General features: G+C 45.5%; 2 protein-coding genes across 11 annotated transcripts in view; one reads left to right on the top strand and one right to left on the bottom strand.

Moving 5' to 3' along the window:
• Positions 1-18,823: 18,823 nt before the first annotated feature.
• On the bottom strand, positions 18,824-39,384 carry LOC114681543 (zinc finger protein 60). Of its 8 annotated transcripts, none has more exons than XM_028855082.2 (6): positions 39,242-39,384; positions 38,630-38,963; positions 32,862-32,913; positions 31,774-31,900; positions 29,395-29,493; positions 18,824-21,187 (listed from the first exon to the last, which is right to left on the bottom strand). In XM_028855082.2, the coding sequence occupies exons 3-6, from the start codon at positions 32,892-32,894 to the stop codon at positions 19,323-19,325; spliced, it is 2,124 nt and encodes a 707-aa protein (XP_028710915.1). In that variant the 5' UTR covers positions 32,895-32,913; positions 38,630-38,963; positions 39,242-39,384; the 3' UTR covers positions 18,824-19,322. The 8 variants fall into 8 exon arrangements, with proteins under 8 accessions (XP_028710915.1, XP_028710914.1, XP_028710913.1 ...); XM_028855081.2 differs by having other exon boundaries at positions 39,222-39,384; XM_028855080.2 differs by having other exon boundaries at positions 39,201-39,384.
• A 14,511-nt stretch (positions 39,385-53,895) lies between these two features.
• The window catches only part of Map3k10 (mitogen-activated protein kinase kinase kinase 10), a 17,700-nt gene continuing 876 nt past the window's right edge, over positions 53,896-70,719 (top strand). For 2 of the 3 annotated variants that reach the window (XR_005090363.1, XM_037201023.1), the window contains exons 1-10: positions 53,916-55,124; positions 58,499-58,679; positions 62,395-62,567; positions 62,883-63,058; positions 63,853-64,099; positions 66,044-66,160; positions 68,459-68,612; positions 68,696-68,808; positions 69,087-69,767; positions 70,618-70,719. The exon at positions 70,618-70,719 is cut by the window's right edge. Coding sequence is in view for 2 of the 3 variants with exons in the window: in XM_037201023.1 (XP_037056918.1) it covers positions 54,443-55,124; positions 58,499-58,679; positions 62,395-62,567; positions 62,883-63,058; positions 63,853-64,099; positions 66,044-66,160; positions 68,459-68,612; positions 68,696-68,808; positions 69,087-69,767; positions 70,618-70,719 (2,626 nt within the window). In the remaining variant the exon portion in view is untranslated. Of the gene's footprint in view, positions 55,125-58,498; positions 58,680-62,394; positions 62,568-62,882; positions 63,059-63,852; positions 64,100-66,043; positions 66,161-68,458; positions 68,613-68,695; positions 68,809-69,086; positions 69,768-70,617 lie in introns of all 3 variants that reach the window. The other variant, XM_028855077.1, reaches the window with a different exon arrangement.

The following is a 70,719-nucleotide window of genomic DNA, read 5'->3' on the forward strand; positions in this document are numbered from 1 at the left end:
AGTTCCATCCATTTGCCTGCAAATTTCATGCTTTCATTGTTTTTCTCTGCTGAGTAGTACTCCATTGTGTATATGTACCACATTTTTTTCATCCATTCTTCCGTTGATGGGCATCTAGGCTGTTTCCAGGTTCTGGCTATTACAAATAGTGCTGCTATGAACATAGATGAGCATGTATCTTTATGGTATAAATCAGCATTCTTTGGGTATATGCCCAAGAGTGGTATGGCTGGGTCTTGAGGTAGTTCGATTCCTAATTTTCTGAGAAACCGCCATACTGATTTCCACAGTGGTTGTACAAGTTTACATTCCCACCAACAGTGGAGGAGTGTTCCCTTTGCTCCACATCCTCTCCAACATTGGTTGTCATTGGTGTTTTTGATCGTAGCCATTCTAACAGGTGTAAGGTGGTATCTCAGAGTCGTTTTGATTTGCATTTCTCTGATGATTAAGGATGTTGAGCATTTCTTTAAATGTCTTTCAGCCATTTGTAGTTCTTGTTTTGTGAATTCTCTGTTTAGCTCTTTAGCCCATTTTTTAATCGGACTGTTCAGTGCTTTGATGTCTAGTTTCTTGAGTTCTTTATATATTGTGGAGATCAATCCTCTGTCAGATGTGGGATTGGTGAAGATCTTTTCCCAATCTGTTGGCTGTCTTTTTGTCTTATTGACTGTGTCTTTTGCCCTGCAAAAGCTTCTCAGTTTTGAGAGGTCCCATTTATTAATGGTTGTGCTCAGGGTCTGTGCTGTCGGTGTTTTATTTAGGAAATGGTCTCCAGTGCCAATGCGTTCAAGAGTGCTTCCTATTTTCTTTTCTATTAAGTTTAGTGTAACTGGATTTATGTTTAGGTCTTTGATCCACTTTGACTTGAGTTTTGTGCATGGTGACAGATATGGATCTATTTGTAATCTTTTACATATTGACATCCAGTTATGCCAGCACCATTTGTTGAAGATACTTTCTTTGTTCCATTGTATAGTTTTGGCTCCTTTGTCAAAAACCAGGTGTTCATATGTGCATGGATTAATGTCAGGGTCTTCAATTCGGTTCCATTGGTCCGTATGTCTGTTTTTATACCAGTACCAAGCTGTTTTTATTACTATAGCTCTATAGTAGGGTTTGAGGTCAGAGATGGTGATGCCTCCAAAGGTTGCTTTATCGTATAGGATTCTTTTAGCTATCCTGGGTCTTTTGTTTTTCCATATGAAGTTGAGTATTTTTCTTTCCAAGTCTGTGAAGAATTGTGTTGGGATTTTGATGGGGATTGCATTGAATCTGTAGATTGCTTTTGGTAAGATTGCCATTTTTACTATGTTAATCCTACCTATACATGAGCATGGGAGATCCTTCCATTTTCTGATATCTTCTTCAATTTCTTTCTTTAGAGATTTAAAGTTCTTGTCAAAAAGGTCTTTCACTTGTTTAGTTAGTGTTGTCCCAAGGTATTTTATATTATTTGTGGCTATTGTAAAGGATGATGTTTCTCTGACTTCTTTCTCAGCCCTTTTATCATTTGTGTATAGGAGGGCTACTGATTTTTTTGAGTTGATCTTGTATCCTGCCACTTTACTGAAGGGGTTTATCAGCTGTAGAAGTTCCCTGGTAGAGTTTTTGGAGTCACTTATGTATACTATCATATCATCTGCAAATAGTGAAAGTTTGACTTCTTCCTTGCTAATTTGTATCCCTTTGATCTCCTTTTGTTGTCTTATTGCTCTAGCTAGAACTTCTAGTACTATATTGAATAAATATGGGGAGAGTGGACAGCCTTGTCTTGTTCCTGAATTTAGTGGTATCGCTTTGAGTTGCTCTCCGTTTAATTTGATGTTTGCTGTTGGCTTGCTATAAATTGCTTTTATTATGCTTAGAAATGTTCCTTGTATTCCTGATCTTTCTAAGACCTTTATCATGAAGGGGTGTTGGATTTTGTCAAAGGCTTTTTCAGCATCTAAGGAGATGATCATGTGGTTTTTTTTCTTTCAGTTTGTTTATATGGTGTATTACATTGATTGATTTTCATATGTTGAACCATCCTTGCATCCCTGGGATGAATCCTACTTGGTTGTGATGGATAATTGTTTTGATGTATTCTTGGATTCGGTTTGCCAATATTTTGTTGAGTATTTTTGCATCAATATTCATGAAGGAGATTGGTCTGTAGTTCTCTTTTTTTGTTGCATCTTTGTGTGGTTTGGGTATCAGGGTAATTGTAGCCTCATAAAAAGAGTTTGGTAGTCTTCCTTCTGTTTCTATTGTATAGAACACTTTGAAGAGTATTGGTATTAGCTCTTCTTTGTAAGTCTGGTAAAATTCTGCACTGAAACCATCTGGTCCTGGGCTTTTTTTGGTTGGGAGACTTTTGATGACTGTTTCTATTTCTTTAGGGGTTATTGGTCTATTTAAATGGTTTATCTGGTCTTGATTTAATTTTGGTATGTGGTATTTATCCAGAAAATTGTCCATTTCTTCTTGGTTTTCCATTTTTGTGGAGTACAGGTTTTTGAAGTATGATCTGATGATTCTCTGGATTTCCTTGTTGTCTGTTGTTATGTCTCCCTTTTCATTTCTGATTTTGTTAATTTGGGTGCTCTCTCTTTGCCTTTTGGTTAATTTGGCTAGGGGTTTGTCTATCTTGTTGATTTTTTCAAAGAACCAACTCTTTGTTTCATTGATTTTTTGTATTGTTCTCTTGTTTTCAATTTTGTTGATTTCAACCCTCAATTTGATTATTTCCTGGCATCTATTTCTCCTGGGTGAGTTTGTTTCTTTTTGTTCTAGAGCTTTCAGTTGTGCTGTTAATTCATTAGTATGGGATTGCTCCATCTTCTTTATGTGTGCATTTAGAGCTATGAATTTTCCTCTTAGCACTGCTTTCATAGTGTCCCATAAGTTTGGGTATGTTGTACTTTCATTTTCATTGAATTCTAGGAAATCTTTAATTTCTTTCTTTATTTCTTCCTTGACCCATTGATGTTTCAGGTGGGCATTATTCAGTTTCCATGAGTTTGTGGGTTTTCTATAATTTTTGTTGTTGTTAAAGTCTAACTTTAAGGCATGGTGGTCTGATAAGATACAGGAGGTTATTCCAATTTTTTTGTATCTGTTGAGATTTGTTTTGTGTCCAAGCATGTGGTCAATTTTTGAGAAGGTTCCATGGGGTGCTAAGAAGAAGATATATTCTTTTGTGTTAGGATGGAATGTTCTATAGATATCTATTAAGTCCTTTTGAGTCATAACATCTGTTAGGTCCTTTATTTCTTTGTTAAGTTTCAGTCTGGTAGATCTATCTTTTGGTAAGAGTGGTGTGTTAAAATCTCCCACTACTAATGTGTGGGGTTTGATGTGCGTTTTAAACTTTAGTAGTGTTTCTTTTATGAATGTGGGTGCTTTTGTATTTGGAGCATAAATGTTTAGAATCGAGACTTCATCTTGGTGGATTTTTCCTGTGATAAATATGTAATGTCCATCCTGATCTCTTTTGATTGATTTTAGATTGAAGTCTATTTTATTGGATATTATGATAGCTACACCAGCTTGTTTCTTAGGTCCATTTGCTTGGAAAGCCTTTTCCCAACCCTTTACTTGGAGGTAGTGTCTGTCTTTGAAGTTAAGGTGTGTTTATTGTATGCAGCAGATGGATGGGTCTTGTTTTCTTATCCATTCTGTTAGCCTGTGTCTTTTTATAGGTGAGTTGAGACCATTGATATTGATGGATATTAATGACCAGTGATTGTTAATTCCTGTTATTTTTTGTGGTTGTGTTGTGTTGTCCTTCTTTGGTGTATGTTGGTGTGGGATTATCTATTGCTTGATTTTTCATGGATGTGTTTAGCTTCTTTGGGTTGGATTTTCCCTTCTAGTGCTTTCTGTAGGGCTGGGTTTGTGGACAGGTATTGATTAAATCTGGTTTTATCCTGGAATATTTTGTTTACTCCACCTATGGTGATTGAGAGTTTTGCTGGGTATAATAGTCTGGGTTGGCATCCGTGGTCTCTTAGTGTCGGAATGAGGTTTGTCCATGATCTTCTAGCTTTCATAGTCTCTATTGAGAAGTCTGGTGTTATTCTGATAGGTTTGCCTTTATATGTTACTTGGTCTTTTTCCTTTGCAGCTCTTAATATTTTTTCTTTGTTCTGTGTGTTTAGTGTTTTGATTATTATGTGGCAAGGGAACTTTTTTTTTGAATCCAGCCTATTTGGTGTTCTGTAAGCTTCTTGTATCTTCATAGGTATTTCTTTCTTTAGGTTAGGAAAGTTTTCTTCTATGATTTTGTTGAATATATTTTCTGTGCCTTTGAGTTGGTATTCTTCTCCTTCTTCTATCCCTATTTTTCTTAGGTTTGGTCTTTTCATGGTGTCCCAAATTTCCTGGATGTTTTGTGTTACGACTTTTTTGTCTTTAGTGTTTTCTTTGACTGATGAATCTATTTTCTCTATTGTGTCTTCAGTGTCAGAGATTCTCTGTTCCATCTCTTGTATTCAGTTGGTTATGCTTGTTTCTGTAGTTCCTGTTCGTTTAGTCAGGATTTCTATTTCCAGCATTCCCTCAGCATGTGTTTTCTTTATTGTCTCAAATTCATTTTTCAGATCTTGGAATGTTTCTTTCATCTGTTTAATTACTTTTTCTTGTCTTTCTTTGATTTCTTCCCACTTTTTGTTTATTTTTTCTTCCATTTCTTTAAGGGAGTTTTTTATTTCCTGTTTAATGGAGTTTTTCATTTCCTCTTTAAGGGGAGTTTTTATTTCCTCTTTAATGGAGTTTTCATTTCCTTTTAAAGGGAATTTTTTATTTCCTCTTTAAGGGAATTTTTTATTTCTTCTTTAAGGGCCTCTATCGTCTTCTTAAAGTCATTTTTAGGATTGATTTCTTCTGTTTCTTCTGTCTTGGCATGTTCAGGTCTTACAGGTGTAGAATCACTAGGTTCTGATGTTGCCATATCGGTCTTTATGTTGTTGCCTGAATTTTTGCACTGACGTCTACTCATCTCTTCTGCTCGGTGCAGGTAGTGTCTGTGTCTGAGAGTGCCTCTCTTGTTCTAATTTTTAGTCTTGGTTCACTAGGAGTTCTTGGTTAAATTGGTGCTATTGGGCTGTTTCTTCAGAAGCAGCTGATCTCAGTCAGTGAAGTATATACTTATGATTCTGGTAATCTGGTTTGGTGGCTGGGCAGCGCCTTCTTCTGTGTTCCCAGGTCACGTTTTGTTCATTCGTCTACTCCTCAGCTGATCTTGTTTCTTCAGACATCAAACTGTAGGGATCTGAATCCTCTCCTGGATGCATTTTAGCTGAGCGGGGTAGTCTCACCAACACCTCTAAGTTGTTGGGTTTTGCAGGATCAGCAGCTGGGCCCTGGGTTGTCCTGTGTTCAGATTTGTTCTGGTTCTGTCTCATGGAGATAGCTTCTTCCCCTCATGTTGGGGTTAAAGGCATCCCTGTTCCAAGCTCTTGATTAAGAGCTTGTTTTCAATAGCTCTTCAGTGGGTAATAGCTCAGTTTCTGGTCTATATTGCAACTGTGTTTCGGCCACTGCCTGCTCGGCCTACCTGCCTCTTCACCGGGCTTGTCTGCCTCTGCCCGGCCTTCCTGCTGCTGCCGGGCCTGTATGTTTCTGCTGGCCGCCACTGGGCCTGTCTACCTCTACGGGCCACTGCCGGGCCTGTCTACCTCTGAGGGCCGCCCCTGGGCCTACCTGCCCCTGCTGGCCACCACCGTGTCTACCTGCCTCTGCGGACTGCCGCCAGACCTACCTGCCTCTGTGGGCTGCCGCTGGGCCTGTCTGTCTCTGTCGACCACCACTGCCACACCTGTCTGTCTCAGCTGGCCGCTGCTGGGCCTGTATGTTTCTGCCGGCCCCTGCTGTGCCTGTCTACCTCTGCGGGCCGCTGCCGGGCCTACCTGCCTCTGCCTGTCGCCACTGCCGTGCCTGTCTACCTCTGCGGGCCACCGCTGGGCCTGTATGTCTCTGCCGGCTGCCACTGTTTTAGGATTTATTCTGTCTCTTATGTAGTTTCTTGACTTGAATGCTTAACTTTTTAAAACTATGTCAATTACTCATGTACTAGGGACAGTGCTTTTATATTTGGGGCTAAAGTGCCAACAAAAACAAGGTTCCATTCAAAACGGTCTTGACTTCCTGCTTTCACTGAAGGGTATTATAACTGAGTCTAGCATCAGTTACACCACACAACTTGAATTCTGTTGACATTATTATGCTTTTCACTCAGAATTTCAATTTTTGCTAATGTTTGACCCAGTATGTAGTAGGTAGCTGTTCCAGCTTTGACTTGGAAGTACTACCCCCATTGAGGCTTCCGGTAACTGTCATGCCTATGAGGCGGGGCCGAGATGGGAGCCCTTAAGACCCGAGATCTGGATGTGTGGCTCTCTTGGTTCCTGGATCCTGGATGCTGGATGTAGACCGAGCAGAGTTCTCGAGAGAACATCACTAGGCTGCACTTCACCTCTCCTAGACCCTGTAATCTATCCCTTTACTTGTAAGTTACCCCACAAAATAAGCCTCCCTTTTAAGTATGTGGAGTTGCCTTAATATTCCCACCAGTACCAGTATTTAAGTATCCATATCTATAAATATTTGGAAGTAATAGAATCTCCATGTAGATTACTTATGCACAACAAACTAGACCTTTCCTTTCAGTGGACCTCTGGCAGTCACCACTTTACCCAAATGACCAAGCTTAATTTCATCGATAATGTGATAGCTGCCACCTAAACATTTCTGGACATGGTGCAGCAAGATACACAATCTGCAATGACAAGATTGCTTTTGGTAAGATTGCCATTTTTACTGTTAATCCTACCTATGTGTGAACATGGGAGATCTTGCCATATTTCTGGTATCTTCTTCAATTTCTTTCTTCAAAGACTTAAAGTTCTTGTCATATAGATCTTTTATTTGTTTAATTAGAGTTACACCCAAGATATTTTATATTATTAGTGGCTATTGTAAAAGTGATGTTTCTGTAATTTCTTTCTCAGTTTATTTATTATTTATATATATAGGAGGGTAACTGGTTTTTTTTTTATTCTTTTGTTGTGTTTGGGTGGAATGTTCTATAGATGTCTGTTAAGTCCATTTGAGTCATAACATCTGTCAGTTCCCTTACTTCTCTGTTGTTTCTGTCTTGCAGACCTGTCCATTGGTGAGAGTGGGGTGGTGAAGTCTCTCACTATTAATGTATGGGGTTTGATATGTGATTTAAGCTTTAGTAATGTTTCTTTTACAAGTGTGGATGCCCTTGTATTTGGGACATAAATGTTCAGAATTGAGACTTCATCTTGATGAATTTTTTCTGTGAGGAATATGAAATGTCCTTCTCCATCTCTTGTGAGTAATTTTAAGTTTGAAGTCTATTTTGTTACATTTTAGGATAACTATACCAGCTTGCTTCTTAGGTCCATTTTATTGGAAAATCTTCCCAACCCTTTATTCTGAGGTAGTATCTGTCTTTGAAGTTGAGCTGTGTTTCTTGTATGCAGTAGAAGGATAGATCCTGTTTTTTTTTTTTTATCCATTCTGTTAGCCTGTGTCTTTTTGTAGGTGAATTGAGTCCATTGATACATTGATATTAATGACCAGTGATTGTTAATGCCTAATATTTTATTGGTTTTGTTGGTGGTGGTGATAATGTGTGTATTTTCCTTCTTTGGGTTTTGCTGGTATAAGATTATCTATTGCCTGTATTTTCATGGGTGGAGCTAACTTCCTTGGGTTGGAGTTTTCCTTCTGGTACTTTCTATCAGGATGGATTTGTGGATAGGTATTGTTTAAAATTGTTTTTGTCATGGAATATCTTGTTTTCTCTGTCTATGGTGATTGAAAATTTTGTTGGGTATAGTAGTCTGAACTAGCATCTGTGGTCTCTTAGTGTCTGCAAAATATCTGTCCTTCTGGCTTTCAGACTCTCCATTGAGAAATCAGGTATCTGATAGGCCTGCCCTTATGTTACTTCACCTTTTTCCTTTGCAACGCTTAATATTCATTCTTTATTCTGGATGCTTAATGTTTTGATTATTATGTGGTGAGGAGACTTTTTTTCTGATCCAGTCTGTAAGCTTCTTGTATCTTCATAGGCATGTCCTTCTTTATTTTGGAAAAGTTTTCTTCTATGATTTTGTTGAATATATTTTCTGTGCCTTTGAGCTGGTATTCTTCTCCTTCTTCTATCCCTATTATTCTTAGATTTGGTCTTTTCATGGTGTTCCAATTTTCCTAGATGTTTTGTATTAAGAATTTTTTGGATTTACCATTTTCTTTCACTGATGAATCTATTTCCTCTATTGTATCTTCAACACTTTAGATTCTCTCTTCCATCTCTTGTATTCTGCTGGAGATTCTTGCATCTGCAGTTCCTTTTCACTTACCCAGATTTTTTTTTTAAGATTTTATTTATTTATTATGTACACAGAAGAGGGCGCCAGATCTCATTACAGATGGTTGTGAGCCACCATGTGGGTGCTGGGAATTGAACTCAGAACCTCTGGAAGAGCAGCTGGTGCTCTTAACCTCTGAGCCATCTCTGCAGTCCCCCGGTACTCAGATTTTTAATTTTAAGAATTCCCTTGGTTTGTGTTTTCTTTATTACATCTATTTCAATTTTCAAGTCTTGAACTGTTTTCTTTACCTGTTTGATTGTTTTTTTCTTGGCTTTCTTGCCTTTCTCTAAGGGATTTATTGATTTATTTCTTCCAAATTTTGCTTGTCTTTTCCTCTTTAAGGGCCTCTATCATCTTCATAAGGTTATTTTTAAGATTGTTTTCTTCTGCCTCATCTGCACTGGGATGTTCAGGTCTTGCTGTTGTAGTTCCACTGGGTTCTGGTGGCACAATATTGCCCTTTACATTGTTGAATGTATTCTTACACGGGCATGTACCCATCTCTTCTTACAACTGGTGTAGGTGGTGCTTGTGCCTACAGGGGCTGCTGTACTTCCAATTGGCATGGGTAGTGCTTGTGCCTATAAGATCTGCTGATGCTGCCAGAGAGTGCTGCTCACAGGGAGGAACTGGGGTAAGTGTGGTTGGGCAAAGGAGTGGGTCTTGTGGGGAAGGAGTCCAGTGGGTGGCAGCAGTGGTGGTGCAGCTGCCTGCAGGTCTCTCATCTGCTGGCCTGCTGCTGTGGTCTGCACCAGAGCAGTGGGATTCCACCAGAGTGCTAGGGCTGAGATGGGAGGAGGAGGAACACTGCCTCTGCCCTTCGGCTTAGGGCCTGGAGGTCGGGGCAGTTCAGCTGGGAGACCAGTCACTCACCTGTTCTTCCAACTGTTGTGGGTGGCACTTGTGTATATAGGGTCTGCTGACTTTGTGGGAGAGGACTGTTCTGAGGGAGGATGCTGGGGTAGGTGGGGGTGGGAGTAGAGTGGGTCTTGTAGGAACTGAGTCCAGTGGGTGGCAGCGGTGGTGGTGCAGTAGGTCTCTCACCTGCTTGCTGGCTGCTCGGGTCTTCCCAGTTTCTTAAAGTTTTTATCTCCCTTGAAAAAAGGCTGATGTGCCTGTTGTTTAGATCTTAGATGGTCTTGTAATAAAAAAAACTCGGAGCCAGATATTGGGGTGAAAGCTGAAAGATCAAAAAAACAGATCAAGCTACAGCCAACCTCACTTGCCAACTCGTCAGCTGATCCTATTTCCATGAATCCTCAGACTAAAAGCCTCTGAGTCCTCACCCAAAAGGGTCTCATTTGAACTGCCTTTTTCCTATCTCCTCACGCCTTATATACCTTTCTCTGCTCAGCTGTGTCACTTCCTGGGGTTAAAGGCATGTGTGCTTCCCAGTACTGGGATTAAATATGTGTGCCATGACTGCCTGTCTCTGTTTCCAGTGTGGCCTTGAACTCACAGAGATCCAGATGGATCTCTGCCTCCCGAGTGATAGGATTAAGGATGTGTGCCACCACTACCTGACCTCTATGTGTAATCTAGTGGCTGGCTCTGTCCTCTGATCCTCAGGCAAGTTTATTGGGGTACACAATATATCACATGTGCCTATGGCTGTTAAGCCAGTTTGTGCCAGCTCCAACCAGGAGTAGAATGAGGACAGGCACATTTGTCATTTGTGGTCCAGGGTCCCTATTAAAATATCGTTTCCCAGGTTGGAGATTTAGTTCAGTGGTAGAGCACTTGCCTAGCAAGCACAAGGCCCTGGATTCAATCCTCAGCTCAAAAAAAAAAAAAATGTTTTTCCCCTTCTTCACCATTATTTACGTATGTACTAAGATCCATAAAAGGTGTTTCTCAGTTTGCAAAGCATCAGAAGAGGCACATTTAGTCAAACCCTTTTTATATGCCTCTGAGTAGTCTCATAGACTCAGTAACATTGCTCTTGTCCAGAAGTGTTAACCCATAAGGCAGAACAGCAGGCATTAGAATAAGGGATGTGCCTAGGTTAAAGGTTTTGGATATTAGACAGGTTCCAGGCCCTTGTAATTCATCTGCAGGGAACCATGGAGTTGGCCTACCAGCCTTGAGAAGCATGTGTCATACGTTTTTCAGGTTCGAGTCCATGACTCCTGGGGCACTGCATGCCTTTTAGTTCATGGGAGAATGATACACTCTCTTGGGCTGTGAAGCATTCAGGCCACTTTGTGTTTCTCTGTATGTTCCCTTGGAAGTCAAGGAAGTATTGAAGCTTGACAGGACAGTTTGTCTTAGACATTAATATCATGTGCCTTCCAAAGTTTCCAAACATCATTGTATCTTGGCAGCTACAACTGTATTGATCCTGGCAATCACCATTATATTCTGTTTCTGATAAAGGCATAAAATATGGTTGCTCTCAATAAAATTGTCACAGCCTTAGTCTTACTGTGCCTCCCACCAACTGGCCTGGTGTCATTCCTAACAGCTCTATCAGGTAACCTTGGCCCAGTAAGTAAGCATGGACACTTAGAGTCCTCTAATGTTAATTTGGGCTGTAAAGTCACAATGAGTTTTGTCAGTCAAGGGACTGACAGTCTGGTTAGTTCCTATCCCTATGTAGTATGGGGACTGGGGCCGTCTTAGTTAGGGTTTCTATTGCTGTAAAGAGACACCATGACCACAGCAACTCTTATAAAGGAAAATATTTAATTGTGGTGGGTTGCTTACAGTTTCAGAGGTTCACTCATTATCATCATGAAAGGGTACATGGTGGTGCACAGGCAGACATGGTGCTGAAGTAGTCACTAAGAGTCCTACATCTTTCAGGCAATAGGAAGTTGACTGAGACACTGGGTGGTATCCTAAGCAAAGGAAAACTCAAAGCCTGCCTCTACAGTGACATACTTCCTCCAACAAAGCCACACCTCCTAATAGTGCTGTTCCTTATGAGATTATGGGTACAACTACATTCAAACTACCACAGGGGGTCTAAGCATAACAAGCAATCCTGACTGATTTCTAGTTGGGAATGATTAACTAAGTGGTGGACCTTGCCAAAAGTAGAAAATAGGGATGGAGATCCTTCAACTTCCTAGAGAGTGGGAGTCAGGACTGTGACTTGGAATGTGTTAAGTGAGGTAGTTTCTTTAGAGGGAAGAGTTGATTGGAGCTTTTGTATGAGTAGGAGATCTTTGTTAGAACCCAAATGACTGGGGACCAAGAAGAGTGGGACATTTAGTCTAGATAGTAAATGTATCCCAAGTGTCTATTCCTATGGCATAGAGTATGAGTAACCAGGTTTTCCCCATTTCCCATATGCCAGAATTTTTTTTGATGTTGTTGGCAGTGGAGGATAGCAACTCATAGGGGACACTAAATAGCCTCTGGGAGGGCCAAGATTTTCTCTGTTTTTAATATCCTTTTCCCCATCAGTGAGAAGCCTTCTTTTGTTGGTTTTGTTTGTTTCTTTGGTTGGTTGGTTGGTTGGTTTTTGTTTTGTTTTGTTTTTGTTATTCTTTGTAGCTTTGGAGCCTTGAACTCACTCTGTAGCCCAGGCTGGCCTCAAACTCACATAATCCACTGCCTCCTGAGTGCTGGGATTAAAGGTATATGATACCACTGCCCAGTTCTTTTGTTGTTTTTAACAAAATCTCAGTCATCTGATTTTACCAATAAAGGCTCTAGAGTCAGATACTGGGGTGAAAACCTGCTAGCTCAGAGAGGCAGAGAAAGCACCTGACTGACCTTCCTCCTCTGCTGATGTCCCAGAAAGAGCTTTCTCCTACACCATCTCAAGCAAAGCTCTTCCAACTCAACGTTCTTCTTTTCTACTTCCTCTGCATCTCTCTATCCATCCTTTTGACTCCCTCCTACTTTCTATGGTTACTTCCTGTCAATTGGTTGCATGTTCCACTTCTTGACCTATGGAATGTTGTTTTTATTTAATCCTGTTTACAATAAACAGAAAGCTCTTGGACTAAAGGTGTGTGCTAGGGTTGAAGCACACCACAACTAGAAACATATTTTTCCAGTATATAACACAATATCAGGGTTTATAGTGTGATAAAATATCCTGAAACACTCTTTCTCTAGATAGTATTGTGGATATGCATGGTAGTAAGAATATAGAGAGTATCTGTTTGTATGGTGGTGGGTTTTCCTTTTGCCCATCTGAGAGTCTGGGTACCATCTATCTGTTCTGTTCTTTGGGCTGAGGTACCTGGGCCTTAATCATTTCAATTGAAATAACTATTGTAGCCAACACATACCTGCTTTCATCTTTAATGAAACTTCTTGCATCTGGGTAGAGCCCTGCATCAAAATCTTTCAGGGGAATTCATCTCAAGACAGTAATGGATGAGCACCTACAGGTCACCATCAGGCAAAAGGGTAGCAAGATTATGGCCATGGGTTTTTCAAACTAGGCATGAGGGTGGTCCAGGAGTAGGGCCTAGGAGTGGGTTATGCAGGCAATAGATATCCAGCGTTCTGGTCTTCCTCAGAGGAAGGCCTCAACTGCTCAGGGTGCTATAAGGATAAGATAACTCTTAGTCTTAGTGTTGGCATCTGAAGAATGGCAGCAATCCTACTCTGAGACAGGTTCCTTTTGCCTCCTCTTATCAGGTACCCACTGATGTAAAAAGTGGGGCTTTCTGAGGTGACATTGTAGCCCCGATCTATAACTCTTACAGTAGTCTTTACATGGTCCTTTTATAGTCTATTTTAGTTTTAGAGTCTAGGAGGAGCGAAGCATGAACCTAATTGGTCTTATCAATAAAACTGGGAGTCAGATATTTGGGTAAAAGCTGAAACATCAGAGAAGCAAAGGAGCACCCACATTCACCTCTTACCTTTCTGACTCCTGAGACTGAAAAGGGCCAAGCTCCTGTCTCTGCCCTGCCCTATCACTTCCTCTTTCTGCCCAGCCATATCACTTCCTGTCTCCTGTCTGGACAGAACTCCAGATCTCTATAGTCAACTAGTAGCTAGCTCCACCCTCTGATCTTCAGGCAAGCTTTATTTGTCAGAACACAAACAAAATATCACAACAGAGGAGGTCATCTATATATTATGAGAGTATGGCCCAGGAAACCTTTGATGGAAGGGCAAGAGGTCAGCACTTAGTGCCTCATCAAACAGGAAAAACCTAGTCCAGGTACGTTGTCCTCTGTAACCTCCCTTGAGTCAGTCACTTTAAAAACAAATATGGGTTGACTCAGCTCTGCCAATGGGAGGCTGAAGAATGCATCTTTCAGGTTCAAAACAGCGTACACCTGTTTCTCTGGAGGAATCAGACTCATGGGAGTGTATGGGTTTGCAGGCATGGGATAAGTAGATGGTCTCTCCCCTCTTATTCATTTTCCTCAGATGTTGGATGGGCTCCCAGGTTTCTTCACAGGCAGGAGAGGTGTGTGCCAAGTCCATCTCTCTAAGACAGGCAATATGGACTGCAATTTCCCTTTCTGTTTTGAGGTTCATTGGGTGCTGTGGGATGTCTTTCTGTATGCTGTGGATATTTGTTGCTCTGATTGGTTGATAAATAAAATGCTGATTGGCCAGTAGCCAGGCAAGAAGCATAGGCGGGGCAAGCAGAAAGAAGAATTCCAGGAAGAGGAGGGCTCAGTCAGGAGTCACCAGCCAGACACAGAGGAATCAAGATGACAAGGCAGAACTGAGAAAAGGTACCAAGACACATGGCTAAACATAAATAAGAAATATAGGTTAATTTAAGTATAAGAGCTAATCAGTAATAAGCTTGAGCTAAAACCGAGCAGTTATAAATAATATTAAGCCTTTGAATGATTATTCTATAAGCAGGCCACAGGACTGCAGGGGCTTGGCGGGATGGAGAAACCTTCCAACTATTATTGGGTATTGTTTAATCTGGTCAGGGGGAGCTGAACTGGTTAGTAGAACTTGGTGTTGGGCCAGTCCTGGGGAGTTGGTTTCTGCCTTCACCAATAAAATTCATTAGTGGATTCTGTCATGTTTCATGACATTTCCTCGCAGGGTAAGAGCGCCGCCAAATAACTAACAGTAATAACCAAGCCCTTATGCTTTTGGTCTCATCTTCATTCTCTGTTCCTTCGTCCTCCATCTATCCTTCCTGGCTCCTTACCCCGGCCCTGATAAACTCTACAAGAGATCTGTTTTACCCTCTACAGAATCTCTATCTTCCTCTCTTCGCTCTGGCATAAAGAAAGGGGATGGTCTGAGCTCCATTTGCACAAGAAGCAAAGCTATGCATCTACAGCCTGCTTGTCTCCTAGGCTCAGCAGGGGAATTATCTAGAGGTTCAGCAGATCTGAGAAGCTGAACTGTTTGCCAAATGGTCTAGTAATATATGGGCCCACAAGAGCCCACAAGAAATTCATAGCAAGACGCAGCTGAATATCAAGGCTGTATAACACCAAATATTCCATGATAAATGGCTTCCCATTTGACAGACCCTTGGTCAGTCATAGTCTAGCTTTAATACACAGCTGAATCTCCATAATATATTCTTGGGGCCCACAAGATTGTGAGACCTGGTGGAGCCAAAAGGGTTTGAGTCCCCAACAAGAAGGCACAGGTATTAAGCTGGGAGGCAGAAGGTCCAGAGCTTTTCTGTGAAACAGACATCATATCTGTCCTCATCTGCAAAACTCATTTGGCCCATGGTGGCTAATGCCCACCATAGCTGCCAGCATTGTCATAGCAACAGCAGCAGCCATTGCTGCACCCACAGTCACTGTGTGAAGGGGGCCCAGGACACAGGTCTGCATGCAACACTGAGGGAAGTCATCCCAGGGGTGGCAGATGCTGGCTACAATCCCATAGAGAATCACTCCCTCTTTCATTTTAGATCTCTCTCCTATCATCAGAGCTGACAGAGACACACATAGTAAAGACAACCAGGCATGGTCACCACACATTCATACACCTGAACGGACCCGCTGAGTTTGAATGTTTAACTCATGGACACTGGATCAGCAGCCACATCCAGCCTTTCCTGTTTCCTAAACTGAAGGTGCCTTAATCAGACTTACCTCCAGAGGTGACAGACCAGGAGACTTTCTAATTTGTTTCCTTTTAGGGTAGAGGTGTCAGACTCTTCCCAAGTGTTAGGCAGTGACTGATCAAGGGGAGTTCTGGGGACCTGGAAAGTCTTCACATTACACACTCCCTTGACCTAAACATGGCTCCCTGGTCTGAAGGTCTCTGAGGTCCCTAGGGTCTTGATGTTTGGTCTCTAGAGATGTCCAGAAATGTATGATTATCCACCAAAGAAGACTACTCTGAGGAGGGTTTAAACCAATAGAAAGTCTTCATTAGCTAGCCAGTAACTACACTGGTGTTCTGGATCCCAGTGTATCCATCCCCAAGCCTTTCTCAAGGTGAGCTTTTAAGCACCAGAACAATATCCTGGGTTGACATAGTTTAGTTAACATGAATAGTTCTCCAGAAGGAGAATTACAAAAGCCAAAAAGCAAGGTTACTACATTTAGAGACTTTCCCATAACTATGCTCTTCAATGGATTAGGTTTTTGTTTTGTTTTGGCAAATAGTACTGTCTATGTGCTGTGTCTATGGCATGAATGGTACTTTCATCATGGAGTGGATTGTACTCAGGTCTAGGGGCCTGTTACAACAATCATCTAGGGTTTTGTTTTTGTTTTTCTGTTTGTTTTCTATATCTTAGCTGAAACTTAGGGCATTGGGGTCCTTGAAGTGGCAATGCCCATGCTCATGTCAGCAACACACATTCATTCAAGACTGCATCCACTCCTTACACACTCACTTAAGGCTTTTTATACTCCTCATGTTCAACACTATTGGTAAAACTGGATTTCCTCCAGTGAGAGTGCTTGTCTCCCTAAGATTTCTTGACAAATTGTAACCAGCAAGACAAAGCTTGTGAATATATTGCTTCTTCAATAACTGATACCACAGAAACACACACATCTATCTCTTTCCACATTGCACATACATGACCACACAGCATCCTGTAACATACACATGTCCATTTAGAGTATTGTGCAAGGTGATATCTTCCCTTCAATTTATTTATGTTGGTGGTGTAATGGCTATTCTTGGTTGTCAACTTGACTATATCTGGAATGAACTACAATGGAACACATACCTGTGAGACATTTTCTGCGTGAAGTGGGTGAATCCACTTCTAGTCCAGATCTTTGAGGTAGGAAGACACTTTTTTTTTTTTTTTTTTGGTTTTTCAAGACAGGGTTTCTCTGTAAAACAGTCCTGCCTGTCCTGAAACTCACTTTGTAGACTGTTGTGGAATATTATTTTTAAATGCATTACATTCATCTATGTTGTAGAATATTTGTTTAATGATACAAAGATATGTTGCATTCTTTTATGTTGCATTTGTTTAACTCTGTGAAGCTGTGTTACTTTGCCTGTCTAGAACACCTGATTGTTCTAATAAAGAGCTGAGTGCCCAATAGCTAGGCAGGAGAAGGGATAGGCAGGGCTGGCAGGCAAAGAGAATAAATAGGAGAAATCGAGGAAGAGAAGACCAAGGAACAAAAACAGGAGGAGAGGAGGACATCAGGGGCCAGCCACCCATCTACACAGCAAGCCATGGAATAAGAAGGAAAGATATATAGAAACAAAGAAAGATAAAAGCCCAGAGGCAAAAGGTTGATTAGGATAATTTAAGTTAGAAAAAGCTTGCAATAAATAAGTCAAGCTAATACCGGGCATCTATAAGTAAGAATAAGCCTGCATGTGTTTATTTGCAAGCTGCATGGTGGGCCACCCAAAGACCAAAGAGTAAAAAAAAAAAAAAAAAAAAAAAAAAAAACTACAGTAGAGACCAGGCTGGGTTTAAATGCTAGGATTAACTTACACCACCACCTTCCAGCAAATTTTGGTTATTTTTGTTAATGTTTTATGGGGAGGTCACCAAAGAAGACCACTCAAATAGAGTTTATAGCCAACTGAAACTCTTTATTCCAGCCAGCTTGGACTACACTCTGGTAGTGGGGACCCAAGTGTAGCCCCAAGCATATAGAGCAAGAAGATATTAAAAGCAAAAACCACATCCTGTTATCTTGCTCAGCAGATGCAGGAGGAGGTTTTGCCCAAGCAGGCAGGTTAACAGAAGCCAAAATAAGTAGTTAGCTGCAGGGGGACATGCAAGCAGTTTAACAGAAGCCAGGATAAATAAGCTGGGGAATCACAATCTCTAGTTCCGAGAACACAGTTCTGTAGTTTTCCATGAGATTCTCCATCAGAAGTCAAATTCTATCCACCCCTAAAATGGATTCAGCAAGACTATGCAATGGAGGAGACTCTGTACTATCTTGCCCTGTCACAAATGTATAGTATCTTAATGATGAACCAAGAGCATAAATTACAAGGAAAAACTTTTGAAATTTTTATGTATTGAACACCTTTAAAAAGTACTTATTCATCAACAGCTGTGTTTTTAACTTCTTCACACAAATACTTAAGGAATTCTCAACAAAAATACTTTCACGTACATTTTCAGGCATGAGATTTTATCCAGAATGAAGTTATTTAAATTGAATAGTGAAGGAATGTATGAGGCTTTTCTAAACTATCTGCAATAAAATTTGTCTTTCTTATCAGTTACATTCCAGGCAATAAAAGCAAGAACACTGTAAAAGTCATTTTACAGAACATGGACATGAACCAAATACTCTTCAAGGATTTTATATCTATTGTACTGTTTCCAAAACTTTTGTTTGGTACTGTGCTTGCCATTAACAAATTAGGCAGAAAGTAAACATTGTGCCTATTATCACAGGAGCCATGGGATATTAATGGTGACAAGGAAGGTACCTCAGATAAACCTAGTCCCAATAACTACTCTCCCAAAGCTGACTGTCCTGGGTGAATAGTGTTTGACAAATTAAGTTTATACAATTAACAAGATGAGAGTAATCAAAAACACAATGGCCAACATTGTCTGACATTCTCAATAGAGTATCATCTCTGAACAACAGACTCCCCACACTCTGATTCTCTAAGGGTTTCTTGGCATCAAGAGTATGAATACTCGCCAGGCGGTGGTGGCGCACGCCTTTAATCCCAGCACTTGGGAGGCAGAGGCAGACGGATCTCTGTGAGTTCGAGGCCAGCCTGGGCTACCAAGTGAGTTCCAGGAAAGGCGCAAAACTACACAGAGAAATTCTGTCTTGAAAAAAAAAAAAAAAGAGTATGAATACTCCTGGGGGGTGGGAGGAGGGCAGAGGTGGGATCTGTGGGTGGTATGTAGAGTAGAAAATTTCTTAATAAAGAAAAATAAAAAACAAAAACAAAAAACAAAACAACAACAACAACAAAAGAGTATGAATACTCTGATGTTGACCAAATCTGAGGGCAGACTAAAGTTCTTCCCATATTCCTTTTAGTCACAGTCTTGCCAATGAGTCCTCCAATGTTCAGTAAAATTTCCATACAAAGGCTTGTCCACTTTCTTTACATGCATAGGACTCCTGATGATGATAGATTTTCTGATAGTTGTGTAGGCTCACCATTTACAATAAAGGTTTTCCCACATTCCTCATATTCACAGGGTTTCAGACCTATAAGGACTCTCTGATGAGCTTTAAGAGCTGAGCTAATTCTATAAATGTTCCCATATTCCTTGCATTTATATCGTTTCACACCAGCATGGATTCCTTTAAGTTGAAGAAGGCCTGAGCTCAAACTGAATGTCTTTCCACATTCTTTACACTGATAAGAGTTTCATACCAGTATAAATTCACCACTGTGCAGTAAAGGCTGAATTAAATCTAAACATTTTCCCACATTTCTTACATTCATAGGGTTGCTTACCATTATGAATTCTCTAATACATAGCTAGCTTAGAATTACTGAAGGCCTTTCCACATTCCTTACATCAGAAGGCTTATTAATATGAATATTGGCATGTTAAATCAAGTCTGATTTTCAACTAATGGACTTCACACATTCTTAACATTGGTAAGGTTTCTCACCAGTGTGAATTCTTTGATGTACTTTAAGATCTCCACCACGAGAAAAGTACTTCCCACATTCTTTACATTCATAAGGATTCTTGCCAGTATGAATTCTAAAATGTCCAAGAAATTGGTAATGATATTGAAAGGCTTCCCCACATTCCTTACATTGAAAGGGCTTCTCACCAGTATGGATTCTCTCATGAATTCTAAGGCCTGTACCGCGAATAAAGCCCTTTCCACATTCCTTGCACTGAAAAGGTTTCACATCAGTATGAATTCTCTGATGTTGAGTAAGTTGGTACTGAAGTCTGAAGGCTGACCCACACTGCTCACATTCAAATGATTTCTCTCCAGTATGAATGCTCTGGTGCCGAGTGAGCTGTGCCAGAACAGTGAAGGCCTTTCCACATTCTGTGCATTGAAAGGGTCTCTCACCAGAATGAATTTTCTGATGTTGCATAAGGTTTGAACGACGATTAAAGGCTTTCCCACACTCATTACATTCATATGGTTTCACACCGGCATGAATAATCCTATGTTCAACAAGGCTGGAGACACGCTTGAAGGACTTCCCACATTCCTCACATTCAAAAGGTGTTTGACCTGTATGAATGGTTTTATGGTAATTAAGTTGGCTGGAAAAATGAAAGGCCTTTCCACATTCTTTACATTCAAAAGGTCTCTCACCACTATGAAATCTCTGATGTCGAATGAGATGTATATTAAGTCTAAAGACTTTCCCACATTCCTTACATTCAAACGGTTTCTTTCCAGTGTGAATACTCTGATGCTCAGTAAAATTCGAACGGCGACGGAAGGATTTCCCACATTCATTGCACTGATAGGGTTTCACATCAGTATGGATTCTCTGATGCTCACTAAGTTGGTACTTTCGTCTGAAGGCTGACCCACACAACTTGCACTTGAAAGGTTTCTCATCAGTGTGAGTTTTCTTATGCTCAGAAAGATATAGGTGAAGCCTAAAAGCCTTCCCACATACATTACATTCAAAGGGCTTCTCACTAGTATGAATACTCTGGTGTCTTGCAAGGTATGAGCCACTACTGAATATCTTGCCACACTGCTCACATTCAAATGATTTCTCTCCAGTGTGAATGTTCTGGTGCCGAGTGAGCTGTGCCAGAACAGTGAAGGCCTTTCCACATTCCTTACACTGAAAGGGTCTCTCACCAGAATGAATTTTCTGATGTTGCATGAGGTTTGAACGACGATTAAAGGCTTTCCCACACACGTTACATTCATATGGTTTCACACCAGCATGAATAATCCTATGTTGAAAAAGAGTCGAGACACGATTAAAGGACTTCCCACATTCCTCACATTCAAATGGTTTTGTACCTGTATGAATGGTTTTATGGTACTTAAGCAGGTTGGGAAGATGAAAGGCCTTTCCACATTCATCACATTCAAAAGGTCTCTCATCACTGTGAGATTTCTGATGTCTTGTAAGTTGTTGGTGGAGTCTGAAGGTCTTCCCACATTCCTTACATTGATAGGGTTTCTCTCCAGTATGAATACTTAGATGCTGAATAAGATTTGAACGACAACCAAAGTATTTCCCACACTCATTACATTCATATGCTTTTTCTATATTGTGAGTAAGAGTCTGGCAGGTGTAAGTAGGCAGTTTTTCCTTGTTATTAATCTTTTGATCAGCATCTCCATCTTGATATCCCTGTAATCTCTTGAATGTACTGTACTTGAGGCCATTACTAAAACTGGAGCCCTGGAGGTCAAAATTTTTACTTAATTGCTTTATGCTCTGTGTGGGTAAATTTATATCATAAGTATGATTTTCTGGAGATATATTTTCAGTGTTATAACATGACTCCAAATCTAAAAGAAAAGGAGAAAGCAAGAATACATTATTTTTCTGAAACACACACACACACACACACACACACACACACACACACACACACACAAAATCCACGACATGAATGGCCAGACTCTACCGTATTTTCTGATAAGCTGAACAGGAACAAGGAGGGCAGCAATAATGAAAGCAGAACAGGTTGGAAATGAAAAGGCATGTTTGCTTAACAAGATTATAACTAACTATAGTGAAAATTTTTACATGCTTCTTTACGTATTACTAGAAACACATACCCTTCAGTGAAGGTTTTTGAACCTGTGGGGACATAAAAGCCAACCCTAAAATGAAAATTTATAATAATCTGTCAGGTTTTAAGAAAACTGGTCTGGGAGCTGGAGAGATGCTCAGAGGTTAAGGCTGTTCTTCCAGAGGTTATGAGTTCAATTCCCAGCAACCACATGGTGGCTCACAACCATCTGTAATGAGATCTGGTGCCCTCTTCTGGTGTGCAGGGACACATGCAGACAGAACACATATGTATACATAATAAATAAATACATCTTTGGGGGCTGGAGAGATGGCTCAGTGGTTAAGAGCACTGACTGCTCTTCCAGAGGTCCTGAGTTCAATTCCCAGCAACCACATGGTGGCTCACAACCATCTGTAATGAGATCTGGTGCCCTCTTCTGGCCTGCAGTCATACATGCTGTATACATAATAAATAAATAAATCTTAAAAAAAAAAAAAAAGAAAGAAAGAAAACTGGTCTGGACTTGGAATTCTTTTTGTTTTGTTTTGTTTTTGAGACAGGTTTTCTCTGTATAGCCAGAGCTGTCCTGAAACTCCCTCTGTAGACCATACTAGCCTCAAACTCAGAGATCCACCTTCCTCTGCCTCCTGAGTGCTCCTATTAAAGGTATGCGCCACCAACTCCTGCCCTGGACTTGGGATTCTTAAAAATTAAAGTGGGTAACAATCTGTGGTGGTACTGGTACACAATTGTAATTCCACCAACAAGGAGCCATAGGTAACAGAGTCATGAACTCCGGGCCAGCTTGGACTAGACAGACACTGTCTGAGAAAAACAAAAAGAAGCTAAAAAGAAAAAAGGGAGAGATAATTCATTAAAAATTTTAAGAACCCTAATGATCTCCAGCCAGGGAAACAGGTAAGCTAAGTACAGATATTTACCTAGCCCTCCTCTCCTCCAAATCCAATTTCCTAGTCTCACCCCTAGCTTTGCAGCAGACCACTTGCTGTGGACTCCCCTTCCTTCCTGCCCTGATCTCCATCCAGTCAATCACACAGTCTACACCTCTAAACTTCCTTCTCCCCACTCACTGCTTTATCCCAAACCCCAATCCAACAGGCATTCTCTGGAAACCAAAAGGTCACTCTGGCCAGTGAAACAGCTAGGTTAACTGCAGATCTTCACCTCTCCTTCCATTCCTCCGAGTCGAATCCCCAGTCTCATCCCCAGCTCAGTAGCAGACCATCTGCTACAGGCTCTCATCACTTTCTGACCCTACTCCCAAGACACTAAGCAGATCCTAGTGGAACACTGCTTTCCTCCCTCCTGTGGACCTCCTCAACACCACCCACCTAGGCCATCCCCATTCCTGTGTCAGCTCCCAATACCTAGACACATATTTTACCTGGAACCCCAGTGGCCACACCTATCAGGATCCCACAAGAATTTCCTACCTGGCAACACACAGTACCACACTCTCCTAAGAACTAGAGAAGGCAACTGATACCAAGGAACAAAATACTCACCCAACAAAGACAAGACCAGATATCAGCACCTAGAATTAGTCTTCCCAAACCCAGATGCCTAAATGGCAGCATAAAAACAATAATGGTATGTCAGCACTGGAGCCCAGCAACCCTACCACAGCAGGACCTGAGTATTGCAACATAGCTAAAGCACAAGAAAAAGACATTAAAATACCCTTTATAAAGATGGTAGCGGTCATTAAAGAGGAAATCAATGAATCCCTTAAAGAAATCTATGAAAACACAAACAGTGGAGATGAATCAAACAGTTCAAGACCTGAAAGTACAAATAGAATGAATAAGGAAAATCCAAACTGAGGGAAATCTGGAAAGGAAATGTTTAGGAACTCAAGCAGGAACCTCAGAGGAAGCCTCACCAACAGAAATCAAAAGATGGAAGAGAGAATCTTAGGCATTTAAGACATGATAGAAGTGATACCTCCATGAAAGAAAATGATAAAGCTAAAAAACGTTCCAGCACAGAACATTCAGGAAATTTGGGACACCATAAAAAGATCAAATCTAGAAATAAGAATAGAGGAAGGAGAAAACACTCAGGTCAAAGACACAGGAAATATTTTCAACAAAATCATAGAGGAAAGTTCCCCTAATCTAAAGAAGGAGATGCCTATCAAAGTACAAGAAGCATACAGAACACCATATAGACTGGATCAGAGAAGAAAGTCCCCTGGGTACAAAATAATCAAAACTAAATGTACAGGACAAAGAAAGAATATTAAAAGCTGCAAGGGAAACAGACCAAGTAACACACAAAGGCAGATATATTAGAATAACACCTGACTTCTCAATGGAAACTTTAAAAGGCAGAAGGAACTGGACAGGTATTCTACAGAATCTAAGAGACTACAGATGCCAGCCTAGACTATTATACCCACCAAAACTTTCAATCACCATAGATAGAGAAAACAAGACAATCCATGATAAAAACCAAATTTAAGCAATATCTACAAATCCATACCTATAGCAGGTACTAAAAGGAAAACTCCAACTTAAAGAGGTTAACCATATGCAACAAAACACAAGGAATAAATAATCCCAGGCCACTAAGTCAAAAGAGGGAAAACATACACCACCACCACCACCACAATAAAATAACAGGAATCAATAAACACTTCTCACTCATATCTCTCAATATCAATGTTCTCAATTTCCCAATAAAAATACACAGACTAACAGAATGGATGTAAAAACAAGATCCATCCTTCTGCTGCATCCAAGAACCACACCTTAGCACCAAGGACAGACATCACCTCAGGGTGAAAGAATGGGAAAAGATCTTCTAATTAAAAGCAAGCTGGTACAGCCATTTTAATATCTGACAAAACAGACTTCAAAGCTAAGCTAATCAGAAGAGATAGGGAATGATATTACATGCTCATCAAAAGAAAAATCCGCCAACATCTATGCACCAAACACAAGGTACCAAGTTCATAAAAGAAACTATAATACAGCTTAAATCACATATTGACCCTCACATACTGATAGTGGGAGACTGCAATAACCCACTCTTGTCAATATTTACAGAACATTTCACGGAAACACAAAAGGATATATCTTCTCAGCACATCATCAAACTTTCTCTAAAACTGACCATACACTTGGACACAAAGCAAGCCTCAACAGATACAAGAAAATTCAAATACCACCTTGTAATCTAACAACCATGGATTAAAGCAGGATATCAATAACCAGAAACAACAGAAAGCATACAAACTTACAAAACCAAACAACTCAATATTGAATTAAAAAAAAAATGAGTCAAGACATAAATGAATAAAAATGAAGACACAACACACCCAAACTTATAGGACACAATAAAAGCAGTTCTAAGAGGCAATTTCATGGTAATAGGTACCACTGTAAAGAAATAGGAGCCATCTCATAATATCAGCTTAACAGCATACCTGAAAGCTCTAGAACAAAAGGACAAAATTACACCCAAAAGGATAGACTGCAAGAAATAATTAACTCAGGACTGAAATTAGTAAAATAGAGATAACAACAATAACACAAAAAATACGAAAAATCAATAAAACAAAGAGTTGGTTCTTTGAGAAAACCAGAAAGATTTATAAATCCTTAACCAAACTAACAGGAAGAGAAAAAAGTTACAAATAAAGAAAATTAGAGATGAAAGAGAGAAATATCAACAGACACTGTAGTGGTTTGAATAGGAAAGATCTCTGTAGACATGCATTTGAATGCTTGGTCATAAGTAGTGGCACTATTAGGAGGTATGGCCCTGTTGGAGGAGGTGTGTCACTGGGGGTGGCCTTTGAGGTCTCTGAAGCTCAAGACTGCTGATCAAGATACAGAAATCACAGTTTATTCTATAGCACCATGTTTGCGTGCACACCACCATGCTTCCTACCATGAAGATAACAGACTAAACCTCTAAACTGTAGGGCAGTCCCAGTGAAATGTTTTCCTTTCTAAGAGTTGCCACGGTCATAGTGTCTCTTCACCAAAATAAAACCCTAAGACAGACACCAAGGAAATCCAGAGAAGCATAAGGACATAGTTTTTAAAAGCCTGTACTCCAATAAATTAGACAAAAATCAACACCACTTCATGATACAAGTTCTAGAGAAACTAGGGATATAAGGGACATACCTCAACATAATAAAGGTAGTGTACAGCAAGTCTATGGCCAGCATCAACTTAAATGGAAATAAACTCAAAGCAATGCCATTAAATCTGGAACAAGACAAGATCGTTCACTCTCTCCATACTTAGTCAATAGAGTATATAAAATCTATTGACTAGATAAAAACTAGATATCAAGAAAACAAATAACCCAATTAAAAAATGGAGTTGATATCTAAACAGAGCATTCTGAAAGAGAAACTCAAATGGCTGAGAAACACTTAAATGTTCAACATCTTTAGACATCAGAGAAATGCAAATAAAAACTACTTTGAGCTTTCATCTTATACCCGCTTCAATGGCTAAGATCAACAAAAAAAGTGACTGCTCATGCTGACGAGCTTGTGGAGTAAGGGGAGCACTCATTCATTACTGGTGGGAGTAGAAACTGTACAGCTACTATGGAAATCATGTGGTGGTTCTTCAGGAAGATGAGAATCAATTTATGTAGATGAATTTCTAAATGGTCTTATTAAATAAAAAACATGGAGCCAAATGCAGGGCTGAAAGCCTTAGATCAAGAAAATAGGGAAAGCCACCAGCCAACCTTACCTCACCAACTCTGCAGCTTCCAAATGCGCGTTACTTCCTGTCTACCCACGCCTTTATTGCCTTGCTGTTCTGCCCTCTCATTGGCTGTCTTAGTTACCTCACTTCCTCTTTCAACATAGCTCTGTCACTTTCTGTCTGTCTGAACAGACCTCCAGGCCTCTATGGTTGGTACTGGGATTAAAGGCATGTGTCACCACAATTGGCTATGTTCCCTAGTGTGACCTTGAACACACGGAGATCCTGCCTGCTAAGAGATTAAAGGCGTGTACTGCCTGACTTCTTTACTTAAAATGGCTGGCTTCGCCCCCCACCCCCATCTCCAGGCAAGCTTTATTTATTAACATACAAATAAAATAGCATATTTCAGCACAAATAAATTATCACCACATTTCAGCACAAATAAAGTATCACCACAGATCTACCTCAAGATCCAGCTATATCACTCTTGAACATATACACACTTGCTCAACCATATTCATTGCTGCTCTATTCATAACAGCCAGAAATTGCAAAACACCTAGATGTTCATCAACAGAATTAAAAAAGAAAAAAATTAAATCATGAAACTTACACGTAAAAGAATGGATCTGGAAAAATATCATCCTGAGTGAGGTGTCCCAGGCCCAGAAAGGCAAACTGGTATGTATTCACTTATAAGTGGATATTAGCTATGAAATCAATTAAATAACCAAGCTAAAAGCTGTAGACCCACAGGCCTTAGGTATAGAGTAAGACACTAAGGGGACACATAGATCTCATTAGAAAAAAGAAACAGGATAGTAATGGATGGATGGGAGTGGGCCTGGGAATGATCAAATGGAGAGAGAAAGGAGGGAGTGGAGTGATGGAGAAAATATGAGGAGAGTCAGCTAAAATTAAGGGCCATTTAAGGGGTAGTATGGAAACCTAATAAAACAGAGGCTTTCTAAAATATATACATATATGAAGGTGATCTAACTGAAATTCCAAATAATGGGGAGACAGAGACTCGCTTGACCATCTCATCACCAAATGAGCTTTCAGAGCTTCCAATACCAGAGTTTGGTTACATCTAATTGAGTTGTTGGCCAAAAGGGCACCATGGGAACAAAAAACAAAAAAACAAAACAAAACCAAAAACAACAACAACAACAAAAAACCCTCAGACTGTTGCTAAGACTACAGATTGTTGTCCACAAACTGAAAGCAAGGCCCATTGCTGAAGACAAAATCTATCAACTTATTGAACATAGAGAAGTAAAGCCGTTGCTAACATTGAGCCTTCACCCTATGTGTTGTAGAATATTATTTTAATATGTGTTACATTTGTTTATGCTGTGGGACATTTGTTTAATGATGCAAAGATGTGTTGCATTCTTTTATGTTGCATTTGTTTAACTCTGTGAAGCTGTGTTACTGTATCTGTCTAAAACACCTGATGGTCTAATAAAGAGCTAAATGGTCAATAGCAAGACAGGAGAAAGAATGGGCTGGCAAGGAGAGAATAAAAAGGAGAAATCTGGAAGAAGCACAAAAGGTAGAAAGAGCAAGAGAACAAGGAGAGGAGAACGCTAGGGGCCAGCCACCAAGCCACACAGCCAGCCATGGAGTAAGAGTGAAAGTAAGATTTACAGAAGAAAAGGGAAAAGCCTAGAGGCAAAATGTAGATGGGTTAATTTAAATTAAGCAAGTTCTCAAGAAACAAGCCAAGCTAAGGCCAGGCATTTAAGATTAAGAATAAGCCTCCACGTGTGATTTATTTGGGGGTGCCGGGTGGTGGGCCCCTAAAGAGCCCATAGAGTAAAAACAATCAACAATACCTATGTTCCAATGCCTTTGGTACAGGAAGATACTCTATACACTACCAAAAGAGAAACATAAACACCAAGCCACCCACAAACCCTTGGAGTGACAATAGAGTGCTGCCTACAAGAATTGCTAGGGCCACGGTGGCATAAAGCTTGTGGGAGTAACCAATCAATATATGATTTGACTTCAGGGTCATCCATGAGATGAAACCCATTTCCGACACAGGACGAGTGACCAAGAACCAGAGACTAGACAGCACAGGCACCAAGAGTAAAACCAAATACTACTGTTCTCAAACACAAAAAGAAAAATGAAGCAATAAAATGGGTCCTAACGGCATCCTGCTATACTTATAGATCAGTGTCTTGCTCAGCCATCATCAGAGGAGCTTCCTCATGCAGCAGCTGGGAACAAATACAGAGACCCACAGCCAGACACTATGCAGAGAATGAGACCTTAGGATGTCAGCCCTAAAAAGCATGTTTCCATCAAACCTCTCCTCTCAGGGAACTCTGTGGAAGAGGTGGAGGAAAGAAACAGTGTAAAATCTAGAGAGATAGAAGACATCAAGAAAACAAGACCCTCTAAATCAACATGATCAAAGTTCTCATGAGCTCACAGAGACTGAGGCAGCATGCACGGGGCCTGCACCATCCAACCTGCACCAGGTCCTTTGTGCATAAACTTATTATGGCCTCCAGTATAGTGTGTATGGGATTATGAATGTGCAAACAAGTTCATCTCTGTTCTTGTTCCTTCTCTTGGGTAATGTCTCTTCTGTTTGTTTTGTCCAACTCCAATGTGTTAGTTTTTGTTTAGTCTGTTTTATTATATTATATTTTATCATTATCCCTTAGAAGCATGGTTGTTTTCTAAGAAGAGAGAAATGGAGTGGATCCAGATAGAAGGTGAAGTGGGAAGGAACTGGGAGTAACATCACACCTTGATTAGTGTGACTAGGAAGATATACAATTAAAACATTTGCTATGCCTCACTGTGTTCCTGCATTCACTGGTGTTCAAAGTGTCTTATCATTGGATCAGTGGTTAAGGACACTGACTGCTCTTCCAGAGGACCTGGGTTCCAGTACCAGCAGCCACCTGTAACTCCAGCCCCAGGGGATCTGATATTCTCTTATGACCTCTTTGGGAACCTGCACACCTGTGTGCACACACACACAACCAATAAGGTATGTTTAAAATGGTAGAATGGGTAACTGCTCCAGTAAGAGGGAAGAAGGTGAGGACAACTTAGCGAGTCATGAACTAGAAGCCCTGTGACAGTCTTTGCTATGACCTTGACTTCCTTCCCAGGTCTCAGGCATGTTCTTCCACAGGCCTTGGCGAGTTGAAGAAAGTGTGTCAACCCAGTATCAGCCATGAGGCGACTCTCCGACCACATGCTGTGCCTGGCAATGCTGGAGACCTGCCTTCCTCTTACTCACCTGGGCTGGGCCTGTCTGTTTCTTCCTTCACAACCATCCAGGGTTCTCTCTCCTGCTCTAATAAGGCGATCAGATCGGGTTTGGAAACGGAACTTCCCACTTAAAAGAAAGAAGAAATGACACGTAGAGACGTTTTAAACTCGGTCCCTCTAGTTATCCCAGGATGGCCTGGAACTCAAAATGATGACCAGGCTGTCCTGGAGCTTCCTTGATCTGCCTGCCCCTGCCTCCCAAATGCTGGGATTAAAGGTGTGTGCCACCATGAGCTACCTGTGCAGACTTTGAAAACTACAGACTTATTTATTATGAAGGTCTATACAGTTTGGCATGGTGGACCATGCCTATTAGCTCAGCAGGTAGGGAATGAGCCTGGCCAATCTGTGCTGCACAGCAAGACCCTTGTCTTGGAAAACCAGATAAAATACGCTAAGAGACAAAATAATACTGAGGAAAGACTTCAGAGGAGAACCTGGGTGAGAAACCAGCTGTTGCAGAAAAGGGTTTAATCTCATTTAAAGGCAGATAAGGGCTTGTCACTGAAGGGGAAAGTACATATAGTGGGAGAACATGAACCCTTCAGCTACACTGTCTAGTGTAAACCCCTTCTCTGCAGTTCACCAATAATGCCATTTATTTATGCAAGTCCCATAAGATTCTATGCTTAATGTTCCGATCTTAAAAACTGGGTATGGAGTCAGGCATGGTGGCACACCCCTTTATTCCCAGCACTGGGGAGTCACAGGCAGGCAGATCTCTGTGAGTTCTGGGCTAGCATGGTCTACAAATCCAGTTCCAGGACAGCTAGGGTTGTTACACACAGAAACCCTGTCTCAAAAAAACAAACAAACAAAAAACCTGGGCATGGTGGCACACACATGTAATCACAACACTTGAGAAGTAGAAGCAGGAGATGAGAAGTTCAAGGACAGCTTTAGTTTCATACACGTCCAAAGTTCCTCTAGGCTACATGAGACATGGTCTCAAAAAAAAGAAATTAATAATAATGATAATGATAATAATAATAATAATTTAGATTGAGTTGCTAATATCTATTAGGTAGGGTTGATACTAAGATTAAACACTACATTCAAATACTTTGAACACTATCTTACCTACAGTAACATAAAATAATTATTTTTTTAAATTTCCATTTATTTACACAGTCATTCTGGGGATGGAACTAGGGTTTGAGCATGCTGGGCAAGTGCTCTACTACCGAGTTCAAGTCCCAGTGTTAGCACTATTGTTATTTATGCTGCCTTCTTTCACATGTACACCTCATTCTTACAAATTTACTCAATGAAAAAGACAAATTTACAGCCTGAAACTTCCACAACAAAGCAGGTAAAGGAAGTGTTTGTTGGAAACAGAATGCGTCCACTTCTGTTTTAAGTAGATTCTGCTGATTCATTATGAAGTAAATGATAAAACTTCTTTTGTGTAAGCATATAGTGTATGCATAGTTCAGGAAGGCGTGGGCACAGTGTATGTAGGTATGCATACATGCAGGTGAGTACAGGTCAAAGACTGATGTGAGGTGTCATCTTTGATTGCTCCCCACTTTGGTTCCTGAGACAGCATCTCTCTCTCTGAACCCAGAGCTCATTGAGAGTATCTCCAAGGTGTGGACAAAAAGCAGGTGCTTCATGAAGCTCCTGTTTTCAACCAAGGAAATCTCACAATCTTCCTTTGGGAAGGAGGAGGAACTCAGCTACCTCTTTAAAATTCTTTTTTTTTTTTTTTGGTTTTTCGAGACAGGGTTTCTCTGTGTAGCTTTGTGCCTTTCCTGGGACTCACTTGGTAGTCCAGGCTGGCCTCGAACTCACCTCTTTAAAATTCTATTGACTTAAATTTATTTTATTTTATATGTATGTAAGTGTCTGTCTGCATGTACATCTGAGCACCACATGCAGGCATGATGATCATGGAGACCAGAAGAGGGTATCAGATCCCCTGGACCTGGGAGTTATACCATCTTATGGTGGTAGGAACTGAACCCAAGCCCTCTAAAAGAACAATCAGTTCTCTTAACAGTCAAGATACCTCTCTAGCCCCTAATTACATTTATCTATCTATCTATCTATCTATCTATCTATCTATCTATCTATCTATCTATCGATTTATTTCGTTTCTTTGTTTTGTTTGAAACAAGGCCTTACTCTGTACACTAGGCGAGCCTGGAACTCACTATGTACCTGAGGGTGACCTTGAACTCACAGAAAGCATCCTGCCTCAGTTTTCTGAGTAAAGGAATGACAGACATGCCACCAAGCCCAGCTTCAGCTACCACAGAAAAATGGCCCTGTCTTTTCACTCAGAGTGAGGAAAGCCAACAGTGTAGAGAGCACATCCCCTTTTCACGGGGACAGATGGCCTTACCCACTGTGACGAGGTTGCTGTAGGTCTCCAACATCATGTCCCTGTATAAGACCCTCTGAGTAGCATCCAGGCAGGCCCACTCCTCCTGAGAGAAGTCAACAGCCACATCCCTAAATGTCACTGACCCCTGAAACCACAAACACAAGTAGAGTTAAATTGGGGAAGTGTTCAAGATGGAAAATCAGAGGAGAAAGGACTCAAGAACAGGAAGAAGACATGGAAATGTTCAAAGTACCTGATTGCATGAGCTCCCCCAGTAAAGGATGACAGTACACACCCTACCCATTCAATAAATGTGCATTTCCATTCCAATCACACTCTTCAAGTTATAGCCCACAAGAGAGAAATGTCACTGGATTCAGTGTAAAATGCTAAGAAATAGTGTGAGTCCTTGAGTTTATTATGGTATCAGATGATATCAGTAAGATTTTTTTTTTTTGTCACAAGAATTATTTTTGCAACTATGTAAGAGTCTGTAGACTATGTAAGGGTTCATATTACTGGCATATTAGGTTTAAGGGGTTTTCCTTAAAAACAAAAAAGAAAACCTTTCAAGGTGAACAGTGTGTCTCAGGTCTTCCTGGACTCTGGAGACGACAGTCCCCTCCCAATCACAGCCTGGATGACCTTCCCCTCTCATCATTGAACTCTCTTAAAGCCCCTCAAGCAGGTCATCTCATCACACACATGCACCAAGGCCTTTCACTCTCAAAGCCTGTGTCATCAGCCTGAAAACACCGAAGATGTCAATCAGGATTCCCAGTGCAGTCAAAGGAGACCATCACCTCAACGTTCTGAAACCCCCAAAACCCTGCTTCCCTGTGGACTGTCACCTCCTCTGCAATGACAGTCCTCCCTGACCACAGACCAAGCAGAAAGCAGATGTGCAGGGATGCATTCAAAGAAAACTCCAGAACCAGCAGGAAAGAGCCACAGACAGGAAGTGCTCTGGTCTTCCAACCCTCACTGTAATGGGGGCAGACTGGGCTGGAGGATTTCTGGTCCTTGGGAAGCTTCACAAGAGGAAGACAGCAAACACTCACCTAACCTGAAAGTCACCCTATGGAAAGAGACAAAGGTCAACTTACACAGACCATGTCTTGAGAACTAGAGCTGGCCATCCTTCTTCAGGATCCTCCCCTGGGGGGACAAAAAGAAAGCCTTTCAATGGATTGTGACTTGATGTTCCCAGACTGACTTATGTCAACATGATTTCATCGACTACTTTTATATCTCAAGCATCCCCACTCACACACTCCTCTCCCACTGCTCATAGCCTTACACACACAAATTAGAAGCAGACAGGAGTCTACACAAAGACGATTCTGTCCTAACCCCAGACAACCCATTGCATGAGGGCTCAGTGTAGATGTGCAGAGCATAAGCATGACTGTCTTTAGTTCCTCCAGAAGATGCCAGCAGAAGGGACCCCATCTTCCATGCTGAGATCCAGCTAGCCCTAGACTGGGCCCCTCCTTCTACTGTAAGCAGCTCTTCCTACTGGAATCCCATCTTTCAGGGCGGACAGGGGTAACAGCAAAGCTGGAGGGTCTGCAGCTGCAATCCTCAGGCAGTGTTCAGCATCCGGACCCACTTTGAGTGAATGGGATAGTACACCATGGAACACTTTCCTGAGTGCTTTCCCTCAGATATGATTATGGCTTCCATTGTATCAATTAAATTATATTCTTTATGAAGATTATTAGCTACAAAACATGGTGTCTAAGGTTGTGAATGTGATTTGTTTCCCACTTTCATTAATTAGGAGATATTTTACACAGAATAAATAATTCAAGGTGTTGTGTAAGTCTTTAAATTCGGTTTCTCAACCTCAGCATGTTGACATAATTATTCTGTGTTGGGGTGTGTGGGAGGACTATCTTGTGCTCTATATAACCTTCAGCAGCATCAACCACTACTCAAGATCTGAGAAGCACACACATCCTCAGAACTCCCTTCAATGTTGGCCTAGGGAGCAGGTCATCACCAAATGGGGAACCAGTGTTCTACCCAACAGGTCTAGCTAAGTCTTGGTTCAATACACTTTGGGATTGTTGTTTAACTGCTTTTTTTTTCCCCCCAGATTCTTGCCTATACTAGACTGGCCCTGAACACCTAAAGTTCATTTTTCCATCTGTCATGCAGAGATTACAAGCATGCACCACCATGCCCAACTCTCAAGTATATCTGATAATCTTAGAAAACTATACATTTTTGTCTCCCCACAAAATTCATATACAAATATCCTTTCTTTATCTTTCCTTCCCTTCTGCCTCTGCATACAGCAGGTTAGCTAGCCTTCCAGGAATTCTCTTGTCTCTCCCTCCCATCTTGCAGTAGGAGGGCTGGGATTAGAGACATGCACTGCTGCATCTGGCATTGCATAGTTTCACGCTGGCAAGCACTGTACCCACTGAGCCATCACCCCAGCCCACATTTATACATGTCTGTGATGGTTCAGGGTGTGACCTCATGACATTTATGACTGCCTTTGTTTCAGAAGCTTGTGATCCTGAAGGCCATAGATAAAAGTGTAATTAGTCCTGCTGCATCTAATATAGCATAGGTCTATATTGCCAGCATTGGAGAGGCAGAGGCATGAGGTTTCTTCAAAGTCCCAGGCCAGTTGGTCAACATGAGTTCCAGAATAGCCTCTCTAGTCAGTGCTGCTGGCAAAACTGAATATTAACATTCAGGAGAATGACATTAGACCTTCAGTCACACCACATGCAAAGTCAACTCAAAACAGATTAAAATTTAAGAACTGAAACTGACACTACTAGAAAAAAATATACAGGAAAGCCTCTATGACACTGGACGTTTTGGGTAGCACTGTAAAAACACAAGTAACAAAAGGAAAATGGACAAATCAAACTAAAAACTTTACACAGCAGAGGAAACAATCAGGAGAAGAGGGATAATGTAGAGCATGGGAGAGAATATTTGCAAACTGTACTTCTAATAAGGAGTTAACATCTAAACTCCTTCACAGCAAAGGACGCAGAAAATTCAGAAACAGAAGAACATGGAAATAGACATTTCCCCACACGGAACATCAATGTGGCCTATTAGAGGTTAATGAAAAATAAGCATCAGAGAGATACACATTAAAATCACAATGAAAAGCCTCTTCATGCTTGATCAGAGTGTCAATTACGGGATGGGGGTGGGGCAGCTAGAGAGATAGATGGCCCAGTGGTTTAGAGTACTTCATACTCTTGCAGAGGATGTAGGTTCAATTTCCAACACCCACATGGTAGCTCACAACCAACCTTAACTCCAATTTCAGGGAATTTGACACCCTCTTCTGGCCTCCTCAGGTACCAGGCACGGACAAGTTGCAAATATATTCATTTAGGCAAAACACTCACAAATATTAAAGAAAATGAACTAAATAAATTTTTTAAAGTGACCATTATCAGCAAGAAAGCATAATGAGTACAATGAGGAGGAAAAAAGCACATTACTGGAGGAAATTAATGTAAATTAATACAGTCATTGTTAGAAACAATACCGTGGATTCTCAAACAATTAAATAGAGCTGTCACATGATCCATCAATCCCGCTACTGAGTAAGGACATACAAGGGAAATAAATCAGTACCTCAAAGAGACATTTACACTCTAACATTTATTCCAGAATAATTTACACATCTGTGATATGCCATCCTACCAAAGGATGAATGGACAAAGCAAATCCAGAATGAGGTTCACGGACACAGTGCAACAATATCCAACCATTTACTACAATATGGGTGAACATGGAGGAACACAAGGGAAATAAGCTAAAGACACAAAGACAAATGGTGGGGCTGGAGAGATGGCTCAGAGGCTAAGAGCTGGGATGGCTTTTCCAGAGGTCAGGAGTTCAATTCCCCGACAGCTCACAATGCTTGTAACTCCAGCTCCAGTGGATTCTTTACATTTGGTCTCCGAGGGCACCTGTGCTCATGTACGTATAATCCCATACAGAACTTAGAATAAAAATAATTAATCTTTAACAAAAAGACAAACACCCACCATCTCACTCATGCTGAATCTGAAAATATTCTATCATAAGAACAAGTTAAATGGTGGGTAATGGGGGTGTGAGTGGCTGAGGTAATGGAGTGTGAGTGGTTGAGGTAATGGAGGTGTGAGTGGCTGAGGTAATGGGGGTGTGAGTGGCTGAGGTAATGGAGGTGTGAATGGCTGAGGTAATGGAGTGTGAGTGGCTGAGGTAATGGGGGTGTGAGTGGCTGAGGTAATGGAGGTGTGAGTGGCTGAGGTAATAGGGGTGTGAGTGGCTGAGGTAATGGGGGTTGAGTGGCTGAGGTAATGGAGGTGTGAGTGGCTGAGGTAATGGGGGTTGAGTGGCTGAGGTAATGGAGATGTGAGTGGCTGAGGTAATGGAGTGTGAGTGGCTGAGGTAATGGAGTGTGAGTGGCTGAGGTAATGGAGGTTGAGTGGCTGAGGTAATGGAGGTGTGAGTGTCTGAGGTAATGGAGGTTGAGTGGCTGAGGTAATGGGGGTGTGAGTGGCTGAGGTAATGGAGGTGTGAGTGGCTGAGGTAATGGAGGTTGAGTGGCTGAGGTAATGGGGGTGTGAGTGGCTGAGGTAATGGGGGTGTGAGTGGCTGAGGTAATGGAGGTTGAGTGACTGAGGTAATGGGGGTGTGAGTGTCTGAGGTAATGGAGGTGTGAGTGGCTGAGGTAATGGAGGTTGAGTGACTGAGGTAATGGGGGTGTGAGTGTCTGAGGTAATGGAGGTTGAGTGGCTGAGGTAATGGAGGTGTGAGTGTCTGAGGTAATGGAGGTTGAGTGGCTGAGGTAATGGGGGTGTGAGTGTCTGAGGTAATGGAGGTTGAGTGGCTGAGGTAATGGAGGTGTGAGTGGCTGAGGTAATGGAGGTGTGAGTGGCTGAGGTAATGGAGGTGTGAGTGGCTGAGGTAATGGAGTGTGAGTGGCTGAGGTAATGGGGGTGTGAGTGTCTGAGGTAATGGAGGTTGAGTGGCTGAGGTAATGGAGGTGTGAGTGGCTGGGGCGGGATGTGCAGCATCATGGTTGAGAGTGGGAGATGTAGATCCATAAGGGATTTGGGAAGATGCTGATCAAGAACCACACAAGTTCAGCTCCACAACACAAGCTCCAGATACATCATGCAACACAGTGACTATGATTAATGGTTCTGAAAGACTCGGAGAGTAGACATTAAGTGTGCTCACTAAAACATGTGACAGGTAGACTGAGACATCCCAAAGGACATAAAGAACTCCACATACTTTAAAAAATACAAGAAACGTCATCCAACTGGTGTGGTGATATATATTGTGCACCCTAATAAAACTTGCCTAAGGATCAGAGGACAGAGTCAGACACTAGATTAGACACAGAGACCAGACAGTGGTTGCACACACCCTTAATCCTATCCCTCAGGAGGCAGAGATCTGTCTGGGTTCAAGGCCACCCTGGAAACAGAGCCAGGCAGTGGTGGCACATGCCTTTAATCCCAGGAAGTGACAACAGGGTGGAGAAAGGTATATAAGGCATGAGGAAACAGGAACTAAAGCAATTCAGATGAGACCCTTTCAGGTGAGGACTCAAAGGCTTTCAGTCTGAGGAAACAGGATCCATTGGATGAGGAGTTGGCAAGGTGAGGTTGGCTGTGACTTGCTCTGCTTCTCTGATCTTTCAGATTTCACCCTGATATCTGTCTCTAGGTTTTTTCATTAAAAGGCTATTTAAGATTTGAACAACAAGCTGGGGGGTGGGGAGTTGCACTCCTTTAATCTGGCCCTCAGGAGACAGACATAGGCAGATCTCTGTGAGTTCCGGGACAGCATGGTCTACAAATAGAGTTCCAGGACAGCCAGGACTATTACAAAGAGAGACTCTATCTTGAAAAACAAAACAAAACAAAAAAATTCATCTCAATATTTAAACAAATTCTGCTCTACTACATTCACTTTCTTTTACTTCTTACTTTTGAGACAGGGTCTCACTGTGTTCCCCAGCTAGCCTGGAACTCGATATGTGGACTAAGGTGACCATGAATTCACATTCTCCTGCTTCTGCCTCTCCAGTGCTGAGATTTAAAGTAAAAACCATCAAGTCTAGCTTTTTTCTTTTGATTCATTTTCATAAAAATACAGAAAGTAATCACATTTTTTTAACACTCCTTCGTACTACAGAAAACTGAAGAGAATGAACTGAAAATGACAACACAAAGCAACAAAAACACATCAGGCCCTTACTGTATGGCTGGCACTGCACTAACAGGCTTTACTACGGTCATTCTGAGGTACATGACAAGCCTAGAGATCCGGAAAAAGACAGAACTTAGACTCCAACCCGGACACACAGATCCACATCTCCACATTCAACCACAGCATTGCACGTCTGGATCTGGCCAATATTACCCGTTTCCACACACAGACACCCTGAAAATCACTAGTTCTCAAAGATGCCAAATTTAGTGCTATCACTTTCCCACTCCTGAAATCCTCAGGAGTGAACAGAAACCACCTACCACCTCCATTCTTCCCCTGCTTTGGAAGGAAGGCCTTTAAAGTTCAAAGGCCACCTGATGTGCGATGTCATCGAAATGGTTATCGATTTACCAAATCGGGGTTTGAAAGCGCTAACGCTAACCTCTGGAGGTTCCTATCTATCTTGGGCAAATGGAGTGATTGTAGAGAGAAGACGTCAAGGATCTCTGAACCGATTATGTGAATATTAAGTGGAAAGGGAGGGGACAATGTAAGTTAAGGGCCACAGTGGCGGAGGTATCAATTTACATCTTCCTCCTTCACTTACTGACAATTCTATATTCTAAAACTACAACCTCGTTCCTCAAACAGGAAGAAGGAGCAAACTCACTCTCGAATCTTAGAAGTGTAGCAGTAACGTTCGCATTCTTCTCCAGGCCCTCATTTGAATAACGGCGGACTCGGGGAGCCCGGGCAAGCAGGAGATCCCAGGCTGTGCATCCGAGCGAGCGCTCTCCTTCACTCCCACAACACTCCCGACGGCTAGAGCTCCGAGAAAGTTATGGACTCCACAAGCAGCTGCCCTCCTGGGTGACCCTCGGAGGCGCTTCCGGCCTCAAACGCTCGCCCCAAGCTCCAGTCTGGACCTCAGGGGAAGCTTCCCTCAGACTCCGTCCCTGACCTCTCGTTACTGAAGCCTGGTCCTCTTCTTCAGCCCTGTGGCCCTGAGAGAAAGCAGGAGCAGAGAGCGACTGGCAGTGACCCAGACAATGCAGAGAGCTCGAGGTGTCCACACACGCACGGACACACACGTGTACACACACACACGGACACACACGCACACACTCACACGCACGGACACACACTCGCAGGCGCACCACCGTCCCTACACACTCACACACTTCACTATCACCCCACATCACCGTCCACACCCACACCCAGCCCGCTGGCTCCCGCCTTACTCAGTGGAGAATTACGCTAACCAGAGACTTCTTCCTCCTACCAGAAAGTTCTGACTGTCCACCATAGCTCAGCTAGGACACCGGAAGTTGATAGGTTATGTTCGGCGCGGTGGCTCCTGGGAAATATAGTCCCGGTGTCCAGAACTCCGGGAAGCCCAGCGCTCCGAGGGTCAGAGAACTCCCAGCATGCACTTGGGCAGCCCATCTGTGAGCTCCGCCCAGTGGCTTGTGGGAGTTCCCACCGAGGTGCTCGCTTAAAGGAGAGGCTCCCTGTGCGATCAAAAGTTACTTCCGGGGGCTGGAGAGATGGCTCAGTGGTGAAGAGCACTGGCTGTTCTTCCAGAGGTCCTGAGTTCAATTCCCAGCGACCACGTGGTGACTCACAGCCATCTGTAATGAGATCTGGCGCGCAGGCAGAACACTGTATACCTAATAAATAAATCTTAAAAAAAAGTACTTCCGGGTTCCATGTTCAGTTACTCTCTCTCTTATGGGGTGTACAGAGGAGCCTAAATTGAAAGTGCAGAATTGGAATAAAATCAGATTGAGACGTTACTGCTTGATTACGCTTTCCCTGAGACCCACTGCAGAAGGATTCCACCTCTCTGTGCGATGGTAGGGACGATGATACATTTCAAAGGACTGAACTAAAGTATTGATTGGTTTTAAACGTGGAGAGGACAGACAGGTTACATCAGAGATTTTGGAGAGTCAGAAGTTCTGGACCCGTCCAGGGTTGGTTCACTGTCCCTGTTACCTAGATAGGAAAGTGTTACTGAGAGCCACATCGGTATGTGACAACAGAACTGTGTCTGTGTTGAAGGATGAAATGATTAACATGTGAAGGTATCCTAAACAAATACAAAAGAACGCTTCGTGTTTGTAGGAAAAATGTACCTTTGTGGTAACTCGACACTGTTGAACTGTGAGACCAAAATGAGCCATCTTAGAAATAAGACCAAAATGCTTTCACCCAAAAACTAAGGCCTAAGATTTCTCCTTTTAGGAACAGGCCATTAGTTACTGAAACCACAGTTCAGATTCCAGAAACCAGGAGGTATAAAAGTACAGTCACAAGATAGTCACAAGGTAATGCCTGCCAGACTATGGAGTGTCCTCTCCCTGGTTTCCAGGGTAACTAACAGCAGAAATGCCCCCACCTGAGGGCAGCCAATGAGAAATGGTGGCGGGCAACCACTCCCTTAGAAGTAATTTCTAGAAGTCACTAGAAGCAAGCCAATCAGAATTGTACCCGTACTAGCACCCCTAAATGATGTAACCTTGAGATTTTTCCCTTTAAAAGCTGAGCTTGCAGACAGGTGGGCGCTTCCTCCAGCCTCCACTGCGTTGGATGTATTGGACGAAGTCCCTGCCTAGGCTTGTATATGCAGAATTAAACCTTGCTTTTGCATTCCAGCATGCTAGTCTTTGGTGGTCTCTCTGGGGGTCACGATCTGGGCACAACAGAACTTTCAAGGTCACTTTTGTTGTTTACATTTACACAAAATTTTTGGTCATTCCAGAACGTGATAGGAAACAAATTTCAAGACAACGAGGTCCCTAATAAGACCACTAGTTGTATCAAGTGAATTAGATTAGATTAGATTTGAAAACAAGTCCAACCCAGCCATGTGTTTACAGAAAATATGTTAAAGATTAAAGTGACCATCCTCACAATAGTCAAAAGAAGACTTAAGTCAATTTTAAAAATTGAGGAGGATGCGGGACAAAGAACATTGCCAGTGATAATAAAGAGGGCAATTCGGGCTGGAGAGATGGCTTAGTAGTTAAGAGCATTGATTGCTCTTCCAGAGGTCCTGAGTTCATTTCCCAGCAACCACATGGTGGCTCACAACCATCTGTAATGAGATCAGATTCCTTATTCTGGTGTATATATAAAATATATGAATAAATAAATCTTTAAAAATAAAAAGAGGGCAGTTCATCTAGTGAAAATAAACTTGGCCGCTATGGTAGCACATGCTTTTATTCCAGGCAATGGGGAGGCAGAGACAGGTGGGTGTCTGTGAGATGGAGGCCAGCGAGGAGGAGCTCAGTTGGGACTGTATAGTGAAACTGTATCTAAATACTGAAATAACCTTGTCCTGTACTCCTAATGGCATAGCTTCAAAGATGAAGGGGGAAAACTTGCTAGAGCATTAAGGAATGACAGCCAAATCCACCATCACATTGAAATTTTTTCAATCTCAGTTGATGGAACAAACCCAGAAAAGTAACAGAGCACAGCTGAACTGGACGGCATATCAACTGTGAATGCTGTGAGAATCAAAATGGAGACAGTTAAACTTTAATGGAGTATCTTGAAGGGAGGGCTTTCATGTATACATACCTATGGCAAGATTATTTCTATACTCCTTTAAAGGCCATAAAAGTGTACAAGGCCCACATGACCTTACACACAAAAGATACTTCTGTGAGTACATCTGTTGGCTAAGTTTCTTTTCAGGTATAGATTGATGTCATTTTATCATTGCTTCTTGTAGCCAAGGATGTTTCAAAACAACTTCTCTTTCCTACACTTCACCTTTACAAGCCCTAGCTTTCTAGACCTCCCTAAATTAGCAGGTGCTCTATTGAACAACTACTATATTGCAGTCTTCTGATTGTTCCTGAATTGTTGTAAGACATCTACTCATCTTTTTAACAAAGTTGACACAACCCACTTGGTCTCATATTTATGCAACACTCTTCCCAATGACAAGAGAATTCTTACATGCAGGGAATGTTTACTGACAGAGCTATATTCTGAGCTATAAAACAAGTCTCAATAAATTTAAAGAAATCGAAGTCATACACAACATGTTGTTTGACAAATGGAATTAAAGTAAAAATCGAGGACAGATAACTATATAATAATGCACTAATTCTCTTGTTCCTAGCACAAAATAACTGAAAAGAACTGAAGGAAGAAATTTTTTGTTTTTCTCTGGGTTCTAGGATTCACCCCATCACAGCAAAAGGAAGTCATTGTGATGGGAGCTTGGAGCTGCCCATCACACTGCATCTGCAGTAGCAAGCAGAGAGTGACATGTTCATTTTAGCTAGCTTTCTAATTTTTATGTAGTCTAGGATCCCACTTTCAGGTGTATCTCCTCATCTCAATTAACCTTCCATAGATAATCCCTTAGAGACACCTCCAGAGGCTAACTTATCTCAATGAGCCTCACAGTCATGGATAGAGGTTAACTTGTCTCAGTGATCCTCACAGTAGTCATGGCTAGAGGCTAATTCATCTCAATGATCCTCACAGTCATGGCTAGAGGCTAACTTTTCTCAATGATCCCTCACAGTCATGACTTGAGGCTAACTTACCACAATGATCCCTCATAGTCATGGCTAAGGCTACCTTATCTCAATGATCCCTCACAGACATGCCCATGTTATGCCTGAGTCACAAGCCCCCAACCAGACCACCAAGGAGCCGACTTCCATACAAAAATATAAGATTTTTTATTCAAGCAGCCCAGGTAGGGACTTTGTCTGACTCTCTGTTACAGGGAGTGAAGGGAGAAGCCCTGAGGACTTATTACAAGGGGCTTATATAGGAAAAGTTAACATGCAGTGGGTTACATACCATTGGACGAGGGGGTTGGGGTGAGGTAGTTCTTTGAATTACTGGCTGAACTATGAGGGTGAAGTTACTAATGGCTAACAGGATGTAGGGTATCTACAGAGACATAAACTTTTTACTCCCTATATCTTGTTTTCGTTGAACCCAGGATATATACATTCAGATTTATTGTTCCAGTCCTATTTTCACATGAGTTCAATCTCTGGTCAGTTGAGTCCATTATTCCCCATATCCTGTTTGCTGAGTCCAGATTATATAGATTTATTGTCACATGACTTCAATATCTGGTCAGCTCTGGGTTCATTTATGGATGAGCAGATACCTTTAGATGGGGGGGGAGTTCTTAAGAGGGCTACTGATTTTCCCCTTCATCCACAGCATTATTTCTTTGGTGATTCTAGATCTTGTTAAGTTGACAATCAGTATTAACTATTTACACCGTATCTTAGTTAGGGTTTCTATTGCTGTGAAGAGACACCATGACCACAGCAACTCTTATAAAGGAAAACATTTAATGAGGTGTCTTACATGTTCAGTGCTTTAGTCCATTATTGTCATGGTGGGAAGCATGGAGGCATGCAGGCAGAAATGGTGCTGGAGAAGGAGCTGAGAGTTCTATATCTGAATCTGCAGGCAACAGAAGGAGAAACTGTGAGCTACACTAGGCATAACTTGAGCATAGGAGACCTCAAAGACCACCACCACAATGACACACTTCTTCCAACAAGGCCACACTTTCTAATAGTGCCACTCCTTATAAGGGCCATTTTCTTTCAAAACACCATACTAAGATACTAGAAACTTGAAAGTGTATGACTGAAATAACTGAAATTACATAATGTTTGAATCATCCCTTTGGGGAATGTAATTTTATGTTATACTCCAAAGGATAAAAATGTCACCTGTGAGCATTGTCAGACCAAAATAAAGCCACTTATGTCAGACTCTGGGTAGATGGAACCTGTAGTCACGAAGGGAGGTTGTAAGCATGTGTTGAGAAATGCCTGCTGTCCCTGCCACCTTCTGTATGGATCCGCACTTCACAGCCACCCTCTTCTAGATCCATTTTGTGTGAGTGAGTGAGCCACCCCTCTCCACAATGAAGACTGACTTCCAGTCTCTGTGTGGATCTTATGTGGGTTTTTTGTTTTGTTTTGTTTTTTTGGTTTTGTTTGATTTGATTTGATTTTGTCTCATTTTGGATTGCTTTGGTTTTTTGAGAGAGGGTGTTTGTTTGTTTGTTTGTTTGTTTGTTTGTTTGTTTGTTTGTTTGAGACAAGGTTTCTCTGTATGGTCCTGGCTATCCTGGAACCTGCTCAGTAGACCTTGCTGGACTGAAATTCAGAAATCTGCTCCCTGTTTCTCGAGTACTGGGATTAAAGTCATGCACCACAGCCCGGTTGTATCTTATGTTTTAAATGTCAGAAATCAAGCTAATGAATTATGCCTACTGTAGTATAAGCCTGATTTGCTCCCTTTCCTCACCATCAATGCTGAACTCTCTTTGAATCCCATGAAGTTCTGAATGGCCTGTGATAATAGCATTGATTGAGTAAGTGCTGTTCATCCCCCCTCTCCTTTTTAAATTTTTCATGTGTGTATAGTGTGCATGTTTACATATGTGTGGGGAGTGGTGTGCATGCAGATGTGCACAAGCAAAAGAACAGTCAGACAAAAAAAATCACAAAACAATGCAAAATAAAACAAAAAGTTCACAAAAATACCATTGAATTCACTTTGTTTTGGCCAGATATTACTGGGCATGTGGACCGCCCTGGGGTATGGTTGGTATACACAATGAGACTCCGTTGGAGAAAACTGATTTTTCCTTTGGCAGCAGGTATCAATGTTGAGACTTGTCTTGCTTGAACCTATGCAGGCCGTGTGTGTAGTGCATGGACTCTGTGAGTTGACAGGTCCGTCAGTCCTGTTGTGTCTGGAGGACACTGTTGCCTTGGGGCCACCCATCCCTCTGGCTCTTACAGTCCTTCTGCCTCCTCTCCTGCATAGATCCATGAGCCCTGAGGGTTTCTTGTGTTTTTGTTTGCTTATTTTGCTTTTCTTTCCCAGCCTAGCCTGGAAGTCATTTTGTGTAACCCAGGCTTGCCTTTAATTTCTGCTTTTAATTTAATTCTCTTGCCTCAGCCCCTCAGATTCTGGAATTAGAGGCAAAAGCCACCACACTTAGCTTTGAACTTTAAAAGAAAGGGGTCTCTGGATTGTATTTGCGTCCAGAACTTTTCTTCTAGACACTAGACCCCTCGGGGCTCTGTTGTTGCTGCTGCTGGAACAAAGGCAGAGTCAGGTGCATCATCTCAAGTCCCCACATTTTAACTCTCAGTGTCCTGTGCCCCAGCCCCTGTAGGGAGTACAGGAAAATTTTCCTTCCAGCCACTTCTGGAAACATCCTGGGGCAGGCTCTGGAAACTCAGTTAACTTGGACAATGATGAGAAAAAGTCAGCCAGGCATGGTGGTGCACGCCTTTAATCCCAGCACTTGGGAAGCAGAGGCATATGGATCTCTGAGTTCAAGGCCAGCCTGGTCTACAGAGTGAGTTCCAGGATAGTCAGGGCTATACAGAGAAACCTTGTCTTGAAAGACAAAAACAAAAGCAAAATTAAAAAAAAAAAAGTTGTCAGGAGATGTTTCTTTTGGACCTTGTCACTGAGAGCAGAAATAACACAATGATCACAGGTCCAGAGAGAGACAAAGTTGGGGAAGCAGTACCTATAACCGAGGGCTCATCATTCCCTCCAGTGATGAGTCTGGTAACCCAGGTCTGGCTGCCTGGAACAGAGCTGTGTTCAGACTTGAGGTGGAGCATGCTTGCAACCCCAATGCTGGGGAGGTGGAGGCAGTAGGACCTATAGCTCAAAGTCACCCTCAGCTACACAACAAATTAGAGGATAGCCTGCATTACATGAGTTATAACTCTGAAGGAAGGAAAGAGAGAAAGGAAGAGAGAGAGATACTTAAAAACAAATGGACAGACAGACAGAGGAACAGTCTGGAAAGGAAATGGGTAAACACCCAGAGATGAGCATCTTCCCAATATCCTGACCACAGTGCATCTCAGAAGGCTCGGTAGGAGTCCCAGTAGTGCCTGGCCCTGATGCGATGCTCCAGAAAGTTCTCCATCATGGCAGAGTCTCTTCTTAGCAATTCACCTGCAGTGTCTCCTTGATTTCTTCCCTGTAATTAATGCTTCTAAATTCTTTGATTTGTTCTTAGACATTTTTTTGTTGTTTTTTCAGACAGGGTTTCTCTGTGTAGCCCTGGCTATCCTGGAACTCACTCTGTAGACCAGGCTGGCCTTGAACTCACAGAGATCCACCTGCCTCTGCCTCCTGAGTTCTGGGACTAAAGGCATGGGCTACCACCGCTGGGTATTCTTAGACATTCTTAAGTCATGTAATCAACACAAAGTAGGAAAAATTGTAGGGCTGGTGCACAGAATATCTCTTCATTTTTTTATTATATTTATTTGTGTGTGTGTGTGTGTGTGTGTGCATGCTAGAGAGATGCACCAGCAGTTGAGAACACTGGCTGCTCTTCCAGAGGTCCCAGGTTCAATTCCTAGAATACTCATGATAGCTCACAACCAACTGTAACTCCAGTTCAGAAGATCCAAAACCTCTTCAGGCCTCTGTAGGCACAAGGCATGATTGTGGCCCACAGACATACATGCAGGCAAAACATCCACACACATACAAACTATTTTTAAAGAATTTAGTTATAAAAAATGACAGTGACAATTCTATTGTATATATCCAGAGAAACTCTTTGTCTCCAGCTGCTGAGGGATGGTATCATTGGATAGTGTGACCATCCTCACTCAGACTGGAATAGGGATCCTGGGAACTCTTCCCTTGGGTGTCCCTCATGCGTCATTGTAGGTGGGCTTTGAAGTCTCAGATACTCAAGCCAGGCCAGTGACTCATACATGGTCTCTTCCTGTTGCCTAGGGATCTGAATATAGAACTCTCAGTTCCTTCTCCAGCACCATGTCTGCCTGCATGCTGCTGTGTTTCCTGCCATGATGATCATGGACTGTATCTCTGAAACTGTAAGCCAGCCCCAATTAAATGTTTTCCTTTATAACAGTTGCCATGGTCATGATGTCTCTTCACAGCAATAGAAACTCAACTAAGACACATGGATTGAGGTCATGGGAGCAAATTACCAACCATCTTGTGTTGGTCTCTGGCCAAGAGCCAGTACTGTCTTCCAGGGGTGGGAATGAGAGCCTTGTATGGGGATCTTTTAGAATTAGTCAAGCTACCTGATGCCTGAAGATCTGGTCAATGTCTTTGATCAAATTAACCCAGATAAGTTACTCTTGAATACTTGACCCATTTAAAATGTGTGAGATGTCAACTGATTGGAGCAATGGGATTTTTCCATTTTAATTCTAGGAATTTGCTGTTTCATATGATGGTCGCCAGGTGGCAATAGGAGTCCAGGGATAAAAGCAAAGAGAAGGTGGTCCATTGCCCTCAGTTGTTCACAAACCCATCTGCATGCATTACGAATATCATCAAGGAAAACAAAAGGAAGGGGGGAGAAGAAAGAGGGGAGGAAGAGGAGGAGATGGTAAAGGTCCCCCCAACTCCAGCAAGAGAAAAGAAAGGTGGGGGTAGGGGATGATCAAGGTTTGTTTTTTTTTTTGTTTTTTTTTTTGCCCAGAACTAGGCAACTTTGCTCTGAAGTTCATTTTAAGTTCAATAGGCAAATCATGGGGGGAAATGAAGAAAATTAAAAGCAGCAAACAAGGTAGCTCTGCCAGAGATAAAAGCAATAGAAATGGGGCGGTGAGATGGCTCAGCAGGAAAAGGGGCTTGCAGCCAAGCCCGACAGCTAAGCTCCATCCCTGGCCCCCGCGTGGGGGAGGGGAAAGTGCAATCCAGGAAGCTGTCCCCTGATCTCCACATATGGATGAGGTACATGGATACACACACAGGGACACACACACAGAGAGAGAGACAGACAGACAGACCTGCTTCTAAAAAGGAGCCAGACATAGTGGGGCTCACCCACCTGTAATCTCAGCACTCAGAGATACAAAGCAAAAAAAAAAAAAAAAAAAAAAAAAAAAAGCAGGATTTTGAGGCTGGCCTAGGCTAAGCAGAATCCCTAAAAACTTCAAATAATAACAACAGTAATAACAAATTCAAAGTAAAAATAAAGGGAAACACGAAAAGAATCTATTAAAAGTGGGCATAATACATGAGAACTCACACACAAAGATATGTAAATATTCTGTATAAGTACCTACTTATGCATAATGAAAGAAGCACAATTTAGCTGGGTATGGAAATGCCTGCAATCCTAGCATCCCAGAGCTGGGAAGATGGAGGCAGGAGACACAGGAGTTCAGGGCCAGCCTGACCTACAGAGTGAGACTTGTCTCAAAAAGAAAAAAGAAAAGAAAAAGGTGGGGCTGGGGAGATGGCTCAGCATTTAAGAGTGCGCATGCTCTTACAGAGGACCTCAGTTGGGTTTCTAGCACTCATATTGCATGGCTCACAACTACCTGTAACTTCACATCTTGGAAATCTAGTGTTATCTTCTAGAATCTGTAAGCACCTGCATTCATGTGCAAAGACCCACACACATAAACACACATACACATAATTAAGAAATAAAAATAACTATTTCCTAAGCCGGGCGTGGTGGCACATGCCTTTAATCCCAGCACTCGGGAGGAAGAGGCAGGTGGATCTCTGTGAGTTTGAAGCCAGCCTGATCTACAGAGTGAGATCCAGGACAGCCAGGGCTGTTACACAGAGAAACCCTGTCTGGAAAAACCCAGATAGATAGATAGATAGATAGATAGATAGATAGATAGATAGATAGATAGACAGATAATTTCCTAAAGGAGGGAGGCAGGTGTGGTGGTATGGTGTATACCTTTAATCCTAGGCAGATCTCTGTGTGTTCAAGGTCAGTCTACTCCACAGAAAGAGTTTTGGGCCAGCCAGGGCTATATAGTGAGACCCTGTCTCAAAAGAAAAAAAGGAGGGCTGGAGAGATGGCTCAGTGGTTAAGAGCACTGACTGCTCATCCAGAGGACCCAGCACCCACATGGTGGCTCACAATAGGATCTGATACCCTCTTCTGTCATGCATGCATATATGCAAATAGAGCACTCATATACATAAATAAATCTTAAATAAGGAAAAAAAAAAGGAGAGAGAAGGAAGGAAAGAAGGTAAAGATTTTCCTGACACCCCACTTGCCTTGTCACCTGAGCTCAGCAAAACCCCTGATGTTGGATGACGCTGCGGGCAAAGCCATGGGGAAGGGACTCTGCATCCGTCCTTCCTCCCTGCCGCCACAGTGAGAGAAACCACACACACCTGGTGGGGGGGGGGGCAATCAGCCTGATTTACCCATGACATGTTGTGCATATGTATCAAAATGTCACACTGTGGTTGGGGGAGTAACTCAGTGGTAGAGCCCCTGCCTAGAATCCCCCAGTGAGGGGCTGGGGTGTGGCTCAGTGGTAGAGCCCCTGCCTAGAATCCCCCAGTGAGGGGCTGGGGTGTGGCTCAGTGGTAGAGCCCCTGCCTAGAATCCCCCAGTGAGGGGCTGGGAGTGTGGCTCAGTGGTAGAGCCCTGCCTAGAATCTCCCAGTGAGGGGCTGGGGTGTGACTCAGTGGTAGAGCCCTGCCTAGAATCCTACAAGGAGGGTCTGGAGCCCTGACATGAACAAGGCCCTGGGTATCATCCCCTACACCAATACATGGAGCAGAGGGGGCTGAAGTCAGCCCCTCGTTTGTTTTTGTGGAGAGAAGGGCTGAGGCTGGGTGAGCTGGGAGGAGTGTCTGGGAGGAGTGTCTGTCTGGGAGGAGTGTCTGTCTGGGAGGAATGTCTGTCTGGGAGGAGTGTCTGTCTGGGAGGAGTGTCTGTAGGAGTGTCTGGGAGGAGTGTCTGGGTGGCAGGCAGATCCTATTTTTGATTTGGTCGTGGTTCTGAGTGGTTCACCTTAAAATAACACAGTTCGGGTTTTTGCTGCATTTCAAGAATCCCTATTTTAAGAACTTCCTGGGCTTGCTTTAACAAAGAAAGACTTGGCTTGTTACTTTTATCCTTTTTATAATTTATTCTAAATTTCATTTTATGTGCATGGGTGCCTTTTCTATATGTGTGTCTGTGTGAGGGTGGTGGATCCCCTGGAACTGGAGTTACAGACAGTTGTAAGCTGCCACGTGGGTGCTGGGAATTGAACTCAGGTCCTCTGGAAGATCAGCCAGTGCTCTTAACCACTGAGCCATCTCTTCATCCCCTTAACTTGTTTTTTTAGAGGAAGATTTTTGTTCCTTGAATCAGGATCTCATACACCAGCACAGGCTAATCTCGAACTCACGATGTAGTTCAGGCTGGCCTCTAACTTGCAGCAAATCTCCTGCCTCAGCCTGGCAAGTGCTGGGATTACAGGTGTGAGCCCCCATGTCTACCTGGAGGGTTTTACTATTTGAAACCAGTCTCTAATAGATTAGAAGCAAGGATTTGTTGCTGGGAAGCACTCTTCACCATCAAGCCAGGTCTCCAGCCTGCAGTGTAGGTGTGAATGAAGCCATGTTTACTGTCAGTGAGCTTCTGACATTCCATCTACTTCCCCAAAACGGCATGATTTCTCTTCTTCTTTGCGTCTGAATACATGTGATGATGTGGACGGTGCACATGTTCCTTATCCATCCCCCCATGACAGGCATGCCAGCTGGCCCCACAATTTGGCTTTCATGAGTAGCGCTGTACATGTGTGCCCTCTCTCAGCCCTGCTATGTGCCTAGGAGTGTAATCGAGTACGCGGTACTTCTAATTCCGGGGGTTTTGTAGGCTCTCCAACATCTTCCAACCACAGCATTTGTTGTTTTCGCTCCCTTCCTTCCTCCCTTCATGCCCTGGCTTCTCTCAATGATGGGCTACAATGTGGAAGTGTAATCCCAAAAAACCCTGTCCTCTCCAGTTTGCTTTTGGTCATGGTGTTTCATTGCAACAACAGAAGCCTTAACCAAGAGAAAACTTCTTAACTGAAAAACCCTTAACAAATTAGGAACAAAGCAGTGCACTGTTCTCAACTTGTGGGTCATGACCCCTTTGACAAATCTCTATCATCAAAAATATTTACATTATGACTCATAACAGCAGCAAAATTACAATTATGAAGTAGCAACAAAAATAATTTTATGGCTGGGGGTCACCACAACATGCGGAACTGGATTAAAGGGTCACAGCATTAGGGAGGCCGAGAACCACTGCAACAGAGCATAATAAATTAAACAAAGGAAGGCTGGGATAAAGCTTGGTGGTGGAACACATGCCTGTAATCCACTAGTGAGGGACTGGGTGTGGCTCAGTGGTAGAGCCCCTGCCTAGAATCCCCCAGTGAGGGGCTAGGGTGTGGCTCAGTGGTAGAGCCCCTGCCTAGAATCTCCCAGTGAGGGGCTGGGAGTGTGGCTCAGTGGTAGAGCCCCTGCCTAGAATCCCCCAGTGAGGGGCTGGGGTGTGGCTCAGTGGTAGAGCCCCTGCCTAGAGTCCCCCAGTGAGGGGCTGGGGTGTGGCTCAGTGGTAGAGCCCCTGACTAGAATCCCCCAGTGTGGGACTGGGAGTGTGGCTCAGTGGTAGAGTCTCTGCCTAGAATCCCCCAGTGAGGGGCTGGGGATATGACTCAGTGGTAGAGCCCCTGCCTAGAATCCCCCAATGAGGGGTTGGAGGTGTGGCTCAGCAACAAAACCCTTGTCTAGAACCCACCAGAGAGGGGTTGAGAGTTGGCTCAGTGATAGAGCAAAAGAGATCTATGGAATTGACAAATTCCATCCCTATCCACCCCATTCCCATGAAAGGATCCACTAAGATCTAAAACCAAGCAAGGTTCCTTTCCTCAAGCCTAGGTCCCTGCTTGGAGACAGCCTGTTCCAACCACCCAGTTTCATTGACTGTGAATCACCCCTGAGGGTTAGTAAACAGACTAACAATGTCAGCCTACCCCAGCATGTTGGCTATTGGGCAGTTTTCATAAGACGTTAATGTCCTAAGGCATCATGGGCAAGCAGCTCACAGTTAAAGGGCCAGTCTTAGAATAAAAGATTTGTAACTGGGCATGGTGGCCAAGCCTTCAATCCCAGCACTCAGAAGACAGAAACAGGCAGATCTCTTGAGTTTGAGCCCAGCCTGGTCTACACAGCAATTTCCAGGACAGCCAGGGCTAGGCTACAGAGACCCTGTCTCAAAAAAATAAAAAAATCTGTGTATGTGTATGCACGCACATGGGCACAAATGTGTATGTCTGTGCATGTGTGTGTGTGTGTGTCTGTGCAAGTGTGTGTTCAATGCCAACCAAAATGCACACGTAGAAGAGGACAAGTTGCAGGAGTCAGTTCTCTTCTTCCACCATGTGGGCTCTGGAGTCAAACTCTTGCTTGAGCGTCTCCCCAGCCAACAAGCATTCTTGATGGAGCACTGGTTTCCCTGAGTGACAGCCAGGAGACATCTTAGCCAACTACATGAGTTGTGTCACTTCCTGTGATCTTTCAGCAGCAGTCTATCAGAACGCAGCCATGAGGTTAATTAAAATCAATCAATTAATTAATTAACCTATTAAAAGTCTCCTCTTCCCTCCTCTCTCCAGAGCTTCAGACTAGGAGCATCAAACTGGAAAGACCCAGAATCCCGCCCCTTAATGTTTATGGTTCTTGAACAAGCCACTGACATTCCACACGACTCAGTCTGTGAAGTCCATACGTGGAAAGGAGGCGTTTTATACACATGGTGCTGGGGAAAAGTTAGAAAACGCATAGGCAGGTAGAGAAAGCAGAAATGGGCTTCCTGCCGGGGTAGCTTCCTTTCTCGTGAGAAAGGCTAGGCAGAAACGGCCTGCTCAGGGACACATATCTAGGCAGGATGATAAGATGGGAGGACCCAGCAGTCTTATAAAATACCTTGAACAGACTCCCAACACAGAGCCTGCCTCAATAACGACCCCCCACACACACACTCTTTTGTCTCCCTCAGACAGTCCATTCTTTGCCTGTCCCACAAGTGAACTCAGCTAACTCCAGAATCTCAATTACTAATGTAGGGGCTGCAAAGACGGATCAGCGCTGTAGAACAAATAAATACTGCTTTTGCAGAGAACCTGAATTTGGGTTCCCAGCTCCCACATGGGGCGATTCACAACTGCCTGGGACTGAAGGTCTAGGAGATCCGATGCCCTCTTTGGGCACATGAATGTACACACACACACACACACACACACACACACACACACACACACACACACGGGAGGGGGAAAGAGGGAGGGAGAGAGAATTTAAAAATAAAATCAGTGGCAGTTTGTTTTGATGATTTGTTTGTTGTTTTTTTAACTGCCTTTGATTCTTGCTTTGCCATTCATAATTTAGCAATCTTGGACAAGCGACTTCGTGTCTCTGGGTCACCTGTAAACGAGGCTCTTCGTGAAGATTTAATGACATCATTTGAACAAAACCTTCGGCGCAATCCCCCAAACTGAAGCTCACTCACTATAAGAGACAGGGGGGTCTGGACAAGTTCTGACTGCAGAGACAGGTGATCTAAGAGCCAGTGAGGCAAGCAGATGTGGCTGTGAAATCTCCGGGACAGAATACCTTGCCGGCCAGACACCCCTTGCCCACAGAGGTACCAGACAAGCCTGGAGCCCAAACTTCCAACAGCCACCTCTACCTCCCTGAAGCATGAGGTTTCCTGCAGCGCAATGTTCCAAGAACGGACTACATTTCCCAGCATGCATTTCCAGTTAGGGCCCCAAGAGACTATCTATCCCGCGAACCTTAATCGAACCGCTTTAGGAGTTCCGGGCCGTAATCGCCATTCATTCAGTTCCTACGTTTCTCTTGGCTGGACGTGTCAGTCACCGTCAACCCCAGCCCGAGCCGGGCTCCTGCAGGGTCTGTGGGAAGCGTTGGTGCCTTCTAGGAGACAGGGTCTAAGGCCGCAGAGTTGTGTGGCCCGGGACGAACCCAAGGCCTCACAGCTGGGACTACATCTCCCAGGCGGCATCGCGGCGGCGGCCGCGACACGTCACTGGACACCGCCAAGAGCCCCGGGGGGGGAGAGGGACTTGGGGGGCCGACCGGGAGCCGGCTGAGGAGGATGGGGGCCACCCGCCCGTTCCTCGCGTGAGGAGGCCGAGGGGCGCGCCACCCCATCCCGGGGCGGCCGCCCCCCGGGGCGCCGCCATCCCCGCCCGGCCCTGCGGTCGTGGCTGGGGATGCGGAGCCGGGGACCGCCGGTGGAGCTGCGCGGGGTGAGAGGCGCGGGGAGGGGCGGCCGCTGGCTGCCCTCGGCCGCGGCCTCCGCCGGCGGGCCCCGCTCAACCCGGCCCTCCTTGCGCCCTGACATCTGTGGTGACGGGTGAACCTGTCGCCTCTCCTGCACAGCCGAAGCCCAGGGGACGCTCCTGTCCTTTGAAAAGGTTTTTGGGTTTTTTTTTTTTTTTTTTTTCCCGCACCCCGGTTCCGGCGGAGGCCCTCCGCCAGCCATGGTCCCCAGGAGGCCCCCGGGGTCTGCAGGGACTGCCTCCCAGCCCGGCCTCCCCGCCCCGCGCTCAGCATCCCGCGGGCAGCCTGCGTGAAGCGGCCTCCCGCAGCCCCCGGCCCCTCCCCCATGGAGGAGGAGGAGGGGGCGGCGGCCAGAGAGTGGGGCGCGACCCCCGCGGGGCCGGTGTGGACCGCCGTCTTCGACTACGAGGCGGTGGGCGACGAGGAGCTGACCCTGCGGAGAGGCGACCGCGTCCAGGTGCTTTCCCAGGACTGTGCGGTGTCCGGAGATGAGGGCTGGTGGACGGGGCAGCTGCCGAGCGGCCGTGTGGGCGTCTTCCCCAGCAACTACGTGGCCCCCGCCGCACCCGCCGCACCCACAGGCCTCCAGCTGCCCCAGGAGATCCCCTTCCACGAGCTGCAGTTGGAGGAGATCATCGGTGTGGGGGGCTTTGGCAAGGTCTATCGGGCCCTATGGCGCGGCGAGGAAGTAGCGGTCAAGGCCGCCCGGCTGGACCCTGAGCGGGACCCGGCAGTGACAGCAGAGCAGGTGCGCCAGGAGGCCCGGCTCTTCGGAGCCCTTCAGCACCCCAACATCATTGCCCTGAGGGGCGCCTGCCTCAGCCCCCCAAACCTCTGCCTGGTGATGGAGTATGCTCGGGGAGGTGCATTGAGCAGGGTGCTGGCAGGTCGCCGCGTGCCTCCTCATGTGCTGGTCAACTGGGCCGTGCAGGTGGCTCGGGGCATGAACTATCTTCACAATGATGCCCCTGTGCCCATCATTCACCGGGACCTCAAGTCCATCAACAGTAAGTGGTATCCTCTCTTCAGCTGAACCTTGTGAGGCCAAGCCCAGGTGGTTGGAAATGGCAAGGGACACCAGATGGCACTGTGCATGGGGCAAGTAGGGGTGGCAATAAACTGTCAGGGCAGGGGAGGGGGGCTTTGGCTCTATTAAGAAGAAAAAGGAGGCTCAGAAAGGTTGAAAAATAGACTGTCTTTCTGGCTATAGTCGCAGTGGGTCAATGAGTGTGTATCCGTGAACTACGACAGGCCCCGTGTTCACTGCCACTTGCAGAGCCCTGTCCTCATGATACCTCCCACCTGATCATGGCATCAGAGTCGTCTATCAGGCAGAAATAAACAGAACCTAGCTTAGTTGGGGCCAGGGTTTCACAAGCCTGTCACTATTAACATTCGTGGTCTGTCATTGGTGGGAGGGTTGTCCTGTGCATTTTAGGTTGTTTAGTGGCGTCTCAGGCCTCTATCCACAAGAGGTCATTAGTATTCTGCATCCCTGCTCCCAACTATCAAAACCAAAAATGTCTCCAAACACTGCCTTATGTCCCGCAGAGATGGGGATGGAGTGGGACAAGTCACTCAACTGAAAACCACTGTTGAAATGCTGCTGGTTCTCCAAGGCAAACTGGACTGATGAAAGGGTTGGGAAGTGTGGCTGATATAAAAGCTACCAGGCTGCCCTGCCAATCAACGGGTTCTACAAAACTGATTGGTTGGTTGAATCAGCAATGGGCCAAGTAGACAGGAAGGGTCCCTAGAAATGTATCTAGACCAAAAAGCATCTCAGGGCATCAGCAAACATTAATGGAGCCGCTAGTAAGTTAGGCCCACTCCAAGCACCAAGACATGATGGTTTCTTTCCCAGATAGTCCTCATAGATGAGACGTTACTTTCATCCATTCTGGGTCATTCTGGTGTGCTGTGAGCTAGATTTATACAACTGGGAAAACTTCACCTCCCTAGCTCTCCCATCCTTGCTGAGCCCCATTCCACCCCCATCATCTTTATTTTTTAAATCGATGGCCTCATTATTGCATTTGGTATTGACAAGGCCAGATCAGGTGCAGGAGGGTTCCACAGCAAATGGGGCCAGTATGTTCCCCGCCCTCAAGTGGGTCATACTTAAGCCAGGAATGTGAGGATCCTCCCTTTGCCTTCAGTGCTCACCCCTTGGCAATTGCTTTCTACCTGTTGGTTTATATTTTCATGTTTGTTTGAATCCACTCAACTTTTTGTAAGCTTGTTGCCATGTTACCAACTGCAACCTTAAGCCCCTAGAATTGCGGGCTGAGTGGTCCTCATCTTCTGTGCCTGGCATTCAGAGAGTACACATGGGTACAGTGACCGTGTGCCCATGACTCCCTGGCCCATGCCCAGTCGGTATGCTTGGATGTGTCAGTCAGTACTGACCACAGTGATGCTGCGTAGCAAACCACCCCGAGACTCAAGCGTGTAAATCAGCTGCTTGCTGCTCCTATAGCTACACAGGGGCAAAGTGGTTTACGGGGCTTGGGTAGGAGGATTCTGCTCCCATGGCTTCCTGTCTCCTTTGGACCAGCGGGTACTGAAAGCATGGTATCATGGTGGCAACAGCAGTTCTAGAGGCCAAGACTGTACCAGGGCCTTCTTGCAGGCTAGGCTTGGAACTGACCTGTCGTGTTCATTTCATTCTTTCGGTATTTTGAAACGAAGTCTTGCTATATAGTTCAGGTTGGCCTCCAACATATTATCCTCCTGCCTCAGGCTCCCAAGTTCTGGGATTATAGGCATGTGCCACCACACCCAACAGTGTCTGCCTTTTCCTTTAAAGGTGTGTGTGTGTGTGTGTGTGTGTGTGTGTGTGTGTGTTTTAAATTATGTGTATATGTGAGTTTATACACATGAATGCAGAGGCCAGAAGAGGGTGTTGGATCCTCTGAAGCTAGGGTTCCAGGTAGTTGTGTGGGTCCTCTACAGGATCAGTGCATGCTCTTAACCCCTGAGCCATCTCTCCAGCCCCAACAGTTATTTTTAAATGTGTGTGTGTGTGTGTGTGTGTGTGTGTGTGTGTGTGTGTGTATGAATATGTGTGTGTATGAGTGCAGGTTTCTGTGGAATCCATCAGAACCTCTGGAGTTGAAGTTACAGGTGGTTGTAAGCTGTCTCATGAGGGTGATGGGAATCCAATTCAGGTCCTCTGCAAAAACAGTACACACTCTTTTTTTTTTTTTTTTTTGGTCAGTCAGCTTGTTTATTAAACCAATCATAGTGACATATATTCTCACAGTGTACAGAAAGATTATTCCACAGCATATATGTTTATATAATATATATAATCAACAGATTGTAACCAGTTTTCAACAACCTGGAAAAACAAAGGGGTCTGGGAAAGACTTTTTTTTAGCATCACGTGTGCAGAGATGTGTGTTCTGATCCTAGAGTGAGTCCACTTCTGACACACCATCTCACTCAGTTCCATGTGTGAAAACCTGGTGAAGAGTTCGAGGCACTTTGGGGTGCTGAGTGGGAATGACCGCCCTTTCGGAGCTGATAACCCTACTTTCTTAGCTGTCATGGCCCCAGTCCCAAGTGTCATGAAGGAGCCTCTTTAGGGGATCCTGAGGGTAACAGGACCTGGTACTGTGCAGGGCTGGAAGAGCCACCAAGAAAAACACAGACAGTACTGCAGCCAGGTTCAAGGTTCTTGCATCTGCCCCGCCCCCATCATCTTTTCCTGTAGCCTCTGCTGAGGGAGGGGATGGCTCTGCTTGGTCCACAGCAGCACGCACTCGGTGACTCAAGCAGAAATGGAGGCGCTGCCTGCGTGCTGAGGCTGCTTCAGGAACTCAGGGAAGGCAGCCCAGCTCTAGGTACAAGCTAGAAGAGGACTTTTGCAGAAGAGAGCAGCGGGAAGGCCACCAGGGGGTGTGGGCTAGGGTCCACAGAGAGCTTCTGCCAGTCTGCCGAGGAGCCAGACAGTGCAGGCAAGCGCTCTGTGTTCTGCGGACACTCTGGTCCCAGAGCAGCTGGAGCGCTGGAGGAGGATGCCAGCTTCCTGCTGGTGGGATGCTCCAGCCTGAGGGGCTGAGGAGAGACCAGCTGGCCTGGGGGGCTGGGCATGAGGGCATCAGACTTAGAGAAGGACCCCAGCAAGCTGGAGCCAGGGGGTGATGCGGACAGTACACACTCCTAATGGCTGAGCCGTCTCTTCATCCCCTCTCTTTTTTTCGGCCACCTGAGGGTTAGAAGCAAGGAGGCACTTCTGGTGTCCGGAAGGAACTGGTGGCAGGAAGGGACTGTGCCGAGTGGACCTGTAAGCTATTGAAGGGGAAGAGGAAGGCAGAGGACTGGGACACCTACAGCCTGGCAGGTCTTGGTGACTCACCCTTCTTCCAACCCGCAGTCCTGATCCTGGAGGCCATTGAGAACCATAACCTCGCTGACACGGTGCTCAAGATCACAGACTTCGGCCTTGCCCGAGAGTGGCACAAGACGACCAAAATGAGTGCCGCGGGGACCTACGCCTGGATGGCCCCCGAGGTTATCCGCCTCTCCCTCTTCTCCAAAAGCAGCGATGTCTGGAGGTGCTGAGAGGCTGGCGGGTGTCCTCAGGGAGGCGGGAGGAGGAGCCGGTGGGAGGGACATCTGTGGGAGACCAGTGGTCAAGCAGTTTAGTGTTCCTGCGACTGAGGCAGGTCCTGAGGAAGGATTTGCACCTGAATAAAAATTTCAGAAGAAATAGATGTTAGCACTAAAGGGCTCCTTAAACATCATCTACCACAGCCATTGAATTGGGAAGGTGAGGACCGGACGCAGCCATTCATTCTTCTAGCTACACAGCTGTCTTGGGACACAACCATCAGCAAACAGAGAACCCTGCCTGGTAGCATAGGTCTAATATCCCATCTACTCAGGAGGCTGAGGCAGGATAATTGCAAGTCCAATGCCCACCTGGGCAACTTAGTGGGAGCTTGTCTCAAAATCAAAATAAAAAAAGGTTAGTGAATGTGGCTCAGTGGTAGAGCACAAGTTGGAATCCTCCAGTGAGGGGCTGGGAGTGTGGTTCAGTGGTAGAGCCCCTGCCTAGAATCCTTCAGTGAGGGGTTGGGGGTGTGGCTCAGTGGTAGAACCCCTGCCTAGAATCCCCCAGTGAGGGGCTGGGGTGTGGCTCAGTGGTAGAGCCCCTGCCTAGAATCCCCCAGTGAGGGGCTGGGGTGTGGCTCAGTGGTAGAGCCCCTGCCTAGAATCCCCCAGTGAGGGGCTGGGGTGTGGCTCAGTGGTAGAGCCCCTGCCTAGAATCCCCCAGTGAGGGGCTGGGGTGTGGCTCAGTGGTAGAGCCCCTGTCTAGAATCCCCAGTGAGGGGCTGGGGGTGTGGCTCAGTGGTGGAGCCCCTGCCTAGAATCCCCCAGTGTGGGGCTGGGGGTGTGGCTCAGAGGTAGAGCCCCTGCCTAGAATCCCCCAGTGTGGGGCTGGGGGTGTGGCTCAGAGGTAGAGCCCCTGCCTAGAATCCCCCAGGGAGGGGCTGGGGGTGTGGCTCAGTGGTAGAGCCCCTGCCTAGAATCCCCCAGTGAGGGGCTGGGGTGTGGCTCAGTGGTAGAGCCCCTGTCTAGAATCCCCCAGTGAGGGGCTGGGGTGTGGCTCAGGGAGAGCCCCTGTCTAGAATCCCCCAGTGAGGGGCTGGGGTGTGGCTCAGTGGTAGAGCCCCTGTCTAGAATCCCCCAGTGAGGGGCTGGGGTGTGGCTCAGGGAGAGCCTACTTTGCATAGCTTGCTGCAGTGCCCTAAGTACAATCCTCAGTAACACAACCCTCAGGGTTAGTAGCAAGAAATTAAAAGAAAACTGTAAAGTGGGGGCCTGAGAAGACAGTTCACTCAGTAAAATGTTTTTCATGCAAGCATGACAGCCGAGTTTGACCCCCAGCACTCACTTGAAAGCTGGCCGTGTAGATATGCTGGTAACCCCAGCAGCACTGGGGAGACAGACAGGGGTCCCTGTGGCTTGCAGTCTAACCTGATCCATGAGCTGCAGATCTCAGTGAAAGACCCTATCTCGAAAAACAAAACCAGGACCCCGAGCACGGTGGCGCACGCCCTTAATCCCAGCACTTGGGAAGCAGAGGCAGGCAGATCTCTGAATTCGAGGCCAGCCTGGTCTACAGAGTGAGTTCCAGGACTATATAGAGAGAGACTCTGTTTCAAAAACAAACAAAAATAACAAAGCAAACAAAAAACCCAGGTGGGCAGCTCCTGAGAATGACAGCTGAGGTTTCCCCCAGGCCTCCCTGTGCACACACATGTGCATACAGGCCCATACAAGAACAGTCACAAACACAACACAAAACCTCTAAAGAATTGCTAGGTATAGTATTGCACACCTTTAATCTTAGCATCAGGCTACACAGGCAGGTAGATGGATCTATGTAAGTGTAGACCAGCATCGTCTACATAGCCTGTTCCAGGCCAGATACATAGTGAGACCTTGTCTTTTGAAAAAAAAAAAAAAAGAAAGAAAAGAGAATTGTGAAATAATTGTAAAGATGAGGAAAGTATTTGTGTGTGAAGATGTAGGGGTGGACATGGAAGCACCTCTGTGTCGCAGGACCACTGTGGTGAGCTGAGTTCTAGGGGACAAGGAGCCAGCTATACAATCGGGGTACCACAAAGGAGATGCTAGGGTGAGAGTTCCAGAATGTGGAGCTGCAGCAGAACAAGAAGGGGCTGAGGAAGGAACCTGTGGCTGAGGGACACCCTGGGTGTGACTCTTAGGTGCAGTGAGTGCCAGCCGTTGGGACAGTTATAAATACATGGTCTCGCTGGAGCCACACCCTGGGGTCTCCACTGACTGTCAGTTACCAGTTAGGTTGCAAGGTCTTCAAGGCACCAAGTAATGTGTTTGGGGCAGAGCCAAATCAGACAGGAGGGCACACTGGCTCTCTAGCATAGCCTCTGTTTGGTGCAGGTCTAGCCACCTTTGTATGTGTTGCCAAACCTTTGGAAAGCCCTGGTGATACGGTGCCCCAGCCTCACAGGCACCTTCTGGCTGGGTTCCTGAGTTAGGTGGTAGTGTCACAGGTCAGGCCACCAGGTGGCCATGTCTCCCAGCCATCAGATATCAGTAGCACTCCTCAGTCAGAGTAACAATCAAAACTTACCCCGAAAGGTTTCCAGGGACATGGGGGTGGGGCCTCATGCTACCCCCTTTTGAAAACGAGAATGGCTGCTTGAGTTCCAGGCTTTATACCCACATTCCAACCAGAAGGAAGGAGGGGGAAGGAGGTACCCCTTGCCATTAAGGATGGCAAGATGGGATCATGCCAGTGCCTCCTGCCTTGACGCTTTGTAAGGGTGACTAAGCCTGCCTAGCACAGTGCCTGGTCTGGAATAAGTGCTTTATACATGGGAAATAATCGTAACTTGTGTTGACAGCTAAACCTGCAGGGACACAGGTAAGGGGTCAAGGAAGGCTTTCTGGCAGGGTGGAGGGAAACCTCAGTTGAGACATGAAGGACAAAGTTAACATACACGAAGGGACAAGTGTTCTTGACCAAAGCGACAGCGTATACAAAGGCCAGAGGTTTGGAAGAGCCTGGCTGTTTAGAGGTAACACTGCAAGGTCATCAGGTCGGTGCTCAGCATCTGTGCTTCCAGTTCTTTAAGTTTGGGGTCTCCATGGCTGTCCAGTGAGCTCTAGGTCAGCCTTGGCTGTGGTGAGACCATGTTGCATTGGAGGTGGAGGAAGAAGAGGCGGAGTCTGCTGCTCTGCTGAGACGGATGCTGGGGCTGTGGCCAGCTCAGTGTCGGAGTGCTTGCCTAGTACGTCTGAGGTCCTAGAGTCAACCCTCAGTGGGTAAAGATGTTTGCTGCCGAGATTGACAACCCGAGTTCAATCCCTGGGACCTATATGGGAGGAGAGAACCAGCTCCTGCAAGTTGTCCTCTGACCTCCATGTGTGAGCCAAGCCCCCCCCCCAATAAAGCAGTTTTCAAAGAGACAAGTAAGTGATGACTTCATTAAAAATGTGGCTCTGGTGCAGTGTGCTCTCTTTCAATCCCAGCACTCAGCAGGTGGATCTCTGAGTTCGAGGCCAGGCTGGTTGACATAGTGAGTTCCAGGCCAGCTAGGACTACAGGGACTCTGTCTCTTAAAAAAAATAGATAGATAGATAGACAGACACATAGATGAGGTCAAATTAGGCTCTTGTGGCCTTACCAGCTGGGCTGGAAGTAGGGCAAGGGAGGGCTGGAGCACCAGAGACAACTGGGGTGGGCTGTGCCATCATCCTCCCTCTCCCCGCTTGCAGCTTCGGGGTGCTGCTCTGGGAGCTGCTGACCGGGGAGGTCCCCTACCGAGAAATCGACGCCTTGGCCGTGGCTTACGGTGTGGCTATGAACAAGCTGACTCTACCCATCCCCTCCACCTGCCCCGAGCCCTTTGCCCGCCTACTGGAGGGTGAGCCAGGGCCCCGTGGAGAGGGTAGGCTCAGCTTTGGGGACAGGGTCCCATGGGCCACACCTCTCCCCTTTATGCCGTCCTTGCATTCCAGTGGGTTTAGGAATGGGGGAGCAGGCGCTGGAACACAGGGGGCCTATGGATGTCATCCCCATCATTGCCTCCATGGCTCCCAGACCCATGTGAGCACCTGAGGGCATCTGACACTGGTTCCTGTCTGACCCTGGATCCCTCCCCATTGTTTCCCATGGCATGTTGACAGGAACTTAGCTAAGCCTTGAGTGTCAATGCTGACTCTCACCCCATTTCCTTCCCCTCCCCCTCCCCTCCCCACCCCAGAATGCTGGGACCCAGACCCTCATGGGCGACCAGATTTTGGCAGCATCCTGAAGCAGCTGGAAGTCATTGAACAGTCAGCCCTGTTCCAGATGCCACTGGAGTCCTTCCACTCGCTGCAGGAAGACTGGAAGCTGGAGATCCAGCACATGTTCGATGACCTTCGGACCAAGGAGAAGGTAAAGGCAGGCGACAAGGGTGGGGTGGAGCAGGATCCCGGCTCTGAGGCCTTGAGCAGCTCAGAATCCCGGTTCCCTGAAACCCCCACCCCTTTGGGGTCCATGCAGCGTGTTTTTGCATGCTAAGAAAAGACAGCTTCCTGTTGGTGGACTAATAAGAAAAAGGCCCCGTGTGCTGAAGGGCTTTCAGGTGATCCTGCATGCTGTCTGGGATTGGCTCTAAGTACGCTAGCAAAACTTGAGAGGGTCAAGAAGAGAAGAGGGACGAACTTGCAAGGTGTAGGTGACTGTTGACATGAGATGACATGAGATGGGGGGTAGGGGTGCTGTTGTCTGCTTTGGGGCTTATTTGAAGTTTCCCACTACTCTGCTTTTGTGGGTGCTTGTTTACCAAAGGACAGTTTACTTAAACTGGAGAGCTGAGAGCTGGAAAGGGGGTTAGGATATAGCTCGGGTGCAGAGGGCTTGCCTAGTACACTCAAAACCCTGGGTTCCAGCACAGCGCAGCACGAAGCCGGCATGGTGGTGCATGTTGCGCTCCACTAGGTAGAGAGGTGGGGACCAGCCTAGGTTACATGAAACCCTTGTCTCAAAAAACAAAGCAAGCAAGAAAGAAGAAAAAGCACCCCTTTTGGCGCTGACTCAGTCCCCTGCCCTGACTCTCACCTTAGCTAGTAAAACCTGGTGGACTGGAGTGTGAACCCAAAGCCTGGTGTCCACAAGACCCAACTGTCCTGGGACCAGGACGGGCCCCAGCAGCCAGGCCCCGCCCTCAGACCCGCCCCTCCCTCCAGGAGTTGCGCAGCCGGGAAGAGGAGCTCCTGCGAGCCGCGCAGGAGCAGCGTTTTCAGGAGGAGCAGTTGCGGCGACGGGAGCAGGAGCTGGCAGAGCGAGAGATGGACATCGTAGAACGCGAGCTGCACCTGCTCATGAGCCAACTGAGCCAGGAGAAGCCCAGGGTCCGCAAACGCAAGGGCAACTTCAAGCGCAGCCGCTTGCTCAAGCTGCGGGAAGGCAGCAGCCACATCAGCCTGCCCTCCGGTACCACCCGGTCCCCTGAGCGCCCCCCAGAACCTTCTGGGGGGCTATGTCTCCACAGAGGGTTGCTTGATTTGTTTGAACAGTTATCTGAGCCAGGGCATCGTACATGCTAGGCAAGTTTGTTTTTCCACCGAGCTAAACCTCAGCACCTTAAAGTGGTTTTCTCTTTTTTTCTCTTTCTTTCTGTTGCAAATGTAACACATAGAGAATATGACCCAAAAAGCTGGGGCTGGGGGCTCACACCTGTCATCCCAGCATCCATCCTGAGACTTGAGGCAGGAGGACCACCACGAGCTCAAAGCCAGGCTGGGCCACCCTGCTTAAGGGTTGAGACTCTGTCTCAAAAAGAAAACAAAAGACTGATTCCCTACCTGACACCCATGTGACTGAAGTTAAAAATCACAGAGCCAGGCTGGACACAGCACCGGCCAGTGGAGATATAGCCCACGTGCATAACATTCTGGCAGCCACGATGAAAACGTGAAAAGAAGCCAGGCATGGTGGAGGCAGGAGGATTAGGAGTTCAAGATCATCTTCCTGCATAACAAATTCGAAATCAGTTTAGGCTACATATGACCCTGTCTCAAATCACGACATAAAGAAACGGTGGGACAGAACTGTTTTATTCAGCCCAATATATCTATATAAGCGATACCAAAACCCACAAGATGTTACTTTCTTGTTTTCACACTGAATCATTGAGATCCAATGTGTTTTATATTTATAGCACATCTTGGTCTGGGTGTTAAGTTTCCAGGTCAGGCATGATGGTGCCTGCCTATAACACCAGCACTGGGGACGCAGAGGCAGATGATTGATATGAGGACAGCTTGGGAAGTAGTGTTCAGGGCCAGTCTGAGCCACATAGCAAGACCTTATCCAGAAACTAAACCAGTTCTGGGGTTTGGGCTCAGAGAGGGCCTGGGGGCGTGGTTCAGTGGTAGAGCACTTGCCTAACATCCTAACAGGCGCAAAGCCCTGGGTTACATCCCCAGCACCACCACCCTCCAAATTGATCTGGAGGCCTGGGCATGTAGTTCAATGGTTAGGTACTTGCCTAGCATGCAAAGGTCCTGGGCTTGCACATATTCCCCTGGCACTTGTAGCATGAATTCTAATTGGTCTTAATAATAAAATCCCAGAGTCAGATATCAGGGTGAAAGCTGAAAGATTAGAGAAGCAGAGCAGCCAGCCGCTAGAAAGACTTCTTACCTCTAGGAATCGAGACTGAAAGGGGCCAAGCTCCTGTCTCCACCCTGCCTTATCACTTCCTCACTCCACCCAGCCATATCACTTTCTCTTTCCTCCTCCCAAGTGCTGGGATCAAAGGCATGAGATCCCAAGTGCTGGGATTAAAGGTGTGTGCCGTCACTGCCCGGCCTCTATGGCTAACTAGTGGCTTAGCTCCGCACTCTGATCTCCAGGCAAGCTTTTTTTGTTGGAGCACAAACAAAATATCACTACAGGCACTGCAGATATTCATATATTTTTTATGTATAGTACGATTTTATAAAAAGCAAGAAGTTGATGAAAGTAGACCCACCTGGCTAGTCTGTCCAGCATGCTCCAGTGCCTCCGACAACCAAATGTGGTAGCTTCCTTAAACTTAGTCTCAAGTAAATATTAAACTTCACTCGCTCCGTTGCCCCAAGCGCCCCCTGGTCATGTAGAACTTAACTGCTGCTGTGGTGGACTCCCAGGCCTGGATTCTTGGTCAGACACAGTTAGATTTTGAACCTCCCTAAGTGAAGAGCCTGAGAATCTCCATTTCCAAGAGAGTTCCAGCTGCTCTGGTGCTGATGGGTCTGGGACCTTCGAGGTCCAGTGCATTAGCAGTGATGGTGCCCCATGCCCTCTGCTGCCCTTCTCTCTACCTCTGCAGAGGGAGTTTCTCTTTGTGTACCGCGATACCGTTTACTTAGGAATGCCTCTTTATTCCTTCAGGATTTGAACATAAGATCACCGTCCAGGCCTCTCCCACCCTGGACAAGAGGAAAGGATCCGATGGGGCCAGCCCTCCTGCCAGCCCCAGCATCATCCCCCGGTTGAGGGCCATTCGCTGTGAGTATACACAAGGTCCGCACAGTGGGTCAGCAAGCCCTCTCAGGACATTGCTGGCATTCCTGGTTCTCATCGGGGCAACAGGTAACAAATATATCAATAACCAGTGTCATTTCTAGGAAGGGAGTGGAGGATAAGACATTGGTGCTGGGAGTATCCTGTACTTAGCACAGTACGAGGCCTTATAGTCTGTCCTCAGCACCAAAAATAGAGAGGTGGGGAGTGTATCAGGGTTCCCCATAGAGATTACATCAGTAGACTTTATGACCATATATTTAAGAGGGTTTGGCCAGAGTTATAGACCCTGGGGTAGACGACCATTCTGCAAGCTGAAGGCACAGGAAGTGCAGTTCTACATCACACCCGTGTCCAAAGTCAAGAGGACTCAAGTCCCCAAGCAGGACCCCTCCGTCTCTTTGTTGTGTTTGGGCCTGGAGTAGCGCCCCACACCCCCACACCCCCACACTCCCCGTCATGGAAGAAGGTGGATCCTCTACCCTGTCCTTTCATGCTCATCTCTCCCAGAACCACTCTTGCACACCTAGAAACAGAAGTTTAGCAGCATTCTGGGCATCCTCAGCCCAGGAAAGTGGGTGTCACAGAGAGGCTGAGGCCACACATCTGGGGGCCTGAGGTGAGGTCTGACAGGGCCTGTAGTGGTAAAGAATGAGTATGCCCCCCCAGGGCGGGGGAACGGTGCCCCTGGCAGGAGGGCCAGCAAAGACCAGGCTAGGGACGAGAGTGGCATGGATCCAGTCTAGAGGCCAGCTTGGTAGAGCAAGTAAGGGGAGAAACAGTCTATGGAAAGGGGGTGCGGGGCCAGAACATACAGCCCTGGAGACACAAAGAACCTGGTTTTTTTTACATTTTATTATTTTAAAAAAGATGTTATTTTTTTTTTCTTGTGGATGGGTGTTTTGCCACGTGCATGCAGTTCCTGCAGAAGCCAGAAGAGGGAGTGAGATTTCCCCCTGGAACTGGAGTTACAGATGGCCTTAAGCTGTCTTGTGGGTGCTGACACCCAAACCCGGGTCCTCTGAGAGGGCAGCAAGTGTTCCTAACCCCTGAGCTGTCTCTCCAGCCCTGATTTTTTTTTTAATATTTGGCAGTGCCCAAGGCCTCATGTGTATAAAGCATGTATTCCACAAATGAGCTTTGCCCTTGGTGCTGTGTGTGTGTATGAATTTGTGGGTGTATGAATTTGTGGGTGTATAGTTATGCCTATGTCCAGTTATGCATAGGCATAAGATGGGAAATGGGGGACTTACCTTCAAAGTTGACTTGAGGATAAATTTTACCTAAAGCCAGTTCATGCTGGATCAGCCGTTCTGTTCTTCATGTACCCAGATACTTGGGGGCACACTTGAATGGGAACCATCCAGATTTGATTGTGGCCAGGGGTGGAGATGTCTATGCCATTTAAAGATAGGAAGTACATGTAGCCTGGCATAGGTTGGGGGTCTGGGGGTCTGGGTTGCTAGGTGCATAATACATGCAGGTGAAGGCGCAGGGGGTTTGGGGGGGGTGCATAATACATGCAGGTGAAGGCGCAGGGCTGCGGGTGCATCAGTACGAGGGGGTGTGCAGAACCCAATCAGATGTGATCCCAAACTGCTAAACTTGTCCCTTCAGTTGCCTGCCTCAGGGTCTCATGTAGCCCAGGCTGGCCTGGAACTTACTGTATAGCTAAGGATGACCTTGAACTCTTGAACTCCTGGTCCTCTCTCCTTCACCTCCCTGGTTCTGAATTATAGGCACGTGCCACCATGCCCAGTTTATGTGGTGCTGGAGGGCAAACCCAGGGCTTCGTGTGTAAGAGGCAAACACTCTACAAACTGCGCTTCATCCTCAGCCTTTTGTTTTTGTTGTAAGACAGTCTCACCTTGTCTTCCAGCGTAGTCTATAAGTTGTTGTTTTTATTACAGTTACTTCTTTATGTGTATGCAAGTGGGTGGGTGCATGGCATGGATGTGAAGATCAGGGGACGATGTGGTGGGAATCAGGCCTCTTTCCACCAGAGAGCCACACGATAGGAGCTAGGAGAACCAGGTGAATTCAGAAGCATGGGGGAAGAGAACCACAGTCTGTAGAGCTCAGGGCCGTGCTAACCAGAATGAGGCTGAGGCCTGGGTAGCGGAGTGAGGACAGGGGTTCAGGAGTGGGGGGAGCACTGAGAGAGGATCCAGTTGCCTTGTTGGGTTGGGGCCCTGATAGCAGTGGAGCATTGGGGAAGGCTTTACAGCAGGGGGAGCAGAAAGGCCCCCTGGGCTGCCTCATGTGTCGCTTGTCTCCACCCAGTGACCCCCATGGACTGTGGCGGCAGCAGTGGCAGCGGGACATGGAGCCGAAGTGGGCCACCAAAGAAAGAAGAACTGGTTGGGGGCAAGAAGAAGGGCAGGACATGGGGCCCCAGTTCCACTTTGCAGAAGGAGCGGGCTGGAGGAGAGGAGAGGTATGGGTGGGTGTCCAGCAGCCCGCCTGCCCCTGTGGCTGCCGGACCTGTGCCCTGACCCCATCTCCCTGTGCCCTCTGCAGGCTCAAGGCCCTGGGGGAAGGAAGCAAGCAGTGGTCCTCAAGCGCCCCAAACCTGGGCAAATCCCCCAAGCACACCCCCATGGCCCCAGGCTTTGCGAGCCTCAATGAGATGGGTAAGAGAGTGTGGGTGCTCGGGGGAGTGGCGGGACATCACCCAGGCCTAGGTAAGACAATGCCCAGAAGAGCAGCCGCAACTTCCCTGCTGGGGGTTGGCGCTCATTTTCAGAAGCAAGGCTTTGGGGAGAGAGATTTGAAGATGCCACTTAGTGGCATCTGGGGAGTGGGGGGGGGGTCTTGTTTTCGGAGGTCACTGGGGAAGTCCTTGCCACCAGTTCTGGGGGAAGGTGAGGAAAGGCGGGGTCAGCCGAGTGATGGACCTCTCCGGTTGCAGAAGAGTTTGCGGAGGCAGATGAAGGCAACAGCGTGCCCCCTTCCCCCTACTCCACCCCGTCCTACCTCAAGGTGCCTCTACCCGCCGAGCCCTCTCCTTGCGCGCAGGCGCCCTGGGAGCCGCCGGCTGCGACCCCCTCCCGGCCAGGACACGGAGCTCGTAGGCGCTGCGACCTGGCGCTGCTGGGCTGCGCCACGCTCCTGGGCGCCGTGGGCCTGGGCGCCAATGTGGCCGAGGCGCGTGCCGGGGACGGTGAGGAGCAGCGGCGCTGGCTGGACGGCCTCTTCTTCCCGCGTCCTGGCCGCTTCCCTCGGGGTCTAAGCCCGACCGGGCGCCCCGGGAGTCGCCACGAGGACACAGCCCCCGGCCTGGGCCTGGCGCCCTCGGCCACCCTGGTGTCCCTGTCTTCTGTGTCAGATTGCAACTCGACGCGTTCCTTGTTGCGCTCCGACAGCGACGAGGCTGCGCCCGCCGTGCCCTCCCCGCCGCCCTCTCCCCCCGCGTCCTCACCCAGCACTAACCCCCTTGTGGACGTGGAGCTGGAGAGCTTCAAGAAGGACCCCCGCCAATCGCTCACGCCCACCCACGTCACGGCCGCGCACGCTGTGAGCCGGGGACACAGGCGGACACCATCGGACGGGGCGCTGAGGCAGCGAGAGCCTCTGGAGCTCACTCGCCACGGTGAGTGAGGACTGCACAAGCCACCCTTCACAGGCCACTGCCTGTGTCTCCTTTGGAGCATGGGGAAGGAGCGTCTGCGTCCTCTGCCCTCATTGCTGGGGGCGTTGTGGGGCTTGAGATGCCTGAGAAGGTAAATTGGAGGGGACAGGATAATGCCTACAGGGGCCGGGTAGGTGACTTGATGGCGACTGGAAGCATAGGTAGCTGTCAGCACTATCTTCTGTCCACTTGTCTCTACCAATATGACGACGGCAAGGTCAGGAATCACCGTGCCCTGCCAGTGCCGGGCTCTGTTGTACAGATACTGTGGTCAGATTTGAATCTCTCTGCCCCGGCAAGGTTTTGATCAGAGATGAAGGCACGAACTGGTGGCACACACCAGTGAAGCCAGCATTCAGGTCATCCTGGTCTACATACTAGGTTTGAGACTAGCCTTGGCTACATGAGACCCTGTCCCAAAGCGGGGAAAACTGAGCTGGGGATGTAGCTCCTTTGGTAGAGTGATGGCCTAACATGCAGGGTTTGGTTCCCAGCACCACAGAAAGCTGGGTGTTTGCACACACACCTGAAACCCCAGCACTGGGGGCGGAGGCAGAAAATTCAGGAGGAGTTTAAGGTCATTCTCTGCTACATAGAGTTCCAGGCTAGCCTGTTGCAAAAACCCAAGAAGACCATCTTCCAGATGAATGAGCGGTTGGAAGCTGTGAGGACCTATTCAAGGTCCAAGTGCAGGGCTCCTAATGGCTATGGCCTTACTAGGAAACAGGCACGGCGAGATCTTCCGAGGTCGGGTGTCGGCTTAGAAATGGCCTTTACCCAACCCCTCATCCATGTGATCCTCTTTCCCTAGGTCCTCGGGACCCCCTTGATTTCCCTCGACTGCCCGACCCTCAGGCCTTGTTCCCCACCCGTCGCAGGCCCCTGGAGTTCCCTGGCCGTCCCACCACCCTCA

Source organism: Peromyscus leucopus, chromosome 1 (assembly GCF_004664715.2).
Source record: "Peromyscus leucopus breed LL Stock chromosome 1, UCI_PerLeu_2.1, whole genome shotgun sequence".
Taxonomy (NCBI): domain Eukaryota; kingdom Metazoa; phylum Chordata; class Mammalia; order Rodentia; family Cricetidae; genus Peromyscus; species Peromyscus leucopus.

Bases quoted from the DNA above. Each gene is read 5' to 3' on its own strand.
- LOC114681543 (XM_028855085.2), bottom strand. From the start codon at position 32,894: ATGGCCAGCTCTAGTTCTCAAGACATGGTCTGT. The intron at 31,901-32,861 runs GTAAGTTGACCT...TTGTGGTTTCAG, and splicing joins GTTCTCAAGACATGGTCTGT to GGGTCAGTGACATTTAGGGA. The intron at 21,188-29,394 runs GTGAGTAAGAGG...CTTTTCTTTTAG, and splicing joins AACAGACAGGCCCAGCCCAG to ATTTGGAGTCATGTTATAAC.